At 35.6% G+C, this 72,089-nt stretch overlaps 5 protein-coding genes across 6 annotated transcripts in view; 1 reads left to right on the top strand and 4 right to left on the bottom strand.

Moving 5' to 3' along the window:
* The window catches only part of LOC110792825 (pentatricopeptide repeat-containing protein At5g56310), a 1,989-nt gene extending 709 nt beyond the window's left edge, over positions 1–1,280 (bottom strand). Inside the window, exon 1 of the mRNA XM_021997642.2 lies at positions 1–1,280. This exon is cut by the window's left edge and continues 709 nt beyond it. Coding sequence (XP_021853334.1) covers positions 1–1,010 — 1,010 coding nt within the window. The 5' untranslated portion in view covers positions 1,011–1,280.
* A 501-nt stretch (positions 1,281–1,781) lies between these two features.
* Positions 1,782–14,118, bottom strand: LOC110792826 (DEAD-box ATP-dependent RNA helicase 32). Its single transcript, XM_021997644.2, has 8 exons — positions 13,599–14,118; positions 8,479–8,754; positions 5,635–5,958; positions 5,246–5,437; positions 5,018–5,173; positions 4,511–4,923; positions 4,252–4,415; positions 1,782–2,497 (listed from the first exon to the last, which is right to left on the bottom strand). Exons 1-8 carry the CDS (start codon positions 13,971–13,973, stop codon positions 2,166–2,168), a joined length of 2,232 nt encoding a protein of 743 aa, XP_021853336.1. The 5' UTR covers positions 13,974–14,118; the 3' UTR covers positions 1,782–2,165.
* Positions 14,119–21,288: 7,170 nt separating this feature from the next.
* LOC110792827 (uncharacterized) lies at positions 21,289–47,821 on the top strand. 2 transcript variants are annotated; one of them, XM_021997645.2, is made up of 12 exons: positions 21,289–21,976; positions 33,856–34,193; positions 34,603–34,724; positions 34,813–34,925; positions 42,836–42,905; positions 42,998–43,028; positions 43,745–44,016; positions 44,402–44,656; positions 44,792–44,893; positions 45,062–45,112; positions 45,252–45,342; positions 47,248–47,821. In XM_021997645.2, the coding sequence occupies exons 2-12, from the start codon at positions 34,025–34,027 to the stop codon at positions 47,421–47,423; spliced, it is 1,452 nt and encodes a 483-aa protein (XP_021853337.1). In that variant the 5' UTR covers positions 21,289–21,976; positions 33,856–34,024; the 3' UTR covers positions 47,424–47,821. The 2 variants fall into 2 exon arrangements, with proteins under 2 accessions (XP_021853337.1, XP_021853339.1); XM_021997647.2 differs by lacking the exon at positions 33,856–34,193.
* Positions 47,822–48,110: 289 nt separating this feature from the next.
* Positions 48,111–51,027, bottom strand: LOC110792832 (cytochrome P450 704B1). Its single transcript, XM_021997652.2, has 6 exons — positions 50,625–51,027; positions 49,810–50,025; positions 49,394–49,690; positions 48,907–49,293; positions 48,612–48,812; positions 48,111–48,505 (listed from the first exon to the last, which is right to left on the bottom strand). The coding sequence occupies exons 1-6, from the start codon at positions 50,958–50,960 to the stop codon at positions 48,326–48,328; spliced, it is 1,617 nt and encodes a 538-aa protein (XP_021853344.1). The 5' UTR covers positions 50,961–51,027; the 3' UTR covers positions 48,111–48,325.
* A 5,159-nt stretch (positions 51,028–56,186) lies between these two features.
* LOC110792828 (pentatricopeptide repeat-containing protein At1g71460, chloroplastic) lies at positions 56,187–58,683 on the bottom strand. The gene is made up of 2 exons (XM_021997649.2): positions 56,524–58,683; positions 56,187–56,383 (listed from the first exon to the last, which is right to left on the bottom strand). Exons 1-2 carry the CDS (start codon positions 58,596–58,598, stop codon positions 56,302–56,304), a joined length of 2,157 nt encoding a protein of 718 aa, XP_021853341.2. The 5' UTR covers positions 58,599–58,683; the 3' UTR covers positions 56,187–56,301.
* Positions 58,684–72,089: the final 13,406 nt, after the last annotated feature.

Raw genomic sequence — 72,089 nt, 5'->3', positions numbered from 1 at the left:
TTTGGCTTACATCCCACTTTTTCCATATGCGAAAACATTTGCAATGCTTCCTTTCCAAGTCCATGAAAGGCTAACCCCACTATCACTGTTGTCCAAGACACCACACTCTTGTTCTGCATATTGTCAAAAACTAGCAAAGCCTTTTCTATGTTTCCTGATTTCATATACATATCAACAAGAGCATTATACAGAGGGACCGTTTTACGCAATCCACATTTCTTCTCAAGGAAGTCATGGATCCACTCACCTAATTCAAGCGCCCCTAAATCTGCACAAGCTGAAAGAACAGCCAGCAGAGCAACCTCATCAAACTCCACACCCTCCACTCGCATCCTTTGAAAGATCTCAATCGCCTCTTTAGCTTGGTTCACATGAACATACCCAGCAATCAGCGTAGTCCACGATATCACATTCCTCTCCGTCATACTCTCAAACAAAGCCCGCCCACTAGACATATCACCAACACCAGCATACCCAGCAGACATTGCATTCCACAACGCAACATCTTTTGAGCTAGACATTTTATCAAACACGTTGCGTGCATCCTCCAATCTCCCGCGTGATGAGTACATTTGGACAATACCAATTGCAACATGGATATTCAACTCAAATCCACATTTTATACTCTGACCATGAATCATTTCCCCCACTTTGCCATCACAAAGCCGGCTCGCCGCCCTAAGAACGAAAGGGAAGGAGTACGAATCAGGGAAAAGGCCGAAAACCCGAATGTTGTTGAACACAAAGATGGATTCCTGAGCAGAAGAATGGTGGGAAGACAAAGATTTGATCATGGTATTGTATAGATAGATACAAGGTTGTGAAGTTTGCTTGAAAACAGAGTACCCATAATGTGAAAGATTGAATCTTGAGCAGGATTCAACGAGTTTGGAAATGAGGATGTTGTCATGGTGAAGTCCTGTAGAAAGAAGAATTCCATGAATTTGGTAAATATGTTTTGGTGAAGAGCATAGTTTGAGCTTGGAGATTAGGCTCCCAATTTCAAGCATTTATACGATTGAAGATGTTTTTTTTTTGTAATATTCTTGCTTGCATCATTATTCCCCTAATCCTATACAGGTTCTGAGGTTCAGTAAAGATAAAAATTGTGGCTATAACACTCGTCCATTTTCACTAAACTAGTTTTATCCCACGGGCTTTTTATTAGTTAAAAAATTAGTCATATTTTCACGTAATAGAGAAGAATGGAAATTAAAATGTTGAAATAAACGTGGAGGATGAGTATGGAGATGAATACAAATACAAATTGTTCAACTGAAATTGTAATGCAAAACTAATGGGAAATGTAAAGAAAAAAATAGAAAGGGATATGTGAACTAAAAATGATGTTATTTTAAGGTATCATCCCTGTTTATTAACTGTGACAATACTTAAAGAGGTATCACCATATTTTAACCGGTACAGTACACACGTCTTCAAACGGGTCATATGATATGATGTATGAATGTATCTATGGGAACTTGGAAGATTGCAACTGCAAACATGGGACACCCAAACACCCAAGAAACAAAAAAGCACAAGACATACAGTAATAGTGCTTGCTTCAAAGCACACACATTGAATCCCTTCACAAAACAGACACTTTCCAAGTCCTGTTAATCTTTTCAAAAAAGAGACTTCCCCTTACAAGCAAATAGCAATGATCATAAAGCAAACAATAATACTGCACCAGTTTTAAGCATGTTCAGCGAAAGTTACAACATTACCATAAAAATAACAAAGTAATTACCATCAAAGCTAATTGTTCTTGCATATTCAAGTTCCTACCAAATTCTCATTCATTAATTTAAAGAAAATTTCATTCAAATATCCTCAGCCATGTCAAGATATTAAGATACAGTACAATATAATAGAGCAAAATTGCATGTATACTATAATCTACCAAAATTCTCATAGGAGGGCTAAAACAAACCAATACTAACCATCCCTTAGAGCCTTGAAAGAAACACTGCTACTCACTCTTCAAAACTGTTGGAATTTACTTCGACTTCAGAAATCATACCAAGCATTCACATCTGGATGCACCGGCAAGCCATTTCCAGAGTCAGGAATAAGTGAGATGAATTAAGCTCGCTCTGTAGGCATCCTTTGGAAACAGAACTTTGCTTGTGTATTTATAACACCTCTCAATTCTCAAACAAATGTTAAGAGTTCATTGAACCCAGCAACTTTAGAGCCAGATCCTCTTGCTCTGCCAAAGACATTTTATTAGTGTTGATATCCACCTTTTTCTTATCTTCTGTGTCCATCTCATTGTCGCTATCGTTGTCACTGTCGAAATATAATTTAGACTTTTTGTTGGGTAGGCTTGCAGTGGCTTCTTCATCTGACTCAGAGACATCCTCTTCCGTCCTTTCCCTCTTCAACTTCATTTTCTGCTTCAGTCTTTTCTCTTTGCGGAGCTCACGAGCATGGATCTTGTCCACTTTATCCTCTTGCTTTAACATTTCCCTCATCTTCTGATACCGTTCTTGCACTGTAATGCAAGTTGAATAAACTATCAATACATGTTGCAAGGATATCACAACGGAATAAACCATAAGATTAATGATAAATTATGCACTATTACATCAAATTACCCGATTAAAGGACAACCAGCAGAGATACTGTTCTAAGCTTCTAATAGACCCAAGGAGAAGAAACGATATTTTCGTTAAATAATACAGAATAGTTGTACAAAAACTAATTATGTAAATGGAGTGAACAAAGGCATAAGAGCTGTAATAACCTACCTAGGCATATACAAAGTAGAATAATAAAACTCGCTATACATTTTGATCATAAACCATCTATGAACCTGGCATTAACTTAATCTATAAGCAAAAGGCAGGAAAAACAATGATATAAAAGAAAACAATTTAATAAAGCGGATGACAAGGAAAAACAACGCAACAGTAATAGTTAAGAGTCATTGGTGGTCATACCCTCAATGATGACTATTAGTCCCTGCTGATTTAGTTCTCACCGAGTCACCGCCTCTACTCGGTATTATTATGGTTTAGGTGTTTTCCGTTTCAAAATAATAAAAACGAAACCTGTTCTTGAAAACCGTTGGAAACAAATAAATTGCTGATTTTCTGTAAAACCGCAACGATATAGTAGAAACCACTTCTAGTGGTTTTGGGAAAACTATCTCTCCTGACTCCTCTCCTTTCTCAATCAGTCTCTCAGCTGTCTTGAGAACACAGTCCAAAATTTCTTAACCTATTTCTCTCTCCTTTCATTTGTTTTCATCTGGGTTGCTGCATCTTTTCTCTTTCTCCTTCTAGTTCTCGCAACCTATTTATCAACCCCTTCCTTTTTCCTTTTCCCTTTATTCTTAAATTTTCATTACATTGTTCCTGGGTTCAAATTGAGTAGAGAATTAATACAAAGTAAGAACTGAAGATTAGTGCTTTAATTTTTACATCCTAAAATCTCTCTTTTTCTTTCCCTCGCGTTATTTCTCTCTCCTCCAATGGCATTGAAGGCGGACTGGCGGACAACCACCATTAAGGATAAAAAAAATTATGAGAGTACGGAGGGAAAAAAGTTCCCATGGAAGCAGAAGCAATCACACGCCAAGAAAACAAAAAGGGGTCAAGCAAGTGTAAATCAATGAAGTCGAGCGAGGAGGATTATTTGTAGAATGGTTTTGTACGTAGTACTAAAGAAGCATGTTTTGAGTTAAGTTGATGCAAATTTTCATAACGTTTTTTGGTTCTACGTGCTCTTGAGAGCCTGGGAGGGCAGGGGTATTGCAGTTAAGTTTTGTACTGGTTTTGGAAAATTAGAAAACCAAAACATAAATCACATTTCAGTTTGTGTAAAACTAAAAACTAAAAAATGGAAATGATAACGAACGAGCCCTAATCATCAAACTAAAATTGGGTATGACGAAAGGAACAGAAAAGTTGGATTAGGTAGTAAACTACTTCCTCCGTTTCGCAATAGATGCATCATTTCTTTTTTCGCGTATCCCAATATGCTTATTTGAACATTGATATCTTTAATTGCGTGTAAATTAAAATTATAAAAAATTGATATTTGGAATCCTCACATTGATACGAATTTGATAAGATCTCATTTGACTATGTTTGTTTTTACATAATGTGAAAAAATAATTGTCAAAGCTAGTTAATGAATAGTGTCCAAAAGAGAAATGATGCATCTATTGCGGAACGGAGGAAGTACAAGGCAAAAACAATTTATTAATGTTTCATATTGATATTGCAGTAGTGTGTCACATACCTTTATCGACATCAATTGCAGATGAATCATTTGTCCCATTTGTATCTGCTATACTTGCAAGGGGTGGAAGAGTGTTACCCTCTTCATCAAAGAGAACCCTTGTGCCTACGGGTCTGTGAATATTAATTTTCAGCTTTTTTTTCTTCAAAACCCTGGTTGCCGGCCTATAAGAACAAAGAACCAGAAAATCTGAGTAAGACCTTGCGCCGGAAGGGTACATCTTGAAAAAGAAGTTTAATAACAAGTAGATGAATCATACACAACAGAATCGATTTCAGTTATTGCTGGCTTCAATTCAGACGAAATCTCTTTTCCTAAAAGGTCATTATCAGATTCATCTTCATCAGATTCACTACTCTCTGTTTTTGTAGTTTCCAACAAATTTTCAGCAGCAGAATTGTCTATTTCCACAGTTCGGCTTAATTTTGAAGAACTTTCGCCAGCGATTTTCTGATTTAGGAAACGAATTTTTGGCGTCAGTGGTAAACCTATTGATGCCGAGAAATCATCAATCCCAAGTTTCATCACATCAAAAACTTCTTTATCTTTTTCTTTACACACAGCCTTTAGATATGTTATGAAGGCTCTTCGAGCCAATTGTTGCATATCAGGATACTTCACTAGTATAGACGCTAGCAGAGGAGAAACAGACTGCAATTTCTCTTTGTTTATCTGCAAGTTTAAAAAGAAAGCATATGAGCAAGTGTTACCTAAGTATGTCTACAAATAGACTAGAACAAGCACTCTAAACTCTAAAGAAGATTACCGTTTTTGCAATTATTGGAATTTTCTGTTCTTTTAATTTTTCAAGCATTTTTATTTCTGACGGCTCCACAAATAAAATAGCTTTCCCACCGGCAGTGTATCGCGCAGTGCGGCCAACTCTGTGTATGTAACTTGCAACATCTGATGGACAATCCATCTAAGGAATAGACTGAATAAGTTGAGCGCCTAATTTCAATATATAACTGAATTAGTCAAAATCAAGACTCACCTGAACAACCCAGTCAACTGATTTATCAAAATCAAGACCTCTTGAACTCACATCGGTTGAGAATAAAACAACACGTTTCTCACTGAACTTAGAATATGTTCCCAACCTTCTCTCCTGATTCATCTTTCCATGTATACACTTCAGCGGAATACCTGGGCGCAGTTTCTTGAAGGCCTCAAAAACAAACTTTACCTTCATACAAAAGTTAAAGGACCATTAGGGAGTTCAACAAAAGTAATGTGGCATACAAGGGAAATATAATACGAAGTATCAAAATTTGAGTAAAAAACCTCTCAGCCACACTGTTTAAAAAATAAGAGTAGAACCATACATGTCTAAGAAAAAACAAAGAACACGAATATCTTGAATCGGAAGTTCAGAATAACTACCTGTTTGCGACTGGTTAGGAACACTAAAATCTTGGAATTCAAATGTGACTTTATAAAACTCCACAAAAGGTCCAACTTCTGATGTAGAGGGACTACAGTAGCAGTCTGCTGCAAGCCACTGGGAGTAGCAGTAATAGCTTCCGCATGGACACTAAGATATTCAGGGTCTCTTAAGCTGAGCCTTGCTAGGTCCTGAACTGATTTAGTTTGTGTCGCAGAAAAGAGCAAGGTTTGTCTTTTTTTTGGAAGCTGTGATACAATTGCATTCACATCTTTTTTGAACCCTATGTCAAGAATTCGGTCTGCCTCATCAAGAACTAACATCTGTTCCTGGGAGAAAATTAAGACCCTCAAATATCCACCATGTAAGGCCAAATTTTGATAGTAATGCAATGCGCTATATAAACAATGAAACTAATTAAAAGTTAGGTTTTCATTAGAAGGTTAAAGAGCCATCCACTCAGGTGCAAGAGGAGCATGCATCAAGGTAAAGATGGATCAAGAACAATATCAACCATTTAGCAAAAGAGAAGTTGGTAAACAGTTAAACACAACTTCATTAACTATGAATAGCTCTTCTCCTTCCACATTTCACGAATTAAAAACCCAAAATGTTGAAATAGAATTCCTACTAATATCACTTATATGATTGAAGATGTCCCATTGTAGAAGAGCAAGGGTCAAGATCATAGATAAAAAATGCGGTATCGGTCACGGTCGCGGGATCGGTCGCGGAGTCTCGGTAACGGAAATGATGCGTTAGTCGCGGACCGTGTCGCGGTTGTCGCGTAGGAATTTGAAATTTGAAAAAGAAGCCCCATGTCAGCCCCACTCACTGCCTACCCTAGTCCCCTCCCTTAAACCGTACACATGACATACTTAAATGATTACTTTTGTCTACCTTCTCTCTTCTCTCTTGTTTTAGCTCTGAAAAGGGAGTTCTCTAATCTATTTCAGTGGAGTTTCTCCATTTCTTTCCTTTTTCCTTTTCTTTTTACCGAAAACATGGGGAATTCGGCTGAAAACCGAGTAGATATGAGGCTAATAACGTTTAATGCGGACAAAATTCGTTCGGATCGGTTGAACCGGCCGAGATATCGCCGTTTTTAAAAACACCTTGACAACTCGGGATATCTCGTATCGCCATCCTCCAAAACCTAGTTAACTCGGGCGATACGAGTTAACTCGGGCCAGTTTTTACACCATGGTCAAGATCCGTTTAGACTCTAAGGGATAAAAACATAAAGAAACAGTAATTGTCTATACTACAGTTGCAAGAACTATGGAATATGTAAGTTGTCTACCAGCCATTTTTTTTGTCAGAATAGCACACAATTAGATTCTGGTCATAACCATCTGATTTTGCTACATGTTAAGAAAGGGTTTTGGAGAGGAGCATCATTGTGGAGTTACATTGAATAACTCAATAAACTAAAAGACATAAAAAATTGTAGAGTTCCCATCAAAAGGTACAGATAGCAAAAATGATAACTTAGGAACAAGGCCCCTATTAGATAACCCTTTAAGCAACATTATCTAGAAAAAGGAGAAATAATACTTGTTGGATTTATTAGCGTACATAGAAAACCATATGGAATCTTTACTTACGAATACCAAAAATTACTTTTATAGCTAGTTGCATCTCCTAGGATATTCATATAAATGTAAGTGATTATCTCAAGGAAATTAGTTCGAGACAAAGGTGTAATAAGAGGGAAGAGAATGCTTGTAGGGATTATTCTGTTTTGTTTTCGAAAGTGAATGGTTGTAAGTTGATTGACTACAACAACAACAACAACAACAAAGCCTTAGTCCCAAAATGATTTGGGGTCGGCTAACATGAATCGTCGTAGGAGATCGTCATTGTCACCAATCAAACCAGAAAGGAGCAGAAAGTAAAAAAGAAAAAACAAGGAAGAATAAGTGGAATTAATGAAAGTAAGATAAGAGAAAAATGTATATATATACTATAGAAAAATATTGTAAAACATAATAAAAAATAAGTAAAGTTTAAAATAAATGAATAAGAAAAATAAGTACATTTCAAAATAGCATGTAAAATTAAAAAAAATTAAAAAATTAAAAGAATTTTAAAAATAAAAATAAAAAATAAAAAAAAGTAACAAAAACATGGAAGCTGTATAAGTCAAATGAAGTCATCAATGTATATTCTCTCCCTCCACTCTGTCCTATCCAACGCCATATTTTCCTCAATCCCAAGAAAGTTCATATCGTGCTCAATCACCTTCCTCTAAGTTTTCTTAGGTCTTCCCCTACCCCTTGCAATTCTATCACTTTGCCACCCTTCTATTCTCCTAACTGAGTCATCACTTGATCTTCTGCTTACATGTCCAAACCATCTTAAACGATTTTCCATCATCTTAAACTCAATCGGTGCAACCCCTACTTTCTTCCTAATAATCTCATTCCTCAAACTATCCTTTATTGTATGCCTACACATCCAACGTAACATGCGCATCTCCGCCACATTCATCTTGCGCACGTACAATGTTTCACTGCCCAGCATTCCGTGCCGTATAACAAAGGCGGTCGAATTGCCATACGGTAAAATTTTCCCTTCAATCTTTGGGGCATGCAAAGCGGTAAAATTTTCCCTTCAATCTTTGACTACACCGATTAATAAAAACCTATCCTATTTCCGACTTTGGTTATTTCTTAGTTTGCTCAATTAATTCATAAATTCATCAAAGCTGTTAGTTTGTTAGTTAATTACCTGGGAATTAGCTGATTCTTGGAACTTAATAAAGAGGATCAAACAACTAGAAGAGAAAAAATTACTACTAAAATGAAAGGAAGCAGTAAAAATGTGAAGATCTTGTTGACCTGAAGCTGAGAACATTCAAAATTTGGTGTTTCATCCATGTGTTGTAGCAGCCTTCCAGGAGTACAGATCAAAATATTCAAATCATTCACATGTTCCTTCTCTTCATCAACATCTTTACGACCACCAATTAGAAGACCGGCACTAAAACCATGGTGCCTTCCAACTAACTTCAGAACACCAAAAATCTGACTAGCTAATTCCCTCGTAGGAGAGATGATGATGCAGCCCACACCAAATTCTGAACCCCATTTTTCCTTGTATAGCTTCTCTAAAACCTGTCAAGAACAGCAATAAACTTAAAGCCACAGTCTAGTCCACCACACAAAAATAGGCAACGAATCAAAACAGTAATCTTTTTACTAAGACTCTTTTAATGGCTGTCAAAAAAATAAAAATAAAAACAGGACTATTTTAATGCATCAGAGTTTTAAGTTATAGCAAGAATCCAACACAAATAAGAAGGTTAATCTTGGTTTCTACTCCGTATTTTTCACGAATCAAATCTAAGCATCGCTCTAGAATCAGGTAATCGGACAGTTGAAGTAATAGATGTGGTAGCTATGACCTAAAATAGACATCAATGATTACTGAGCTGATGGCCAGAGTCGTATATCAGACTTTACATAAACAAAGTATTTCACGTCTAGCACGTTGATATCATTATTAACATACCCACAATTTATCTTGCTCCAATCAATTAACAAGACAAGATGCTACCAACTGGATCAGGGAGATATTCATATGCATAATATCCTTGTCCCTTTTAAGACCCTATTTCAGTATTTCTAATTGACTTTGAATTGGAAAGACAATCTCATCGACCTAATACTTTCGGCCATAGTTTTATAATTGCTCAAGTTAAATCATTACTTTTTATAGTTAATCTGAAACAACTACAGGGCTCAAACCGAGCAATTCAACCATAAGAAAACACAATCATAGTGTATGAACGAACCACAGCTTACAAAAATTCTACATCAACACAAACCTCAGCTTAAAAACTTCACAATCAACAACAAACCTCAACTTAAAAAATCAATCCATGTGGCACAATTCTTGTGATTATTCTTTTAAGTTTAATAAAAATGCTGTGATGAAATAATGTCCTAATAATAACCTAATATTTTAAAAGTAGGAATAGTATGAGAAAGAATGAAATGTAGGCAGTATTTATAAAGACATTTCAAACTAGAATATCCCCTAAAAAAATGCCATTAAAATCTTAAGCGTCAACAAGGGGGCAGTTGCAGATAAAAGTAACACAACCCTTGAAATTGAACCAAGACAGACCAACTGAGTGACAACCCGTGAATGTTTTTATGATGTCCGTGTTTAAAATTTGTGGTCGTAGAATAAAAATTTTGCCCAACATTGCGCAGCCTTCGGGTATTGTTTTGTTGGTACTTACTGCTTACAAGGTACTCCTTTTTTGGCTTTAGGATTTTGACAAAAATGGACCCGAGACAAAATTATTGCTCAGATGTATCTTAATTGAAGCTTCCCTTTGTTCTCGCTCTGGTTTTGTTTCTCTCTTATGTTTTCTCTGAATCTATCTCATATTTATGGGTTGGGTCTGCAACTCAGGAAAGCTCGAAAAAAGTGTGTGCCAGAGCATTTAGGTGAGCAGCCATGACTGGTAAGTGTATTTTGCCATTTTGCTTTGCTTTTTTGATCTGTTGATGTATATGATTTCAAGGCTGATATATGTTGTACTTGCTACTTTAATTTTCCATTAATTTAATTCTGAATTAGAGTGAATTTTCTGATTAATGGCTTGATTCTACATATGTTTGATGAAAAGTGAGTATTCTGAATTATGCTCCGAACATACTTCATACTTTGTTCAATTGTTTATGGCATAACTGCTCAATTCATTGGTTTGTCACCTCAGTTAAATACCTTGTGGCACAAATTAGTATTGGGTGCATTAGTATATTGAGATTATGAACTCTCAAGATGAGAATATAATCTCAATTGAGTTTTCATTCCACAACACCTGTTATCTCTAGATCGATCACAACAACTCCTTATTATTCCTGTGCAATGGGTTGGGGGCCCATTAAGGGACCTGACCCGACCCTGAAATTAGAGGGTCAGACCTGACCCTTTATATTAATGGGGCGGGCTCTTAAAGGGTCAATAAAACTGAAGATAAAAGGGTTGGGGCGGGCCTTTAAAGGGTCAGCAATATTTCATGGAATTATCCTTATACGGGTCACTTACCTGACTCTCATATTTCTCTAACCAGATAATAGGCCAAGATTGTGCTCTGTTTGATTAAGAGTCTCCTTTGGTATTAGCGAATAATCACAACACTGTCAATAATAATCAAATTGATCGAAGATGGTTCAATTTGCGATCAACATGGTTGATCATTTTCTGGGTAATTTAATTGCAGTCGTCAAACGGTTTGGCCCCTCTTTCATGAAGAAGGTCCTTTTTCTCTCTCCTTAATCGATTTTCTTGATTTTGTATTTTCTAGGGCTAAGTTATAAAATTGAAGAGAACTAGTACAGAGTAAATATTTTCGGAAATAAGTTGTTCAATTGTGATGTTTAAGCATTTTTTGTGCAAATGATTATATTAGGAAACTACTCAATTAGCAGCTGCTGTACTTAACTTTCTAATTTTGGGAACTTTAGATATATTCGTGGGATTATGGCAAAATTTTACAAACCTGTTCGTTAATTTTGTAATTTGTGTGGATTTTAAACTTTTTCTGAAACATTGATGTGTTTTTTGTGGAAATTGGATGAATTACGTTGACTGAAAACATGGACTTTTTAGGTGGTTTTTCATTGTCAAAAATATATTAGTTTGGTTATTAAAAATGCCTTAAGTTATAGAATAAATAAATGGGTCGGGTCATGATAAATGGGATATGACCCGGTACAGCCCATTTGAGAGTTATCTAGCCCAACTTGACCCGACCCATTTAATTTCTGACCGACCCTGGCCCGCCCCATTGCACAGGTCTACTCCTTATCAACCAGACAAACATTGTTTGTGGTTAAAGTTTAGGTGTATAACTGTTCTGATGCTGACTATAGTTCAAATTATACTGGTATTGGTGCACTGGTGCAGGGACATATATAAGTCGGTCATTCTAATTGCACATTTGAGATGTATGTGTTTGTTCCATTACTTTCCAATATTATCTTGGTTTCTTAGTTTGTTGTTTTATGCTGCTATTCTTGTCTCTGACTCAGTGTGAAAATTACTACATAATATCTGTACCCCAAAACACTAGCCAGGCATATTGAAAAGTGGTGTGTAATGATCTCTGTAGTAACTTAGATGGATTGAATCACATAGTTCATTAATTTATTTAGGGCCTTTAATTTTTCCGCTTTCATTTACTTATGGAACTCGTGATAGAATAAAGAATAGCTCATTTTATTTTAACACCAAAGCTCTATATCCACTGATATGATTGTAGAAACAGAGCTAGATATTAAAGGAAGATGAAGATATAGGCTCTCCTATCATTCAATGAACTACTTGTCTAGTGTGCTACTTCCGTGTATCAGTGGAATGCCATTGAACTAAACAATGACCTTATTGTGGAAATAATACAAGGTGAGCAAAAATCACAGTGATATTCTTTCAATTTCTTTTATCTTGAATCTTCCTTACATATGTTGCACATGATTGCAATTTTGTAAATTATGTATTTCGTGTTTTCCTTTTGCCTTGAAAGGACCGTTTTTTTGCTGTTTACTCCTGGTGTTTTATGGCTATGCAGGTTTATTGAAGTTCCCATTCCTATGCCTCTTATATTCGCAGGGATAAGGCTAACTGGCAACACCAACATAATTGGAAAAAGGGAAGACTATAGAAGATATTAAGAACTTCAAACTTTGAGTTATGAGCTACACGGAGGATGAGAATCACAATCAAAAGGATGACTCCGGCAGCTAAAGACATGGAATTACAAAGACTTCAGATATGGAACTTGTATTTCGATATGATTTAGTTTGTCTACAATATTTAGTATTCACCACCTGAGCTAATGTAAGTGTACTAGATATTTTGGGGGATGTAACACTTGAATGGTCTACAATGGTTTATAATGTATTTTCTCAATATTAATTATCTATGTTACTCGGACTCTTTGTTTTACCTCAAGTACATATGTCGGATCCTCGACACTTGGACATGGATATAGACATCCGACACTTCATTTTGTTCTAAAATCAAAAAGATATTTTCCACAATTTAGCTGTGTCGGACACTTGGACAGACACTAGCACCCGAGTCTGAGTAACATAGTTAATAGTCATTCTTCACCTACATCTTCTACAAACGCATGATAAGTTTTTCACATTTTTCAACCCAAAATCCACAAACTGACCCGAGAGTTGACAATAAAACTCAAATTAAATACAGAAACGATGGTTTCAAGATTACCCAGTTACTACAGTTTCCAGGTCAACAAAACAATCATACCAATGAAAAATTAGAAAGAAAATGAAATAATATCCCCCCTGGCATACAAAAAATCCCACTTAAATTAACATAAATCTAGCAAATTACCATTCCCATAAAAAAGTAGTTTAGGAACCGGTGTAACTACAAAACATATACTCCCTCCAACTTAAAAACAACACAAGAAACTCACTTATTGCCCTTGACTTGCATCCCATAACACCCAAAATATAACTAGCACGGATTATAGTCCCATACTCCCATCTACATAAAACACAATTGTAACTCTGTTTTAACTTAACAAGTTTCTCCAACTAACTGCCGCATCAACAAAACAACAACCTAAGGTACAGTAACTCCCCAAGCACTGCATACGGCTATACATGCTGCTGCCCATAAGCACAGACTGATATCCAAACACTACAGTTCATACACCAGTAACATAACTCACATGCAGCACACATCACACTAACGATAGAAGTTCCTGTTAATACAATATAACTCCTCGGACAAGCAATCCACACTCGACCACATACCGCCAACTCCCACAAAACACGTCCCTAAAAATAATATACAAAATAGCCCAATATTATGTATACGCCTCTAACACCGCACTAGTTCATATTAGCAGTTGGCCATATGAGTGAAATTAATCAAAACCAACCCAAAAAAATAAGAGAAAAAAACTTACAGGGATAATAAAAGCCAAAGTTTTTCCAGACCCAGTTTGAGCAGCACCAAGAATATCACGGCCACAAAGCGAATGCGGCAAGGAAGCTCTCTGAACATCAGTCATATGAGTAAAGTTGGAATCCCTTAACCCATCCTTGGTTTTCTTCGACAACGGCATTTGCTTGAACAATTCAACCCCACAATACCTTGAGAAAGTATCATCACCCAGTTTTCCCACCGGAGAGTCGCGGGGCAGTGGAGGTAGCGATAGCGGGTTCGAACCCGATGCGGGTTTTCCAAATTCAAGCCATTTTTGGAGTAATTCAATCTCTTCACCTTCTTGTATCCGCCTTTGCTTGCCCAATTGACGCCCTTGTGACTTGGATTTTGCCATGGTTGTTTTTTTTTTTTTTTTTGGAGAAGAAGAAGGTTGCAAAATTGGGGGTTTAAGGAGAATGAAGTGTTTTGAGGTAATTAGGGTTTAAGAAATTTGGGGAGGAGAGGTGAACGAAGGAGAGCTGTCCGCCTGTCCGGTCTGGTCGATCAGCGTGATTGACAAGAATTGTAAATTAAGGGGCAAAACTGTAAATAACAGGACAAGTAGGAAATAAAACACGGAGTAAGGTCGTGTTCTACCTTAATTTCAGTTTCAGGACTTATTTCGCAGTTCAGTTCAGTTCAGTTCAGCTCAGGAGCATTCAGTTCAGTTCAGCTCAGTTCAGTTTAATTAAACTAGTTGTTGGACTGTAACTAGTTATTGTACAAAATTGTCTCGTAAAAATGTTATGTAAAACATGAGCACTTATTAATTTATATTGATAAATACTCCTATATAAATTATGTTTAGCAAAAGTATTGCCCGTATAGAAATCTATAATTGTATCACAAATCAACGCAACAGAGCCACTTGAAAGAGATATGGTTTTATAAAAGATGTTTGAGTAGCTCATCAAATTTATGTGCTCGAGTGTTTTTATATTCCTATATAATGTCCTTAACTCATAAGTTGTAAATTCAGCACCTAAATATATGTACTCTTTGCAAAAAGCATAGGGACATTTTTGCTAGGACAATATAGCATGTTGATACTTGTTCTTTTCATAAGCCATAATATTTACAAAAATAATGGTTAGAGAACAATGCTCATTCAAAAAAATTGATGGTACAATTTTGTAAAAACAAAAGGGAGCAGTATAACTGTTGCAAAGACATGTTAGTGATTCATGTCAATCTTCCCCTTTAACTATTGCAGTGTTTCCCATATCAATCCTTCCCCATTAACTGTTGCAGTGATAGTCTTGAATAGCATAGCCAATAAGTTCGACCGAATTTTGATGAATATGATCACTCAACCTGCCAGATATAAAGATCATATGCAAAAATAAGGGAAAACACAACTCAAGATACTAAATGTAACGAAGTAAGGCAAAAAAAATATAGTCAAAATAACAAACCAACCGGTTGATCTTGTAAGACCTGTGCCAGGTTTCACTGGAGCGGTATTGTTTTCTCACTATCAGGTCTGAAGCTAAAGAGGACAATTTGAGTTCTTCTAGTTTGGATGTTGATCTGCTGCTTTCAGCATTACTTGTAGTTGACGGGACAACTGCAACAACCGGTTGATCTCTGCTTGCATCAGTAATTTGCTTTCAGCTGACACACATTCAGTACAATATTTTTATTTTTTTCTCATTTCTTTAGACAGAGTAAATGAAAATTATACCATAAAGACTTCAAGAATCATTTAAAGGTTTAAACTTCATAAATCTAATCGAACCCCCAATCTAAAAGTTCTAAAATTTAGAATTTAATGTCCAAATTTAGACGAACCCAACAGTAGCGAAAGAAATTGATATATAGACCGAACAACCAAAAGCTCACCTAAATACTATACCGAGAAGTAGTAACATTGATGGTATCACTGAAGGAAATGTGTCCTTCACCCAAGGTGCATTAAGTCTAATACCAAGGTTCAGCTTAATTGCGAACAATTAATTCAGTAAGATCAAGTGATCGGAACAGCTAGCTGGAGCAATGCTTCCGATCAGTGAGTTCTAATCTATATTAGGCTCACAGCTTACTCTTGACTGAACCTATAAGGTCACACCAATGACATGTAACAGATCACTGAATTAAATGAATCGGGAATTCATTTAATAGCTTTTCGGGAATTAGTTCGGAAAAAGTAATATACGATACGACCTTGCATCGGAATCGTATATCGTATCGCGAATATTCGTAAGCTGGGGGAAACGAATAATCGCATCGTACGATGGTGATTCATCGTGTACGATACGACAAATAATAGTCGTAAGGCGTACGTCGCGAATACGAGCCGCATCGGAGCTGCCGGCCTGTCGAGCCAAGCGCGCATGCGCTCAAGGCCCAACGAGCCAGCGAGCTCGTAATGCAGCAAGCAAGCCAGCCCGTGTGGCCACGAGTGCGCGCACAAGCACAGCAGCAAGAAACGAGGCCCATGGCCCATCGCTGCTTGGCTACGCTGTGGGCTTCGGCCTGCGGTGCGCTGTGCGCGTGGGCTTGCGGTGCGGTGTGTGTGTTTGTGGCCGGTCAAGGCCTTGTGTCTTGGCCTGTTACACTAAATATAATATTTCACACACCCCAATCATTTTTCCATAACCCTAAACCTAATTCTGAAATTACGTACGTTAAGTTTTGCTCTCTACTCAAAACTGTTTTTCCCGAAAAAGCAAACACTCTTGAACGTTGTCTAAGCTACGATTATTAAGACGGATCTGAACGTGTCGGTGAACCAAATAGAGGAACGAAAATTGGAGTTCTTTGTTCGTGTTCGTGTTCGTTGATACTAAACTCGGGAAAACACGCTTCAAAAGTAAGTATGCTTAATCTGTGCTTTATACATGTTTCCTGGCTTTGGGGATGTTTCGCACATGTTATGTATGTTTAACTGTATTTCCCTACAGTGGTATCATGAGCCTTATCGATTAGGCCATATAAACACATATCTGGTGATTTCGATCTCACATATCTGTGGCATTATCGATTAGGCCATATAAACACAAAGCGCATGGAATTACTTCAATGGAAGGGAATTCTAGAATCATTCGACTTAGAGAAGATTGATCAATGCGAATCTTGTTTACTTGGCAAAACGACAAAACGACCTTTCTCAAAGGTGGGAGAAAGAGCAAGCGAACTACTAGGGCTAATACATGCGGACGTATGTGGGCCTTTGAGTACGAAAGCTAGAGGTGATTTCAGTTATTTCATAACATTTACGGACGATTTCAGTAGATATGGCTATATTTACTTAATGAAACACAAGTCTGAATCGTTTGAGAAATTTCGAGAATTTCAAAATGAAGTAAAGAATTAACATGGCAAGAAAATCAAAGCTCTAAGATCAGATCGAGGAGGTGAATATCTTAGCCACGAGTTTGATGACCATCTAAAAGAATGCGGTATTCTTTCTGAATTGACTGCTCCGGGGACACCTCAATGGAATGGAGTGTCGGAACGGAGAAACAAGACCTTACTCGATATGGTCAGGTCAATGATGGGTCAAGCCGAACTTCCTTTACAATTTTGGGGACATGCGTTGCAAACAGCAGCACTCACACTGAATCGTGCTCCGTCAAAAGCTGTTGAAAAGACTCCATACGAATTATGGAGTGGGAAACTTCCAAATTTGTCTTTTCTAAAGATTTGGGGTTGCGAAGCATATGTCAAGCAATTAATTTAGGACAAGCTCGAACCAAAATCTGACAAATGTTTCTTCGTTGGGTATCCAAAAGAAACAAAGGGGTATTACTTCTACAACAAGTCAGAGAACAAAGTATTTGTTGCTCGTAATTGACAAGTGGGAGAATAATAGACCTCGAAGAGATTCGAGACGAACAACAAACCAAGAACTCTTTAGAAGCAGTTCAAGGCGAAGAACCTCCAAGGCCTTTAGAAGAGCCAGTGGGAGTACTTCCTCAAAACGTTGTTGCCCCTCGTAAGTCAAATAGAACTAAGGTTCAGCCGGACAAATGGACAGGCGTCCTCTTGACTGAAAACTTAGACGTTCTCATACTAGATAGTGATGAACCTATGACTTACAAGCAAGCTATGACGAGCCCAAGCTCCACTAAATGGTTAGAGGCCATGAAATCCGAGATAGACTCCATGTCAGAAAATCAAGTCTGGGATTTGGTAGATTTGCCGGATGGGTTTACACCTATCGGATGCAAATGGGTCTTCAAATTGGAGAAAGACAAAGGTGGAATTGTATACATATACAAGGCTAGATTGGTAGCAAAAGGTTACAGGCAAGTCCACGGCGTTGACTACGATAAAACCTTTTCTCCAGTCACTATGCTTAAGTCTATTCGGATAATCCTTGCGATTGCCGCGTTTCATGACTATGAAATATGGCAAATGGATGTCAAAACTGCCTTCTTGAATGGTGTTCTTGAAGAGACTGTGTTTATGACACAGCCGGAGGGTTTTGTCTTTCAAAAGAACCAAGGAAAGGTATGCAGGCTTAAGAAATCCATTTATGGATTAAAGCAGGCATCAAGGAGTTGGAATAAACGATTTGATGAAGCGGTCAATAAGTTTGGCTTCATCAAGAATCAGGACGAATCTTGTGTATACAAGAAGGTCGGTGGGAGTAAAATTGCATTCCTAGTCTTGTATGTAGATGACATACTACTTATTGGAAACGACATTCCTATGTTGGAGTCTGTAAAGACTTGGCTTCGAAAGTATTTCTCAATGAAGGACATAGGAGAGGCACAGTACATATTGGGCATCAAGATCTATAGGGATAGATCTAAGACGATGATTGGACTAAGCCAGAGCACTTACATTGACAAAGTGCTAGCTAGGTTCAATATGATGGAAGCCAAGAGAGGCCATCTACCAATGACACATGGCACATATCTAAACAAGACTCAGTGTCCCAAGACATCTGATGAGCGTAGAAAGATGAGTGGAATTCCATACGCTTCGGTTATTGGATCCATCATGTATGCTATGATTTGTACAAGGCCGGATGTTTCGTTTGCACTCAGTGCAACGAGCAAGTACTAGTCAGAACCAGGTGAGGGGCAATGGACTGCTGCCAAGAATATCCTAAAGTACCTGAAAAGGACTAAGGATAAGTTTCTGGTCTATGGTGGTAAAGATGATTTGATTGTTAAGGGCTATACGGACACAAGCTTTCAAAATGACAGAGATGATTTCAGATCACAGTCTGGGTTTGTGTTATGCCTTAAAGGCGGAGCAGTAAGCTGGAAAAGTGCTAAGCAAAGCACCATTGCGGATTCTACAACTGAAGCCGAATACATTGCTGCCTCAGAAGCAGCAAAGGAAGCTGTATGGATTCGGAAGTTCATCAAAGAACTTGGGGTTGTCCCCTCCATTAAAGGACCAATGGATTTGTATTGCGACAATAGCGGAGCCATTGCCCAGGCAAAGGAGCGTAGGAGCCACCAGAAGTCCAAGCACGTACTGCGGCGATTTCATATACTTCGAGAGATCGTTGAAAGAAAAGAAATCGAGATTTGCAAGGTTGGAACTGACGACAACGTTGCGGATCCATTGACTAAACTGTTGCCACAAGCGAAGCACAACGCACATGTAGCAACCATGGGAATCAAGCATATTGGAGAATGACTTTGATTTTCTAAGTTTTGTTTTAGAACATCTGTTAGATCTGTGTTTAAAACAATTGGTTTAACCATTTCATATTATGAAATTTATTATTTCATATTCATTTAATTTGGTTTAGTATTAAATGATAAGTCCATGTGATTCAAAGCATTCAAATGGGATGTCAAGATGGATTCTTCGACAAAGAAACACCCATAAGTGAACTGAATATTGAAGTCACAAAGGATCCCTAATCCAGGTCATTGAAAGGTGGACGACCAATGACTAATAAAGATTAGATTGCAAGTAGATTTGTAGTTCGGTTTCTTGAACTAGATTGACTGGATGTCAGAATCTTTTGCATAGATACTTATTGGATCTTGTATCGGCAGGGCCGGTCCTGACATTTAATGGGCCCTAGGCGAAAAAAGAAATATGGGCCCCCCGCATATAAATAAAAAATTTATATTTAAACATCTACACAATTTAAAAATAATTTAAGTATGCGGCACGGTGTAGGGCATTGGGTTACGGTTTCTTTCCTTTTTCCTTCTCTTCTTTTGGGGAATTAGAGAAAGGGGCTGTTTCCTTGCTGAAGCGGGTCCAGACGTACTCCAGGGCTCAAGACATTGGGGCGCGGGCAGCTGCCCACATTTTCAGCAGGATCGGGTTCGCCATAGCTAGAGGAGTGGGGGCCCAGATTGTATCTCGGCTACCCTCCAACTTCTTGTAGTTCACTTGATCTTTGTAGCTTGTTAAGCTTGTAACGTTTTGGTGTTTTCTCATAATAATAATAACAATAATAATAATAATAATAATAATATGTTTGTTTATATTTTTAACGTACACTAATTTTTTTTTATCTTATCTCCATGATGTCGTTATAAGAAAGAGGAGGAATATTAATTTCTTGTAAGTACTCCGTATTTAGGTTTCACAAAGAGCAGAATGCGTGAAAAAAATTGATCGTAGATCGTGCAAGAAGTACATGATGGAATAATTTCATGTGACAATTAAGTTTCTTAATACAGTACTACATATGCTAATTTTTTTTTAAATGTTGAATAATCTTCATTAGAAGTTACTCCCTTAGGAAGGAAAAGACTTAAATATCTTTAAAAAAGACTTACATTAATATAAAAGAAGGACAAAGAAAAAGGAAAAAAAGTTATTAAAACAAACAAAACAAAAAAAAAAGATTAAAAAAGATGAAAAAGAGATTCAAGAGAAGACAAAAAAAACAGAAATGTCATACTTAAGTACGGAGTACAAAAACGAAGGAAGCAGCAAAAAGGGAGGCGGGAATCGAACCCGTGATTTCCAAAATCTAATAAGTTGCAGTTACCACTGAGCCATGAAATCTTTTATTTATTTTATTGTTTCATTTTATACAACTGGACGCAAATTATATTAGGGCCCTTCTCGGCCCTGGGCCCTAGGCCGTCGCACCCCTCGCCTATGCCCAGGGCCGGGCCTGTGTATCGGATTGACCATGAGAACACTTTAAGAGACTAAAGTCATGTCATAAGTAGTTCTCATTAATGGTGATTAGAACCATTCCTCGGAACATGAGTGATTATGTCTGCTCGTTTGAGAATTAGTTCGCTCTAATGCTAGCAAAACGCCGCACCGTAAAAGGAGACTATAAAAGCAGTTACTGGGAGTACTATGAATCAAAGTGAGTGTTCATAGATTGCAAGAATGGATTATCCTCCTATCTTTGATAGGATATGGTGTTGTTGTGTAACAAGGCCTCTCGGAGAGTTAGATACTGTGAAAATGCATGGTCGTGCTCAGAATGGTTAAGGCTTAATGTAATAGCCCTGTTTTAAAGTTCTCTTAATTAAGGGTTAATTATATTTTATCAGCATTATATCATTCCAACAAAATGAATTAAGAGCTTAAATCAGATTTGACTTTATTTTTTAGCAAAAATGTGAAATGACAATTTTGCCCTTGTGTTTCCAAATGATTAGTCACTTGCTCATCTATCTAATATCTTACCTTGATACGTGTCAATTAGATGAGGAGACAAAAGGTTGTGCTTTGCTGTCAACCCCTCAATCTTCCTCATCATTCTTTGATTAGATCATACAATTAGTCTCACCAACAAAAAAAAAATGAGAAAACCCAAACATATAATACTCTTTGCTCTACTGCTGCCGTTTCTGTTTTCCTCAATACCTCCATCATTCTCTCGTATTTGGTCAATTCTTCCTTCAGGAAAATTGTAGCCCTTGAAATTTTAATCAATTTACTTCAAGAATCACTCAATTTGGAGCTGTATTGTAGGAGATATGCCCCTTCTTGTCGCTGCTACTGCAGTTGTTGCTTTCCGCACCAGCTTCTGTTTTCAATGTTTTTAAGATCTTGTGTTCATTTTTCGCTCCTTGTTTCTAAATAAAAGTTGTTGATCTCTTTGCGTAGATGAATTTAGGCGCAAAAATCACTCAATTTGGATCCTTATTCTAGGAGATATGATCATCTGAAATTGGTAGTTGCTGCTGGCTATGAGCTGTTGTTGATGCCCCTATTCATTGTTGTTGCATATCTCAACTCTGATGTGATTAGGGAAGTATAACCCTTGTTAAGGTAAATATATGGAGCTTATTAAAGAGTTAAGTTCATGCGTATATTATGAAGATTTAATTATGGATATATAACTGGGAGTTCAAGCAAAGGAGTGACGGGTATCAGTGACGGGTATCATGAAATTGGTGGTGATGATCGGATTATGAACCTGAGATCGTACTCCTGGAGTATTATTGTCATATGCTTAAGGTACACATTGTCCATCCACCTTTGTAAAATTTATGACTTGTGTTTCCTAGATTTTAAGAATTTTGTGAATTATGTGATTTACATTTAAGAATAAGACTTTTGAATTAATTTAAAGTGTTACGTTATTATGATTTCGTAAAAATATGTGGGATCTTTATATTATTAGAATTTCAATGAACTCAATGTTTTGTTATGAATCGAAATATTTTGATTGATTTGAACATGAGACTTGTGACCATGCGGTTGTGAGATTTGTGAGTTTGATGGTGAGACTTGTGAAAGTTGGTCGTGTGTTTGGTATACGATTGATGTTAGATTTTGTTACAAATACTTATGCCTACATAAGAATGATATGGGTTGTGAAGATATTAGTCTTTTGCAATATAGAAAGCCATGGGCAAGCCTATGCTAGTGTAATTATAATGTTGGTATGATTGATAAATATTGTTTGAGCATCTTTCTAAGTATTCGAGCTATGGTGTGATAAACTTTGAAATAACCTACGGAGTACATGATTAGAGAAATATGAGTGTGACTAATATATATTAACCTCTGTTGGGATTAATAAGGTTTAGCAAGAACTATCGATTGATTCATAAGCGACAAATATATTTCCTTTGCAATTGTACTCGATCTTTTGCTTTTCTTGAACTATTATTTGAGCCATATAATTTTATAATAAGATTTACAAACTATTTTTATGAGATTATTATTTTCTTTATTTATGTTATGATTAAAGTTACGGTTTTTTCATGAAATATCCTCGAGGTTTCGCGTAATGCACCAAATACACCCGCGTGTTTCAAAATACATAATATACCCCTATTTAAACTTATTTGCACTAAATACCCCTGAACTTAACGGAAGTCTAACGCCGTTAGTGATTAACCCCAAATCTGTTAATTAAACCTAATTAATTAAAAAATTAACTCCTAATTAACTAATTAGCCCCCAATTAACTAATTAACTTCATCTCCTTGCTTCTCTTCCTCCTCCTTCCCACCATCACTCAATTCAACATCACCATTCTCCAGCATCCCAACCCGACACCACTACCCCAACCGGCGGCACCACTACCGACCTCCCACCACCACCACTACCGAACTTCCACGCCCATCTCCACCTACCTGGGGAACCGCAGCAGAGGCAGCGACGGTGGTGGTTCGACTCGCTCATTTCTACCCACAACCGCCACCACCCTTAATCAAAAGTCCCCCGTAAACCCCGCCGGCAAACCAACCTACGCTACTTCATGTGGGCCCAAGCATGGTGGATCGGCTCGCTCATTTCTACCCTCAACGCCCAATCTGAAGACCCAGAAACCCTAACCCCTAATTGATCAAACCCTAACCTTCATCTTGTCTTCTCTTTCCCCATACTATTAATGGGATTATGGAAAAACAAAATTGGTGTTTGGGATGATTTGTGATGATTTGCGATGATTAAGCACAAATAATGGGATTATGGAAAAACAAAATTTGTGTTCCCGACGGTACTTTGAAGGCGGTTGAATTTGGGATGTTCTAATTTTATTTTGGTTTGTTCTTGTAAATTGGTGTTGTGTGGTTTCATATTAGAATTGGGTTTGATTTGTTATCTGATTTCTTGTAATGTATCCCTTCCCCTCTCATTCGTTCAAGCCAATTCCATGGTAGTTAACCATGGATGTCCTTTAATCGAAGCCCAGATCCTCCACCATTGTCGTAGTAAAGCTCACAACTCCCTCCACTACTAGCAGCAACGGCGTTCGACTTCGACGAAGCCCACACGTAATTTAGTGTTAATGGTGATGGGGTAAAGGTGGAGAGATGAAAAATGAGAGACTTCGTGGAGAGTTAACAGAATTGGGTTGGGTTGTGGAGGCATGGGTTCATGAATAGGGAGCAAGAATAGGGGACGGTGAGGTGCGTCGGCGGCTCTGACATGTCAAGCGAGGGAGCCGGAGTATGCCGACGTGGCGCAAGGGCCAGCGAAGGTGTTTGCAGGTACGGTGGTTATGGTATTAGGACGACAATGGTGGATTGGTGTTTGTTGTAGTTAGGTAGTTATTAGGATTAGTTTAGGATAGTTTAGAGTTAATTAGGTTTAATTAGGTTAATTAAGGGGTTAATTAGATTAATTAGAGGTTAATTACTAACGGCGTTAGACTTCCGTTAAGTTCAGGGGCATTTGGTGCAAATAAGTTTAAATAGGGGTATATTATGTATTTTGAAACACGCAGGTGTATTTGGTGCATTACATGAAACCTCGAGGGTATTTCATGAAAAAACCGTTAAAGTTATCGCTAAACTGGTTTCACCACTATACCAGTTATTGTATGATTTTAGTTCGAATATGACGAAAATGATTCGTTACAACAAAACACTTTTGAAATAATTTTTATGATTTGGATAATCATAGGAAGTAAACTAATTGATCTTCTAGAATCTAGTTTTTGAACTACTCAATATATTATGTATCTTAGTTAGTTACTTGATTTTCCGAATTACAAAGTATGACCTATATTTAGCAATTTATCCTTTATCGAGTCGGGAAGCTCAACATTTTATTAAATTATTTCGTTTGAGATCTTTATATGGTTTTTTGTAAAGAGTATGTTTGAAATTGAAAGACCAAGATTATTCTTGAATAAGATAAAATAATATAAATAATTTATATTTCATTACGATTAAATTGTGGATTTATATATTGTTTTATACTTTAACCCTAATGAGAATTAGTTATAAGATCTATGTGATAGAGTTTTGTACGTAACCATGTGCAATGGAACATGAAGTTAAGTTTGACTGGTACGGATTGAGCTACTAAGCTTGTTTGGGTATAGTATTTTATTGAGAAGTCAGATTCATTTAGGATTACTTATAAGTGATCAGACTTTATGAAAATTACGCATTAAAAGGATATGAGATTATTTTGCTACTGTGTTAATAAGCTAATGGTTGGAGGTGTGATATTTGTGTTACAAACCAAATTGAATGTGCAATTGTGTAATGGAGACTTAGGATTTCGATGGAATAATAGTGAGTTGAAAATCTGAGATGGGAAGTATGATTTGTGATAAGTTTAAGAAATATGATTTGCCTTAAAGTATAATTTATATTCGAGTGTTGTTAAGAATATTGGACTTTATATATATACTATGTTCAAAATCGTTTTTCAAGAATCACGTACACGAAATTTGTGAAAAGTTATGAGTAGTTCATTATGATCTTTAGGCGAACATTTTGGACAAATTTATAACTTGTATAAGTATGGTTTGTACCAATATTTTCAATTGTGTTTAAGATTTCAAATGATGTTTTGTTGTGATACAAGACTTTGAGTAAGTGTGAGAATATATATTTCCTCAATTTATTGGATAAGTTTTCAAATGTGTTTTAGTGGGGAAGAAGTCGTTAACAACGGTCATGAACAACACTTGTGTATTTGTGTGTGATCTGTGTAAATGCACAAATGTGCATCTGTGTAAATGTACATCTGTACATCTGTGTGGGGACATGTCCTAAAAGTCTTGCAAGCATGTGTGAAAAGGTGGGTGACGACCCCTAAAAGTTTGGAGACAGTGGTTCTTCAACCCATCTCTATTCGTGTTCTCTTCCCCGATTTATATATATGTTTAAAATATAAAATGTGTTTGATTATGCTAGAAGTAGCAAATATTGTGAAGTTTGTTAATGTGTGTGATTTGAAATGTAAATGATTCGCCAGAAAAAGCAAATATCTCTTAAATCTTTGATCTTGTGCAAGCTTTGAATTATCAAGGATTTCTAAGAAATACATTTTTGATATTACTATTTGATATTATTTCCAAAATAAATTATCGAGAGAAAATCGTATTGAGTTTATTGTTCCCAAATTAAGGAATGTATATGTGTGATTTGGAGGTGAGCCTCAACATGAAGATTTTCTCCATGTTATATCGGGAAGCGGAGAATTAGTCTTAGTTAAGCTGTGTTAGTTGTTTAAGCTCAGGTAGACTCTAAGATACGAGTTGAGAATTTGTGATGGATTCATTTTCAAAGCATATGAGATTAGTTACGTTGAAAAATGGATTTGAGGACTTCTGAAAATATAAATCTTACGATCTTTGGGAATCACCTAGTGATTGAGTCCAAGCCCTTGCTTGATTTATTTATCAATTATGAACTTCAAGTTATGCTCAATGTTTCAAGTGCTTTAAATTATTGCAATTTGGTTACTGAGCTTAATTTGAATATGATTTGATTCGTATTGAATCGATTTTATCTTTGAAATAAATAACTCACGAAATTATGTTTTAAGCCACTAAAATGAGTTTCAGGTTGGGTAATGTGTACTCAGTTTCCCTGACTTTGTTCTTTGAACCTGTCCTGGTGGGGGCAGATTCCTATTCGTGATTTTGCAGGTTTAGTTAATGCTGGAAGTTGAATCAGGGATCGCGAATGCAAAAAGAGATATATGCTAGCTGAATTTCATATATAAGGTTGTAATAGTTTTTGTGTGAATATTCTTAAGATTAATATGAAGAGTTATTGAATATTATAGATTTATTCCTTGTGGGTTAAGATCTAAGTTTGATTAATGCTATTAAGTAATTCTAATTAGCAGTTCGTTAAGAGCGGGTTGTTATACTTAACCTTCTGTAATAAGGATGGCTTGGATCTTACCTTATGTTCAGCAAGTAACACTAAGCGACAAAGGAATGTGGATGCACGCTTGTCTGAATGACGAGTGGGAGACTGAAGGAAATGTGTCTTTCACTCAAGGTGCATTAAGTCTAATACCAAGGTTCAAATTAATTGCGAACAATTAATTCAGTAAGATCAAGTGATTTGAACAGCTAGCTGGAGCAATGCTTCCGATCAGTGAGTTCTAATCCATATTAGGCTCACAGCTTACTCTTGACTGAACCTATAAGGTCACACCAATGACATGTAACAGATCACCAGATTAAATGAATCGGAAATTCATTTAATAGTTTTTTGGGAATTAGTTCGGAAAAACGTAATATACGATACGACCTAGCATCGGAATCGTATATCGTATCGCAAATATTCGTAAGCTGGGCGAAACGAATAATAGTATCAATTGTATGACGGTGATTCGTCGTGTACGATACGATAAATAATAGCCGTAATGCGTACGTCGCGAATACGAGCTGCCGGCCCGTTAAGCCAAGCGCGCATGTGCGCAAGGCCCAACGAGCCAGCGAGCTCGCAACGCAGCAAGCAAGCCAACCCGTGTGGCCACGAGTGCGCGCACAAGCACGACAGCAAGCAGCGAGCAAGCAACGAGGCCCATGGCCCATCGCTGCTCGGCTGCTCTGTGGGCTTCGGCCGGCGGTGCGTTGTGCGCGTGGGCTTGCTGTGCGGTGTGTGTGTGTGTGGCCGGTCAAGGCCTTGTGTCTTGGCCGGTTACACTAAATATAATATTAGGTTATATTTCACACACCCCAATCAGTTTTTCCATAACCCTAAACCTAATTCTGAAATTACGTACGTTCAGTTTTGCTCTCTACTCAAAAAATTATTCTTCCCGAAAAAGCAAACACTCTTGAACGTTTTCTAAGCTACGATTATCAAGACGGATCTGAACGTGTCGGTGAACCAAATAGAGGAACGACAATTGGAGTTCTTTGTTCGTGTTCGTTGATACTAAACTCGGGAAAACACGCTTCAAAAGTAAGTATGCTTAATCTGTGCTTTATACATGTTTCCTGGCTTTGGGGATGTTCCGCACATGTTATGTATGTTTAATTATATTCCCCTACAATCGCTCATTACATTAATAAACAATAAATCAGCTAGCAGTGGTTTAAACCAAACCAATATACCATCTAGTAATTCTAGTCAGTGATAGCTCAATAAACAATAATTCATATAAAAGAGACCCATGAGTCAATATGCCACAGGCTTGGTGGAAGCCGGTAACTTCTTCTTACCCAAAGTAGCACCAAGGTAAGAAGGACAAGAGGGAAACACGGCAAGGGAATATAAAAACATTGTTACAAAACTAATCAAACACTAAAAAGTGCCAAAACTTGATGGAAACATGCAGATAGGGGTATGGAAACTACCAGATGTTGTGGAAACAACTTTGTTTTACAACAACTGATTGTTTACGTAAACGCTCTGAGGTTATTCATCTGCAGTTCACAGTCAAGATGAAGCATCATACTTAAAATTAAAACTCCAATTGAGCCTTATAAAGTTAAATTGTAGCTACCCGAGAGATCTATTGCAAAGCAAAAGTACAGTATCCTAGTTGATTTATAAGCATACATAACAAAATACTTACATGCCCCAAACTCTAAGTGCATATTCAACCTGGTGTTTTTCTAACTGATCTATCACATGAAAAACTTCAGCTAACTATGTCTGAAAATTGAGAATGAATTATGAACCAATCAAAACATAACACCTAGGGACATAGAAGGAAGAGAGGAGAGGGATGGTTTTTAGAAAAATCAAGCAACACATATGTCACTTTAAGATCACCAGACACTTTCTCCAATTTAGATTTTCCTGCCACTCATAAACCGCAGTTACTTTTTCCAATGCACTAAATATAAACCAATGAATTAGCAATCATATAATCATATGCGAGAGACAACAAGAAGGAAGTCAGTTAACTAGATTAAATAAAGGGTAAGTTTGAGAGTATTTACCAGCTCTCTAGTGTATATGTTTGATAAGATGAGAGAGAAAAAGAGAGAATCGTCACCCATTTCATCAACTGTAGATTTCAACCTCAAGAACTCAACGTCTACAAAAAAAAATGTGAAAAATGACACACAACCAGACACCAAAGAGTAAGGGAGGGAGCTAGAAAAGGGAGTAACGATAGTAAAAATTAGAATCTCAACAATGCTCCCAAATTGCGGAAATTGAAATAAAGAATGGAGGAACTATAGTAAAAATTGGAATATGAAACACCAAAAAAATCAAAATTTATATACCTAGACGGCTAGACCTAGACCTAGAAAATTCAGAAATCGAGAGAAGATAAGAATCGGAACACCAAAAACCCCTAAAAATCAAATTTTAAGTAACTAAGACCTAGAAAAAACAGAAATTGAGAGAAGATAAATCTGAAACCCCAAAAACTTGCAATTACCTACTTAATTCTCGAACTCACAAACCACAACCTATTTTTCTCTAAACAAACAAAACATTTAGAATAACTGAGAAAAATTACAAAGACACAAATACTTCCAGAAAAGTCATATCAACTTACAAAATTACAATCTACCAAATCCAAATTACAGTTTTTTTCTTCAATTTCAAATGCCGGGAAACTAAAAATAAATTTCATGAAATCAAATTCATAAAGGTAACACAACATACCAATTTTCTACGCCAACACAGTTGCCGACAACATTGTACATGACTTCGGGATTTTGCTTTAGCCTACAATTTGGAGAAACACCAATCAAATTATAAAAAAAAAAACCCAGTTCTTCAAAATTGACAACAAAAAGGAAAATTAAAGTTCCCCCATATCATAAATTAAACATTAAATTTTTTAAAAGAATTAGATAAATATCCTACTGAAACTTCAAACAATTAATAAATTGAACCATGTACCTTGGAGGTTTCAGCGGTGCGGATTAGGGATTGGGAAGGTTGGATTTTGGGAATTTTAGGGCAATTCCTTCACTAATCTTATTTATCTCACAAGCTTTTGTACTTCTGAAGTAACAACCTATTTTAGTTTTCCGTTGCCTTCCATAGCACATTTGCCATTAGCTGCTGCTCCACATGATAGTATTTTGAGATTATTGGCGTGTTTTCATTAGATAATGAATCCATTATCTTTATCCTTTCTCCTTGTTAAACTACAGGGAGGACAAAATGATCTTTGGATTGCTGCAAATCTGCAAAGACTGGTTATCTGCATTCCACAGAATGCCAGGTAGGAGTTCTAGTGATCTTAATACGTAGTATATTCTGATGCATACGGTCTTAGGATTGTTGTTGTGTCTTGAATTCAGCTGAATGCCCTGAAAATATTGTCATGCATGATGCATGAATCCTGATCCTATTTATTTGCGCATTTTGAACAAGAACTTGAAGAAGTGAACAAGTTGCTATTTAGCTGCTTGCCTCATTTCATGCTGTAATTCCTTTTACGTGAACAAACGACTTCTGAAATTATTATACGAGTACATATTTCCTTATAAATAGCCAGAAAGTACATGTTAACTACCAGATCATATGCTATTAGGGTAGCAGACATGGCTAGTAAATCACTCCTGCTATGTCTTGCTCTCATTTTAATGCCCGTATTCTGGTCGCAGGCCTCTTGTGGTTGAAAGTGACACAACCTTTGAACCCAACTCCTCCAATAAGTCTGGATGGAGATGGAAAGGTGCAAAATGGTGAGTTTGCCTCACAAACTGATACTGATGTGAGTTAGTCTATACCAGTCTGGGCGAAGGTGGGAGTCGGAATTTTAATGATGAGGCATCTGATGGGAGTCGGAATTCCCCACCAACTGATGGGAGTCGGAATTTTAATGATGAGGCATCTGTACCAGTTGTTTCTCGGATTAGGAGGTGGGAACACCCCTCCAACTGTTGGGAGTCGGAGTATTAACGATGATACCTCTGTACCAGTTGCTTCTCCAGTGAGTCTGGATTGGGCTCAGAGTTGAATTTAAATTGTTTTGAAATACGACCCAATAAATTTCCCGACTTAAATAATAAAATAATAAATACATTTAATTTTATTTCGGAATTAAATAGAAATAATAAATATTTTATTTAACTAAAAATACATTTAAATCCATATTAATTGCGACTTAAATTCTAAAATTCGTGAAAATACTTTATAAATATATTAAATATATTTATAAATTCAGAAAAATACAAGGTATTATATCAACCCCAACGTCATGGTGCACAGGTTGAAGTTAGCTCAGAATTAAGGCATGTGCGACAAAAGAAGGGGACCTTCTTAGTAGAGAAAAACATAGTTATATCCCGTACGAGATTAACAAGTTGTTGGCAACAAAATTTATAGAAGAATGCGACTACCAAAATGGTTAGCTAATGATGTGGTGATTTTAAAAAGGAGCAATGATCAGTGGAGAATGTGCGTCGACTTCACAGACCTAAACAAGGCTTGTCCTAGGGATCACTTCTATACACTTCCAAGGATATACCAACTAGTGGACATGTTATTCTAAGCTTCATGGACGCTTTCTCGGGTTATCATTAAACCAGTCTTCGAGCCAGATCGAAATAAGACAACTACCATTATAAAAGCAAGAGTCTACAATTACAAGGCAATGTCGTTCTGACTAAAAGTCGTAGGGGCAACGTACCAAAAATTGGTAAATAAGATATTTGCAAAAAAAGAGAGGAACAAATGTTGAAGTATATACATGTAGATGATTCCATTATAAAGAGTAATGCAGAGGCAGACCACATAGAGGATCTTCGAGAAAGGTTTGTTACACAGAGAAAATTCGAGTTAAACCCAAAATGTACGTTTTTGGAGTCATTCGGTTAAGTTTTTGGGATTCTTAGTTAGTGAGAGAGGGATCGATGCCAACCGAAAAAAGGTCGAGGCAAGTCATCAACCTGCCAAACCAGAAGAATATTAGAAATATCCAAAGGTTAATCAGAAAAATGGTCCCATGGGAAGATTCATTAGTAAGTCTACAGACAAATATCTTCCATTCTTCTAGTTGCTCGGAGAGAACAAAGAATTTAAGTGGGGAGAAGAACAAAGAAAAGCATTTGCAGAATTAGAGCATGCCGACAATTGCTAGACCAGAGCTAAATGATCTGCTATAATTGTACGTCTCAACTTCAACAAAATAGTGGCGATCGGTCTGATTCTAGAAAAGAACAAGATTTAACAACCAGTATACTTCGTTAACCACGTGCTAGTGAAGCAGAGCAAAGATAGCTCTGATAGATAAAATGGAATTCGCGATCATGGTACACATCATAAACACTTTTATACAAATTGCTAATCCAACCAACTAGTCAAAACCGCTAATTCAATTAGCTACCGCTAACCACTAATCACCAAACAAGGCCTAATTGTATTGTTGGTAGAAGCCAATAATATATGTGGTATTATCAATAATTTTCCTAATTTGTTTGTGGTTTTAAGCAAAAATGATGTATAATTTTTTTTAGGGGAAAAATGATGCATAAATTGAGAAACAGAAAATTACTACTCCCTCTGTCCCTTTTTATTCTTTGTGTTTGGTATCATGCACGAGATTTAATAAATAATTAATATGTGCAACGGTTGTTTTTTTGTTTCACTTTAACAATGCAAATTAATGCTTTCACTTTTATCCATAATCAGGCATCAAGAAAGTGGAAGAGATTTAATGCCATAATGAGAAAGTGTGAGACATTTAACGTCCCAATAAGTTAACTTGACACGATTTGACAGAATATTAAGGACATTTATGTTACAATATAAAAGAAAATATCATAAACGTAAAGATTAAAATGAGAAATTCAAACCGAAATACGTAAAGAATCTCTATTCTATAAGGGAACTTCTGAGGTCATTATGGTAAATGATCTTTTGGTGTCCCCCTATAGAATAGTCTATAGTACCATCATTCACAATTTAATTAATGAAAATATATTAAATAAAAAAACTAATAATTAGTGTCAAGATTTAGGGAAAGTTTAATGCAAATTTGCAACCTTTAAGGAAAGCGATCTGATTGGGAAAAAAAAGAGCCAAAGCAAAATTATTTAGTGACAATAATTATTCGGTAAAAATATGCAAATAATACACATATTCACTTTCAAGATTAGTAGTAAATACGAAGTACTAAAATGCATCAAAATATACACTAAAAATGTAGTATTCACTTTTCCGATTAGTAGCAAACAATACGAGTTCTAATTTTTTTTAGATGAACTTTGTGAACAATTTTTTGACTATTGTTTATTTTGATTATTTGTAATAACACAATTTTAAATTTTATTTATATATTCTCGCAGGTATCACGTGCATATAAGACTAGAATTAAGCCCGTGCGATGCATGAGTCACTACATTAAAATTGTATAGGGAATGCATGATTTGTTACTATTTTATTGGTATAGGTATTAATGACAGGATTTCCCGTTGTAAAAGAACAATTACAATGTGATTCCGTCACAAGCCCGTCGTGAAAGGGGGTAGGGACGTTATAATACCTCATCACATATATAGATCATGTCAGTAATTAGATACACTGTCGTAGAATATTTCACTTAAAACACGGGATTTGAGCCCGTCATAAATAACCCTTCGTTAATGAGATATTTTTTGTTTGTGTGTGTAATGTAGCTGTATTATTATATAGAACATGGTAGTTGACTCCTAATAAAATTTATCTATTATTATCTTTTACTAAGTATTTATGTATTATTTAGACTCCTAGCAAATATTAACATGGAGTATTGTCTTTTACCAGTATTTGACCGATTCCCATTATATTCAATTTAGCTCATTATTTATCATTTAAAAATAAAATTAATATTTGATTATGTGACTGGACAATCCTACGTGAACGCTGTAAATGCTCTTGGAAAAAACTCCCCTTTATATATATATATACACTAGTAAAAAGGGACGGAGGAGGAAGTATAAATCAATATCTGATATGTATTTCAAAATACATATCACCCCATTAAACGACAAAATAGGCTAAAGACAAATGCTAAAGGACAAAATCAACTTTTTTTTAAAAATAGCATCCGTTTTTTAAAAATGGCATTTACTTTTCCAAAATGACCTACGGAGTATATTTTTGAAAAATGACATCTGTTTTTTAAAAAATGGCACCTGTTTATTATTGATGTTCGATGATACCTGCGCAAATAGAAATTGAACGCATAGTCTAAAACCGACTAACCAGGCGTCTCTTTTCAAGTTTCAACATTTTCCAGACCCTTAAGCGCCACCCAGAAGAAATAGAGGACGCCCGATCTTTGCTGCAAGACTAACCTCCTCCCTGTCCTTCTCCTCCCCACTCATCATAAGAGAGAGAAAAAAAGGGAAAGATCACCAATTTTGCCGAAGAAATCAAACTCCAAAAGGAAATGGGGAGAATGAGAGAATCCACAGAAGAAGCAACGACAACAGCATCACTTAGCGAAGCTCTGCTGTTCACCACCATGTGCATCATTGGCCTTCCTGTTGAGGTTCACATCAAAGATGGCTCTATTTTTTCTGGAATCTTCCACACTGCTTCTTTTGAAAAGGGTTATGGTCCGTTTCTGCTGCCTTTTTCATCTTCTACAAATAAAATTCAAATTTATTGGAGTTTTAGCATTAGAAATAATTTCATCTCGGTGTTGCTGGTATTCAATTGGATCATTGTCGTATAACATTGCATCCGGGTTTTGATTTTGGTGTGAAATTTTTTGTAAAAAATTCATCCGGGTGTTGCTAGTATTCAATTGGATCATGATTGTTTGGATCTGCGTTTTATGGGTTATTGATATTTTAGGAGAATTTATTGTGTTTTTTTGAGTGATTTTTGTAACTTATTTTGTTAGTATTGGTTTTGGTTTATTCTCTATTGCTGGATTTGGGATGGGGATTGAATGTGAGATATTATTTGATTGCTGTGGGATTGAATGTTGATTTCGAATTCCAACTTTGGTTCTATGTTTAGGCATTGCTTTGAAGAAAGCCAGGATGATAAAGAAGGGCACACATACTGCAAATGTGTCAAATGGTGGTTTAATAGATACTCTAGTGGTTCTTCCTGGAGATCTTGTTCAAGTAGTTGCCAAGGTGTTCCAAGTCTCTTAACTGTGTTGTTCTAGATTTTCAGTTGCTGTTAAATCATCAGACTAATTGGTTTTATTCTTTCTCTGTACAGAGTGTCATGCTTCCGGCTGACTATAATGATGGAACTGTTTCTGGAGCAATTGATTCTTCTCGAAGTTATGAGAATGGAGCTGCACTGACAGATGACTGGAGGAATCAGAAGAGGTAAAATAACTATGTTTCAGCCAACTATGGCATAGAGCATTGCAAATATTTCCTTTCTCCATTTTCAGTCTAGGTTTCTTAATTTCTTAGCTCTTTAACCTTTATGCAATCAATTTACTTAGCTTCTTATCCATTAAAGAGGAGATAAATATACTGTAGCAACGTTAACTTGAAATTTCTAGGAATGAGGGAGCTTAGGATATGAAGGTTTAGTAGCAAAGTACAACTGTAAAGGTTCTATTATGCTAGTATGGGAGGATAAGTGCCAAAATTGTGGAGGTGTAGCTGTAGTTGTGGTCCTTGTTGAAGCATTGAATCACCATATTCAGGTTATAGTATTCATTTCGTCTTCTATTTGATGTTCAGTACCAGGTGAGTATCAATGATAGTACTGAGAGAGCATAAATGACCAGTTTCACAATCCTAGTTTGTTAACTACAAAAATGTAGGGTTTACTAGGATCTGATTGCTTACATACTTCTATTCCAGTGTTTGAGATTACTATACAATAAGGCAAAAGGAGTTGGCATATGGAATGTTTGGAAGAACATTTCTCTTTCGAGAAGAATGATTTATGGCGCTTCTTTGATTAAGAGTTGTTCACAATTAGGGAGGTTCTTCTGAGCTATTTCCACATAATGCTTCCACAGTATAAACATAAAGTCTTTTAGTAAGACTTTAAGAGAGACTTCTATGAATAAATTGCAATTTTGAGTAAGAAAAAGCACTGTAGATTTCATCAGTTGGTATTCATATCACAACCCTTCAATATGAATAAGATAAACTGATAAGTTTGTTTTATGCCAAATCAAGCTTTGAGCTTTCTCTTAGATGTAATCTTCGTTATGAATGAAGACCTAAAATAAGAGCTGTGATTCCGACTTGACATGTTAACAGAGCTGTGGCATAATTTCAATCCTTCTTCTCATTCACTGTGTTCGTGGTGTAAGTTTGGATGATCTGTCAGTGAGTTCTTCTGTTCTTTTTATTTATTTTTTCTTCTTTAAATATTTCACCAACTTGCAATGAATTTCTCTCTAAGATGGCTACCAAAGTACAAATCCAAGTATAGGACTATAGGGGAAAACAAAAACTACATATAGCCTATAAGATTCCTTCATGGTGCACCTTTTATAGGAAGGTCACCTTTCATACCATGATACCAATTGTCATATACCGCTCAAGGTTGTAAGGACCCCACTTCAAAAAAGAAAAAAAAGGAAGAAAAGATGTTAATGATTTACAGCTGCATCAAACAACTCAAACTGTACTGACCTAGTGTCATCTGATGGATATTATGCATACTAATCATCACCATTTTCCACTGTGTCCCTTCAAATCCAGTAACTTAATAATATGTGTTTCGAATTTTTGATGCTTTTAATTTAAATATTTCCCCTTATGTTTCCGTCATTCTTTCGTGTTGCATGATTTGGGAGTTTGATTAACGGGAGAAAAAATAGATATTACCTCTTTTTATGAACTCATGGTTTGCATATAAGGTACTTGAAATGCCTTTTGCATGATTAATATAATGTTTTGTTCCTTTATTCCTTGATGAATGCATGTAAAAGATTTGCACATGGGAATAAATGTTTGATTACTTCCTCAGTTCCTTGATCATTTGTGTGAATTTGTTGGTATCTTAATGGAAGGATAATTTACTCTTGAAGGAATTGAAGGAAAAGGCATCAAATAGGTCCCCCCCCCCCCCCCCCCCCCCCCGAGTGTAGTTCTTATGCTTAAGAATACTTGCCATCTTAGTCTTGGATAATTGGAGTTGGTTTTTTTGAATAAATATAAAGAAATTAGATTCCATTATTTTCCCCTTTATTTGTCGCTCTTTTTTTCCGCCATCTGTCTAGGAGGCTAGTCGAGTGATTGCTTTTGACGATTATAATACTAGTTAGCACCCGTGCATTGCACGGTTTAATTCAAATATTACATTAATATGAGTGGCAATGCGTAATCAAAGTGAACATTAGTTAATAATTTTGTTTTTCAATGCCAACAACTAAAAAAAGCAATTGTATTTAGATGCAACATATAAAAGAGAGTCACCCACTCTCTCCGTCTCTTTTTGTTCTTTACTCCGCCTGTGAGTAAGTGTCGCGTATGCGGCATTCACTGCCGGTCCCAAGCCCGGATAAAGGAGGAGGGTGCGGTAGGTTGGTGGAGGCCAGCAATAAAACTAAGCCACATATCATGACATGAATCGACAATGGAATATCGTGGGGGCGTCCCCTTCTCAGCGACGCGCTACACCTCTTAAGCCCGGGTGTAGTGAAAAATATGTGAGGGTTGCTAGGTCGTGGCCCAGAAGCGGCGCGCCACCCCTACACATGGGGGTGGTGTCAAATATGCAAGGGTGCGCTACACTTCCTAGGCCCTGGTGTAGTGAAAAATATGCAAGGGTTGCTAGGCCGTCGCCCGGAAGCGGCGCGCCACCTCAGGGTGGTGTTAACTATCCAAGGTTTCATGGTAAGGGCAGGGGTAAGGGTAAGGGTAAGGGTAGTAGGATGCATTTTGGGACTTGGAACATTGGCTCTTTGACAGGGAGATCAGTCGAAGTAGTAGAGGTTATGAGAAGGAGGAGAATTAACATATTTTGTTTGCAGGAGACTAAGTGAGTTGGAAACAAGGCAAGAGAAATAGCTCCATGGGGTTATAAGCTTTGGTATTCGGGAAAAATTAGGGGTAGGAATGGGGTAGGCATCCTTATTGACCGAGAATATATTGATGATGTAGTGGACGTGTCCCGAAAGAGTGATCGAATTATGAGTATTAATCTTGTGATAGGGGATGAAGTTGTAACTATTGTGAGTGTCTATGCACCACAAGCAGGACTAGATGCTTCAACTAGACAAGAATTTTGGGAGGATTTAGAAGAAGTGGTGCAACGTGTCCCCAGAAGTGAGGAACTGATCATTGGTGGGGATCTCAACGGACATGTAGGCTCGAGTCGCGATGGATTTGAAAGCATTCATGGTGGTTTTGGGTATGGGGAGCGGAATGAAGCGGGAAATGCTATTTTGGATTTTGCATTGGCATATGACTTGGGTATAATGAACACTTGGTTTGAGAAAAGAGACTCTCACCTAGTAACCTATAGAAGTGGAGATAATACGAGTCAGGTTGACTTCTTTTTAGTAAGGAATGGTTTGAGACAGTGCTACACCAATTGTAAGGTGATTCCGGGTGAGAGTACAGCAACCCTACATAGACTTGTGGTGCTTGATTTTCGAGGTAGAAGTTATATAAGGAGGAGAAGACCACTAGTGGAGCCTAGGATCAAGTGGTGGAAACTTCAAGGGGAGCAATAATTAAAATTCGTGGAAAAGGTGGCAAGTGAAGGTATTTGGGCCGGGGATATGGATTTGGATACAGGCTCATTATGGACAAGAATGGAGCACACCATAAAGGGAGTGCCAAAAGAGGCCCTAGGTGAATCTAAAGGAATCATGCCACCAAGTAAGGACACATCTTGGTGGAACAAAGTTGTGCAACAAGCTATAAAGAGCAAACGAGAATGCTATAAAGAGTTAGGAAAATGTAGAAGTGATGAGAACTACGAGAAGTACAAGGAGGCTAAAAGGGAAGCAAAGAAGGTCGTAAGAGAGGAGCAAAGGTGAATCAGGATCTTTACGCAAGATTGGATACAAAAGAAGGGGAAAAAGACATCTATAGACTTGTTCGTATGAGAGATAGAAAGACGCGAGACATCGGGAGGATTAAATGTGTGAAAGATGCTGATCAAAAAGTTTTGGTGGGAGATAAGGAAATCAAGGATAGATGGAAGTTCTACTTTGATAACTTGTTCTACGGGGATCAAGGGCGCGATATTGGGGATACAAATATCCCTCGGGATATGGTTAACCTAGACTTTATGCGAAGAATTCAAAAGAGTGAAGTCGAAATGGCACTGAAAAAGATGGGACACAAGAGGGCAGTGGGGCCCGATGGTATACCTATCGAAGTCTGGAGATGCTTGGGAGAGAGAGGTTGTATGGTTAACAACTCTTTTCAACAAGATTTGAGGATGTAATAGGATGCCATTAAAGTGGAGGAAAAGTACTATCATCCCCTTGTACAAGAATAAGGGTGATGTCCAGGATTGTGCCAACTATCGAGGAATCAAACTAATGAGTCATACTATGAAACTTTGGGAACGGATTATTGAGCAAAGATTGAGGAGAACTGTGAAAATTTCGGAGAACCAGTTTGGATTTATGCCTGGGAGATCGACTATGGAGGCCATTCATCTTATAAGGCAACTAATGGAGAATTATCGGGATAAGAAGAAGGATTTACATATGGTTTTCATTGATTTGGAGAAGGCATATGATAAGGTACCAAGGGAAATTCTTTGGTGGGCATGAAGTAAGAAATGAATTCCGAGGAAGTATATTGATATTATCAAGGATATGTATGAGGGAGTTAGCACGAGTGTGAGAACTAGTGTTGGTAAGACCGAAGAATTCCCCATTACGATTGGAGTGCATCAAGGATCCACATTTAGCCCGTTTCTTTTTGCTATAGTCATGGACGAATTGACGAGGTCAATCCAAGATGGTATACCCTGGTGCATGATGTTTGCAGATGATATTGTGTTGATTGATGAAACAAAAGAAGGAGTGGAAAGTAAGTTGGAGTTATGGAGACAAATTTTAAAATCTTGGGGTTTTAGGTTGAGTAGAAACAAGACGGAATATATGGAGTGTAAGTTTAGTGGAGTCTAAGATTGAGAGACGGGGCGATTACCTTAGATGGGAAAATTGTCCGACGGTCTGAAATGTTCTGTTATTTAGGATCTATTATCCAAAAGGATGGAGAATTGGATGGCGATGTGGCGCATAGAATCAAAGTAGGTTGGTTGAAGTGGAAAGGTGCAACGGGGTTCCTATGTGATCCAGGCATGCCCCAAAGATTGAAGGGAAATTTTTACCGCATTGCAATTCGACCGGCTTTGTTATACGGCACGGAATGCTGGGCAGTGAAACATTGTCACATGCACAAGATGAATGTGGCGGAGATGCGCATGTTACGTTGGATGTGTGGGCATACAAGAAAGGATCGTTTGAGGAATGAGATTATTAGGAAGAAAGTAGGGGTTGCACCGATTGAGTTTAAGATGATGGAAAATCGTTTAAGATGGTTTGGGCATGTAAGTAGAAGATCAAGTGATGCCCCGGTTAGGAGGATAGAAGGGTGGCCAAGTGATAGAATTGCAAGGGGTAGGGGAAGACCTAAGAAAACTTGGAGGAAGGTGATTGAGCACGATTTGAGCGTTATTGGGATTGAGGAAAATATGGCGTTGGATAGGACAGAGTGGAGGGAGAGAATATACATTGATGGCTTCATTTGACTTATACAGCTTCCATGTTTCTGTTTCTTTCTATTTTTGCTATTTTGAAATGTACTTATTTTACTTATTCATTTAATTTAAACTTTACTTGTTTTTTATTATCTCTTACTACCTCCGTTTCAGAAAGTTCTTTACGCTTTGGAAAATGTGTCCAAAGTATAAAAACTTTGACCGTAAATTCTCACCATTATATACATCAAAACGTTACATGTAAGATCTTGTTAGATTGATCTCGGGATGTATTTTCAGAATATCAAATTTTTATATTTTTTCACATACGAAATTCGATATATTAGTAGTTAAATATTGCATTGGAATCCGTGCAAATAGTAACTGTAAAAATCTTTTTGAAACTGAGGTAGTACAGTATTTTTTCTATAAATATATATATATACATTTTTCTCTTATCTTACTTTCATTAATTCCATTTTCTCTTCCTTGGTTTTTCTTTTTTACTTCCTGCTCCTTTCTGGTTTGATTGGTGACACTGACGATCTCCTATGACGATTCATGTTAGCCGACCCCAAATCATTTTGGGACTAAGGCTTTGTTGTTGTTGTTGTTTTCCTTTTTGGGTGTCCCAAAATATTTTTTACATTTCTTTTTATATTATCACATAAATGTTTTAATATTCGATCAAAATTATGTTCAAAATGATTATTTTAACCAATTAGATTCATCGGATCATTTAATATCTCACACTTTTCCATTGGGAAATTAAAATTTTCTCATTTCATATATCAGAATTTTGATAAAAGTGAAAACATAATAAATAAACGTAATTTGCCTTGTTTAAATAAAAAATTATAGGAATCTCAATGCACATTAATTAGTCGTTAAAACGCGTGCAAAATACCAAACGTAAAGAACAAAAAGAGACGGAGGGAGTAGTAATTACTCTGCATCAAATATTTTACAATCATTATTATTTTCAAGAAATATAAATGAGTGTTTGTAATTAATTTTTAAAAGAGCATTAAATAAAAATATAAAAAAAGAATAAAAACATGCAAGGTTTTGGAGGAAAAACAAACTGCGCTTTAGTATATATGGCCAGGGATTACTTTTATTAGAAGGGGTTTGTTATTGTGGAATTCAGATGAATCAGATTGTTTTGAAAGCTTTTGAATGTGGAAGGATTCTCCGTAGGTTTTGGAGATGGTTTGTTTAGAACCTACGAAGCCCGGGTACGCCTCCTTGGTACCGTATCCCATACCGGGTACGGGTACAGGACGGGTACGGCCCAAAAACGTACCCAAGACGAATCTGAATAGTGGGTACGCGGACTGGATTTGGGTACGGTTTGGGTTCATTTTTGGGGACGGGTGGGTATGTATTTTGGGTTGAAATCGCGAATCCAGAGGTTTTATGGTGGTTGTGAAGCCCAAATTCGTAAATTAGGGTTTATTTTTCAAACTCACCAAATTGGGGCAAATTCTCTCTCTCTCTCTCTCCTGCGTCATTGGTGGCTGCTCCGGCCGTTTTGCCTTGCCCATTTGTCTCGCCGGTCGCTGGCCGGTTCTTAGTTCTTGCTTCTTGAGTTCTTTCTCGAGTCTTCTACTCTTCTCTGGTTTCTTCGACTTCGAGCTAGTTCGAGAAGCTTCGACTGTTCTTCGACTTCGAGGAAGCTTCGGCCTTTGACTCTTCGCCTCTTCGGATCCGCCGTCGATCGTCGTCTCCTTTAGAAGCGGGGAAGAAGAAGGAGAAGTGGGTGACAACTTTAGAAGTGGGATCCACCATAAATTTGGATTAATTGTTTTTTCCCCTTAAACATTACGTGTGGTTGTTTTTGGTGTTGTAGTGCTACTAGGAGTCTAGTTGTCAAGTGTCAACATTTGTCCACTTTATATTATTTATTTGTTTATTTTTGAATTTATTTATAAAGAATTAATATTTTACTTTATTTGAGAAACTATAAATCTATATAGGAGCTACGAGTACTATTTTACCTTTTAACACCGTAGAACTCTTGTATTTTTAGTATTTTATCTTTATTTTAAAGTTCAGTTAGTGTTTTTTATTTTTTTGAGTTTTGATTAAAGCTTAAATATGTACTTTTTTCAATTTAAATGAAATCGTATTATGTTATCGAAAACCGTATTTTAAAAATACTCAAAAAGTATTTGTAATATATACTATTTAATTTGTTTTTTGCCGAATCCAAGCCGTACCCGTTTTTAGAAATTTTGGTTTTGCCGTTTTCCGTCCCCGTATCTGTTCCCGTATCCGTATCAGTGCTACCTAGTTTAGAACTCATGATTCGCAGGGTTGATCCTCCTCCCCTTCTTTTGAGGTCAATGTTTGAGGTTTCAATGTTTTTTTTTTGGATCCTTTCAAGTTGCAGGGTTCTCTTATTATTTTTACTTTAGAGTACATGAAAAAATGGGGGAATAGGGGTGGGGGGAGTTTGAGTGTAGAGGAAGTTAGACTAAGTTTGATGTTTAGCACAAAGGTTAACTGGCTCTTTATTTTGGTATTTAAGTAAGCCATTTTTAACTAGAGTGTGGTCTCATATTCATGATTTTCTTTTCTTCTGTATTGACAGTCAGGTTGGGGTAGCCATGACTCAAGAGGAAGAAGATGGTGCCCTCCATCATTCTGAGGTCTTGAAGGAGGTATATATTCATTTGAACAAATATAATACTCCTATTTTGGACATTTGCTTGCTTTTAGCTATTTGTAACCAAGTTATCACTTTCTTATGCAGGTTCTCAAAGTCAATGGTTCAAGTAAAAGCTGTAAGTGCCATTATACATTCCAATCTTTCTTCAGTATAAGCTTCTCTTCTTTCTTCCCAGAGAACTTAGTATGTTTTTAGTGACTATATGTATGGAAAAACCCATTAGATTGCAGACTCTTTTCCTAATCAACAAAGCAGAAAATCTATCATGAGATACTGGATACTGATGCTTGATTATTTCACTGGGAAGGGAGGCCTGCAACCTTTACTTGAGTCCCTATGAATGGAGATAAGGTGATGGGGGTAGCTTCTACCAAACATATAATTCTATCTTGTACTGTTTGATGGCAGACGCTTGCTCTAAAGTTTTGTTTATTAATGTTACTATTATTATAAGTTTTTAATAACTTTAATGGATTTTTAGCCCTTTGAAACTTTTCCGTAGCTATCTTTCCTTGTTTCACTTATCTAACACTATTATGTTTGGCCTCTGTTGAAGAACTTACCCGCTCTTTAGTCAGCTGCTGGACCTTGTTCCCTTTTTCTGTTGTTATGTCCATCTCCCTTGATGTTGTTTTATGTCCCAATTTGTGGCCTTTATTCATTGTTGACTGAGTCATTTTCCCATCTGGTATGACCTGCTTAGTTTCTGGTGATTTATGATATTGTTTCAATGTTAGTCTGTTCTGGCACCACTCCCCCCTCCCCCCTCCCCCCCTCTTTTCTTGTTTCCATGTGTGAAGACTAATACAATCTGATATGCCATACTACCAGTGAATAATACCTACAATAAACTGAATGTTCACAAGGAGAATCACGAGAAGAAGGTAATCAACCATATGGCCAATGGATTGCTGTCCGTCAGTGATGCAACAATGGATGTCAATCATGCAAATCAGCTCCTTGATAAAGAATTCACATGTACAGAATCTGTTGCTTCAGAGGTTTCCGATTCTTCAAAAACAGATTCGGAGGCGTCTCGTACTCCTTTGGCAGTTTCAACAGAAAGGGCTCCTCAAAATCCAATTCCAAGTAGGACTGCTAAGGTAAACAGGGTGATTTATTTTACTTGTTCCAGGCGGAAGTCAGTATCCTGTTTTCATTTGCCTTTCTCGCTGTTCCCAGCAGCAATTAAATAGAATTGATTGTGTACCTGTTACTTACAGTTTTCCTTTTATTGCTACCCTGTTTGAAATAGGGATTTACAAAATGTTACCGCTTCCCTTTTTCACAAATGTTCTCTGTGGGTCTTTCCGACAGGATCCTTATTGTTATTGACTTGTGCACGTGTGATATAAATACTTAAATACTGATGATGTATGCAATTTATTGGTCTTATTTTCTTTGAGAGCTTCACATATTATCATCTGTCTTCTTTCTTAGTAATTATTTACTTCACAATATTTTTTCCCTTTTCATGCTAAATCTCAGGAATCCAAGCTCAATCCAAGTGCAAAAGTTTTCTCCCCATCTCTTCCTAACTTTAGATCAACACCACCTCCGGTGCCAACAGCTCCAAGTGTTGCTTATGTACCCAACAATGTTCCTGCAGTACAAGTAGCTGGGGCACAGCCAGAAGTTGGAATCAGACCTAGTGTATCACGTTCATCGTGGCCTGTTAAGTTTGTTCCTTATGCTACTTCAACAGCAATGAATGCTGACAATGGTCTTCAATATAATCAATCTGTATGTACAATCTGTTGTTCTTGATTCACTCTCTAAGGAAAAAATTGCCTGAATATTACATTTTAGTCATTTGAGAAGTATGTTTAATGTAGATATTGCTTGATGTTCTGTTAACTCTGTTTATCCTTATTATAGATTGCTGGTCATATGGTCACGAGAGCACAACCTATCAGACATGGTGGACAGTACCAACCAATCCAAGCTTTGCCTTCTTATGTACATTCTAATCCCCAAAATGTATGTTATATGCCCATCTATTTTAATTACATCTCAATTAAGATGCAAAATTTGAATTTTCCATGCACTATTCGGCTTCAGCTTTAAGCAGCAACGTCAAATATGCTTTTGCTTTTCTTATAGATTTTTTCTCACTTAATTACATAATGAATTTGTCAACTCCTGTAGGGAATATTTGGAAGGCCTGGACAGTTTGTCTATATTCATCCAGTTACTCATGTGAGTTTAAAAAATGTGATCATGTGAATCACATTTTTTTATTTGCTTCTCCTTTCTTGTAAACTGGGGCTGTTGATGGCTTTCTGTCCTTTTATATTTGTTTTTTCTGCATGCTAAACTGGCTACTTTTGGTATGAAGGATGTGATTCAGGCTCCTGCAGCTCTCTCACAAGCTTCACATCCCTTATTGGCCTCACATCCATTCCATGTTGGTGTTGCCAAGAATGAAGGTATGAGAATTATTGAGTTGCATAGGTGGAATTCTGCACTGATAATGAATATTTACATGTTTGTAGAATATTAGATCTAACTCTTTTAAGCTCTCCCTCTCTTCAGCATATGCCAGGAATGTTACATGGGGAAGATTTCGTTTTTCTGTTCTCGTCTAATATGGGTGATAAATTTTATGTAGGCACTCAAGTATGAATAAATAGGACTAATTATATGATTGATTGAAAACATTATGAAACAAACGGACCTTTTTAAATAACAGACCGAGGCAGCTTTATCATGACCTTTTTAGTTTCCAGTGACTAAATTAGTTGTCTATTCTGAGGTGAGGTGAGAGGTGACCTTTTCGGATAGCTTTATTTATTATTCGTAGGTTAAGACTCATGCATTTGTAGAAGCCAAGCTCTTAAGTCCTATTTAGATGTTTCTGACATCAAACTCAAACTGTGTCTTTTTGCACTATATGTTACTTCCTCCGTCCCTAAAAGATTTCCCCTTATGGCCGTATACCATAAATGGATGTCCCTATTTGTTTGCCTCATACCTTACTTGGTTTGTGGTCCCCACATGTCTCTCACACACTATTATTTGATCCGGGTAAAAGACAAATCTACCTACGCACTTGCTTTTGAGTTTGCCACTTTGCCCAACTCTTAAAGAGAAAAATATGCTTCTACTGTAGTGCCTTAATGAGAAGTTGAATATGCTTATAATGTGAAGAATCAATGAAATCCTGAATACAGTTGCAGTATCTAAGAGTAATTTCTTGTTCTAATTTGTTTGATTCTTGGGACTCTCGGGGACTTGGACACGTAGCCGTGTTTGATCCTCGGGTATGACTCGGGACTTGGACATATACTTGTGTTTGATCCTCTAGAATTGGGTATGACTCGGGGACTTGGGCACGTACTCGTGTCCGACAGGTTTACGAAAAGACTCAATATAACACATCAATTTTTTTTTATTAATCATGATAACAGAATATGTCTCAAAACTCGCACAAAGACCATTTCATTCCAGTTCACTAAAAAGGCATATAGTCAAACATATGCACAATTCAATAGTCCACGAAGTTGAAGGTGGGTGTGAATGTGTGATTAACCGTAGGTTAACCATGGTTAGGATTTAAGTGTGTAATTTTGTCGAATTTAGGTTAGTAATGCTTTATTAGATAGTAATTAAGAAAGGAGGGCTATCAAGAATAGTCAGAACCCTTTTTGGCTACCATTGAGAAAGTACAAAAGTAGGAGGTCACCAATGAGAATTTCCCTCCCTAATTATTAACAAAGAGGCATACTAGCTGATTCCCTGAGAAAAACATGCAGTACTATGGACATAGTAGAAGTGGTATTCAATGTGCTATGTTTTGCTTCTCTGAAGTTAAGCATTGATTTTCTTTTTTATTCCCAAAATATATTTGTTAACGCCCCTTGGATGGAGTCTGCAGCTACTTGGTGAGTCAGTCCCTTCTATCATACATATCTTGGTGGTGTAAATGCGCAAATTAGATCATGTACACATGTACACAACTCTTATTGTGCACCAAAAGAGCACAAGTGCATATTTTAAAGAACATGTTATTAACTTATTATGATAAAAGAACATGAGATATGTAAGAATGTATCCATGTTCTTTTATCATAACATCATGTTCTTTTACATATGTAGTTGTGCTTTTTTGGTGCACAATGAATGTCACATGTGTCCAAATTAATGTCCCCAACAAATAACTTGTGAGAAAAGAAATGAAAAGCCTCCTTTCTGTTCAAGGTTGTGTTTTGCAGTAGGGTTTGGGCTGTAGAGATGTGGTTGCAATTACAAATTTCTTCTATTTGAAATGTTGATAATTTGTTGCTACTGTAAAATGACTTTTTCACTATATTATGCTTTGGTTTTCATTTGCAGGTGTTTTAGCTGGTCCAGCACTGTCAGTTTCCATGACTCCTCCTTTAATGGCCAATGGACCACAATCATTTACAATGCCGAGTCACATTCATCAGCTATCAGCACCTTATTTTTCTTCCATGCGTCCTGTTCAAATTTTAGGTTCTAATATTCCATATAGTGTTAAGTTTCAATAAACAAAATTCCTTGATAGAAAATTATCTTTCACTTTTCTTTGAAGTTTGTCCCATTTTTTGATTGACAGAAGTTTTGGCGTATAGAGTAATATTTTTCTTGAGACTAGGTTATGAGTTTGTCATGAGTGCAGTTCGAAGGAAACATTTCTCCACCCATGTTTTAGAAGAGGGAGGGGTGATGCAGTCGACATAGAGAAATTTTTGTCTTTGGCATAATTTTCCAATATTATAGGATTTTTCGGTCTTTCAAGGTTTATTATTGGTGGGTATTTTCCGTTGATATAATCACCTAATTGGTTTATCTCTGAGCAAGTATGCAAATATTTTTGCTAATTGGCAGACCAAAGGAATGTATGAGCTTATAATTAACCTCTTAATTCATTCATATTTTCTTTCAATCCTTGAATTTTAGTTATTTGATTATTATTCTTCATTAGTTTTTGGTTTAAGTCATACGAGGCAAAGGGTTGCAGTATTGCAGAGTTGTATGTAAGCTGATTATCTCTGGTTTTTCCTGCCCCTGGTGAGATTTATTATATTGGGTTGGTTGACAAATGAGATGAATTTGAACAAGGTTTTTCGTGGCTCAGGTGCTTAATTATATCTTCTCCTCTGTAAGCCTGCAGGATACTGTCTTTAGAAAATTATCTGAAAACTCTTCCGGCGTTGACTTTAAACATAGAGAAGAGAAACGAAGAATAAGATGGTATATTTCTGAAGTTGTAGGACTGACCCTTTGAAAACAGGGAATATTAGTAAGTTTAAATGTATATTTGTGGGTTTTGTGCCTGTATTGACCTGCATGCCGTAGAATTAGCGTTTACAAACTCGCGTTTTGTACAGTAATTAGTACATTTTTAATGGCGGAACTAGGCAAGACTGAAGTATGCACTGCTACGTAATTAAGAACACCTAGAGACCGTAAGCTTTAATCCATGAGCCATAGAGAGAATTGTCATCATCCTGTACTTAATAGGATGTCCTTGTACCAACTTGAATTTGTAAAATCTGCACAGAATAGCCAATGCCATCTTCATCTGTAAATATGCCGAGTCCTTCCCAAGACATATTCTCGGACCAGCCTGCCAAATTTCAAACCATTATTACTACTCTTTTCTGCAGTTTGTTTGACATGGTTAATGTATTTCCAAATTTACATGAATGTGCCATTGAAAGCTCAGAACATACCTGAAAGGCAGTAAATTTGAAAGGAGAGGCATTTTGGAAGAAACCATCTTTGAGCCACCTCTCAGGCTTGAAGGCAGCAGCATCTGGGCCCCAATTGTACTCCATTCTTCCCATTGAATATGGTACATATGTCACCATACCTCCTGCTTTTACCTTTGTACCATCTGGTAGTATATCATCTTCCAATATGCCCTTTGGATCCTACAAAATTAATTCACCATTCCCAACAGTTTAAGTCAGTGGCGGATCCAGGATGTTGTAACGCGCAGAATTGAACAGTCTTCCTTTTCCTTACCTGAGGAACTGCAGGGTAAAGTCTGAGAGTCTCTGTGATAACAGCATGTAAGTAGTATAACTTAGACAAAGAATCATAAGTTAAAAGGTCTGCAAATTGTGACACCCTTTTGTTAAAAGATACAGGGTCTTCTATATCACAATCAATTAACTCCACCTTTTCTTCATTTGCTCGCTCTTCTTCTATTGATTTTAGCTCTAAGTAAAGCTTTTCAGCAACATCTTCATGAGTCATTATCATGTATATTCCCCATGACAGTGTTGTTGCTGTGGTGTCTCGCCCTGCGATCACGAAATTCAGCACTATATCTCTTAGGCTCTTCTCCGTTGTGTCGTTATCAGGATCTTCTCCCAACTCTATGAACCTTGATAATATGTCATGTTTCATCTGATTTTTTATAAAAAAACACACAGATAAGATAACTAATTAAAATACTTTAGTTTTTTTTGTTAATAATTAATAATTAATAATTAATAATTATAGGTACCTTTGTGTTGTTAGAATCTGTTTTAGCCTCTTCAATTTCAGCTTTTCGCCTCCGGATTACAGAATATGTAAAGTCATCAATGATTTTCATACTTTGAGTAAGTAAAGCCTCAGATCCCACATTTAGAAACTTCTTAACTTTCCAAAGAGGATCAATAAACCTTAGTGTAACAATGATGTTAGCTGTGTCGAAAGCACGAGCAAATGCGTTTTCAGGTAGATGAGGTGCCAATGTTCCAATTTCAACTCCAAAACCCACTTTGCATATGGAGTCTAATGTCATCCTCATCAACAATTCCTATATAAATCATGCATGCATCAGAAGAAATTTAATTACTTTTGATAACATATTTTTGTTACAGGTGTTCTCAAAACGCCCTTAAATAATACTCCGTACAGTACGTGTCTGGATATTACCTGCATATCGACGGATCTATTCTGGAAAGATGCTTGGCTTAAAAGGGTAAACAGCTTTAAGCTATACTCTCTAAAAACAACAGTGCTAAAGTCTCTTAAATTCTTAGATGCAAACTCAAAGCTTGCTGTTTTCCTTTGTTTTCTCCAACTTTCACCATCTGCATTGAATATCCCATTCCCTAGCAAAACTTCCATGTACGATTGGTATACTTCACCCTGAACATCACACACATTGAATTTTAATTAAATATTTAATGTTCCTACTTTCATCTTCTTATACTTGCGTGTTTAGTACTGTATATCTTTTTCATTTCTATACTGATTCAACCAACTTCCACTAAAACGATCACGTAAACCAACAAGTGTAACAAATAGATGTTTAATGACAACATTAATTAGTTCATATAACACCATAAAAAACCTAAACTTTGAATTAGTTGTTTCGCTGGAAAATAATAACGACTAAATACTATGGTTTCACTATATATATATGTACTTAAATTACTTTATCTTTTCCTTTTCTATACCAATCAACCCACTTTGCCTAGCATGAGTCACATGACCTTGAAAACCAATAAGTGTAACCCATTGCATAATTAGGAACATGTTCGAGATTAACAATATAATATAATAGACGTATACGAATTCATGTTTTCACTTTGTTCTTCTTATAGTTGCGTGTTTTTTTACTTATATCTTTTCCACTTGTATACCAATCACTTGTATACCAATCAATGAATCAATCAACCGATTTCGACTAACATGATTTTGAAAACCATCAAGTGTAACAAATTAAGAGATGAATAATATGTTACCTTGGGATAATTAGCAAAGTTGGTCTTAAGAACATGCTCAACATTTGCAGGATCAGCAATATACGTATAGGTGGTGAAGGGCATTGGAACAACCACAGTCTTGGACTTGGAGAGATACTCAACAAGCCAATCATGCATATTATCAAAGTTCATCAATTGTTCAACAGCAGCACCAATCAATGGCCATGTCTTGGGTCCCACCTTGTTTCTTTGTCCCCATCTTTGTATAAAAATCCATGACGAAACCATACAACAACCTATCAATATCATCGATCCAATATTATAATAACCATTGTTGTAATTAGATGGTGAATTAGAATTATCTAAATTGGACATTATTTTGACAATTGTGAAGAATTTGATGACAATTTGTTTTAAATAGTGGGATTCATGAAGAATGATATGATGTAAATTATTTTGTGCTTCTTAAGAGCGGGATTGTTGACAGGAAGTTGGTGGAATGTGGTTAAAGTTTCTTTGTGTGTAAAGATTATTAAGAATTCAACAACAATCTTTGCATGCATGACATTTCATGTATGGTGTGTGAAGCACTTAATTTGTTTTAGATGATTTAATGTAGGTGTGTAGTTTAAGATTAAAATTTTATTTCATAATGAAAGTAATTGTAATTGTAATTGTAATTGATATACTATGGTCAAAGTTGTAAGGTGGCCAGTAAACAAATATGACTAGATCAAACGGGTAAAGATCCGTGAGACAAGAGGGCGCACACTTTAATTGTCAATTGTATTTGGGTAGATTTACCCTGCCACCTTATTTACTTTACTTGAATTTATTGTTTCTAGCAAAATGATAAAGGTCGCCAACTTGCGACAAATTATTTTTGGGTGATACTTCCTTCATGTTTAAATAGGAGATACATTTGACCGTGCACGAGTATTAAGTAACAATAGTTGAATGAAATAAAATAATGAAGAAGTGGGGTTGGGGTAAACATTTTAATCAAGTAAAATAGTGGGAACCATTAAATTTTGGAGGGGTATGAGGTGGAGGGTTTATGAAATTAATTGTTTAATAATGTGGTAGTGGATTTGAAGTATTATTTAATTAGATGGTGGGGATTGAAAAGTTACTAAAAATGACAAGTGTATGTCCTATTTAAAAGGTCGCAATCTTACGTGTCGGGGTTTTATGGGTATATATAGGCGCCACGTAAGCTATGCATCATCATAACATTGTTATTATCAATGCAATATTCTTACTATGAAAATATGTAATAAGGTAATCAATATGAAGAAGGAAACAAATTAGAATATCACTACAAAAAAAATCTCGTATAGCAACGGATATATAGCGACGGATTTATATCCGTTTCTAATTTAGAGACGGAATATTCAACATCCGTCTCTAAATTTATTTAGGGACGGATATTGGAAATCCGTCGATACATTTATCGAGGGATTTATAAATCCGTCTCTAATTTAGGGACGGATTTCAAAATCCGTCTCTAAGTTAGGGACGGATTTCATATCCGTCTCTAAGTTAGGGACGGATTTTGATATCCGTCTCTAAGTTAGGGACGAATTCCAAAATCCGTCCCTAATGTGTTTTAGGAATTCTAAAACGTAAAGTCCACTAGAAATTTTACATAGATTCTTCGTAGAAAGTTAGATCTAAATTAGAGATGGAATTTTATAATCCGTCCCTAATGTGTTTTAGCAATTTCTATAAATTGGAGACAGAATTTTAAATTCGTCCCTAATTTAGAGACGGAATGTTAAATCCGTCCCTAGTTTAGAGACGGATTTTCTAGATCCGTTTCTAATATTTCTTTTAATTTATTATCAATTTCACACATAGAAGTATACAAGTTGTATTTGGTGTGGTTGGTTAGAGTTTCTCCTCGTGACTTTGAGGTCACAAGTTCGATTCCCCTTACCCCTTCCCCTTGCAAAGCTGGACCGGGTTGACCTAAGCGAGATTTCGAACCGGTAATGAGACCGAGTTGAACCGAACATCTAACAATAGGTAGCAATTATTTTACTAGCTAATTTTAGAGACGGATTTTTGGTAATGAGACCGAGTTGAACTGAACATCTAACAATAGGTAGCAATTATTTTACTTGCTAATTTTAGAGACGGATTTTTGAATCCGTCCCTAAATTTAGGGACGGATTTTTGATTTCGTCTCTAAACTTAGGAACGGATTTTTGAATCCGTCTCTAAATTTAGGGACGGATTCAAAAATCCGTTTCTAAATATTAGATACAGATTTTATGAAATCGGTCCCTAAATTGAATTAGCGACAAAGTTTTTAATAACGGATGTATTCCGTCCCTAAGCTCACATAGCGACGGATTTGACCAATTTAGAGACGGATTTGGTCCGTCGCTATATGAGCTTTTTTTTGTAGTGTATTAAGATTTTCCTACCTTTTTTTGTAACATGTACAATAGGTTATATAAGTTAAATACTCCCTCCGTTCCATAATGATGTTCCAATTTAGGTTTATGACACTATTCACAGTGGAAGAGAATCTTTTAAATTATTTCCAACATATAAGGAAAAACATATTCAAGTGAGATCTTATTTGATTCGTCTCAAAGAATTCTTTAAGAATATCAAAATTTTAAAATTTTTAATATTGTGTAACTATAGATAAAAACTATACAAAACGTGCGTTGGCAAACGAGAAAAAGGAAATTGGAACATCATTGTGGAACAGAGGGTAGTATTTTAGTTTCCAATTTAAATCACGATGCATAAGAATGTCATGTCATCATTGTGACACGGCTTAAAGGTCGCATGTTACGTTGCGACCTTTATTATTTTCGTTTTTTTATTTACGTACAAATATAATATTACATTGTAATTTCTATTTTAAAAATTTCAATTTACAAGATAAAAGAAAATACTACTGTATTTAGTATAACTATAATAATAATAGTAGTTTCCCTTTTTTTTTATAAACTAGCTTAAATAAATATTTTCATAATAAAAATATGGCGTTAATAATAAAAACAATTTGATGAGTCGCAGTCTACATATGTGGCATCCTTGTGGTACCATTAAAAGAGTGACACGTAGAATTGTGACACTTTGTTTTGGTCAGATATTGCAACCTTTGTCACCACCCTAATGAGTAGCAGTCGTACTTGATGTTGTTCGAGTTTTAGCTCGTTTACTTATCGAATCTAGAATTTTTGTATAAGCTCGTTCATTACTTAATAAATTATCTTTGACCCAGGCTTGTTCACGAGTTGTTCGTAAATGTATCAACTCATTTGTAACGTTACGTACACCCTACATGGTCTTAAGACAAGCTAGGCAAAAATATTGCAACGTTGAAGATGGTGGATCTTGATAAAGTCTTACTTTGAGTCTTGATCGAAAAACCAAGACTTAACTTAAGACTCAATATGTGAGTTAAAAAAAATAATAAAATAACATTTTATATCTAAACTAAGAGGTCTTAGATGAGTTTGAGGAGTGAAGAACTAAATTCATTTGATTCTGAAGTAGTCTTAACAATCTAATATATATATATATAAAGCGGAGTTTTTTGGAGAGCATTGAGAGCGTCCACGTAAGATATCCACGTCATCGAATATAATTAAGTTATTAACTAATTAAATAAATAATATTAGAGTCTTGGCATGATTGACTACTTAATATGATAAGGATAGATAATAAATAATATTAGAGTCTTTCCATGATTGACTACTTCATATGATAAAGATAGATTCTATAAACTTCTCCTACCTTTTTGTGCGTATATATACATATAAAATTTTGTTGGGATCCACAAAAACTCACGGACCCTCAGCTAATCCACGAAACAAAATAGTTGAACCCAAAGAGAATGATTCTTTTACATAAAACGAATGGTTCTTGGGCATTTTCAATTCAATACTCCTCAATATCCCAATTTGTTTGGTGGGCATTTTCAATTCATTACTCTTTAATATCCCAATGGGACCTGCTTCCATGTAATCTTAAACAGCAATAAAGATTACAAATGATCCAAAAAAAAAAATGGTTTTTTTACATAAAACGAGACGGGATCAAATTTAAAGACTACAAAATCGGAGAAGTGGTAGATGGTGTGGGAAATTGGCAACCACTCCAACCATTCGATACAAGTAAGAGTTCGGTGCAAGATTTGAAAGGGGAAACAATCGGCTACAAATTAAGCTTTAGGTTTTTCAGAAAGAGTGCGGAATCTTCAAAGAGTACACATTGAAAGATGGACGTGTACGAATTGTTGTTGTTGCTATGTTCATAGTTAAGTACTACGAAGTACTCCGTATATTTTTGTGTTTCCTACAAGTCACACTAATATGATTGTGCATCATTGTGAATGGGCGATGGCTAGAGTCGAAAAAGGAATTGAATATAGAGGCATCGAGTGAGCAATAATCATGCATTAATACGAAGCATGGGGTTGTTGCTTTGTAAGATATTATTAGGTGTTGCCCTTATGAAAGAGAAATTTTAACATTTAAGTGAAAAGTCTATGAATTGTGCCATATTTTAGGTGAAAGAGGTAAACACTCGAAATTAACCCATGAATAACTAACTCGAGTTTTACCATTATTTAACTAATCATTTTATAACTCGATTTTTCTATGAGTGCCTTATGCATAAACATTTTAAAGATTAATAACACATTTATACTTCAACTTGAAAATGGACCTATTTTAACTTTCATTATATGTATAAGTTATAATAAAAACTATTTGTATACGATGATATGATAAGACAAATATGTACGAAAATTTGTTAAACCCGTGCATCGCACGGGCATCAATACTAGTAATTTATATAATAAAATTAATACTCCCTGTAGTTAAAAAATAAATAAATAAAATAAGAATAAAAAAATGGCATGGAATATAGAAAAGTTTAAAGACAAGACTCCCCATGACTGTACTTGCTCTAGTTTGATTGTTTTTGGTTAATTTTAATTTTAAATGTTCATGTTTTGTTTACACTTACTTTCTTTTGCTTACTTAGCTTGATGATAGATTAATGTTTAGTTTCGATGTTATTATTCATTAAATTATTTTGTTTTCATATTTTATGATTACGGACTAGCTTTAGGTTAGGGTTTGGGTGAAAATTTTAGAGTTTATACATGATTAAATTATTGCTTAATTGAGCGTACTCGGGCATTGTTCCATCAAAAGGTCTTGCGCGCACAGGGTGTACAATAAATTTATTTCCATCAAAATGAATCACTTGTTTGTGGCTTTGTTTTGGATAGTTTGACTTCGTTTGGCAAGGGATTGTGACCAAATTAAGCATTTCTTGTTTAACCTAGGTGATTCCTTTTTATACTTCCATATATTTGTGTATATATTTGAAGTTACAATTACTTATTGCATGAACAGAGACTACATTATTGTCTAGTTTCAGAGTTATATACACAGTGAGGATATCAACCCTCTACACGGATATTTGCTGTTCCATATATGTAATTTTAAAATTTGATGTTAAATCACTTCAGCTAAAAGGCCTCAAGCTCACCTAAATGGCAACTGTTAACCTAGGTGATTCCTTCTATTCTTCACGTTTATTTGAAGTTACAATCACTTATGGCTTGAACATACAGTATCCCTCTGACAGATAAATGAATCTTTATCTAGTTTCAGAGATATGTAAAGAGGGAAAGGGAATAACTAACCGATTCTCAGGCTCTCAACAAAATTTCTTTTCAGAAAGGGGTAGGGGAGACCAGAGTACCGGCAAACAGAATGAAATAAGACAAGCAAGATTGCAATTTGCAAGTAATAAATCTGCAAAATTGAAGGGAAAATAACTATTTTAGGAATAATATTTCAATGAATCATGCTATACAGAGACACACAATAGCTTTAAAACCTATTTCCCGCGCACAAAATCTCCAAATAAGGGACATTAATGTTAAGAGGCTAACCTAGAACCCCATTGAATATATCTTTCAGCTTCCTGAGTGTGACCTGTACGAGTAAGTAGTCCAGCAATGACATTGTAATGCGCCTTAGATGCCTTGATTCTATACTTTTGAGTCATGAGTTGGAAAATTTTACGTGCATCATCTGCAAATCCAGCTTGATCACAAATTTCTAAAACCGCATCTAAGGTGTTTATATTAGGAGGTTTACCATCATTCAGCATTTCGGAAAAAAGATCAAGCGCTTCTCTAAAACAGTTGTTATATCCATAAGCCACCATCATGGCAGTTGGTGCCACTGAACCATCACATGGGTAGAGATCAAACACCAACTTTGCTTTCTCAATCATTCCACATATTCCATACAACTTCACTAGTCGCGCTAGAACAAAAGGAACACACTCAATGCCCTTCTTCAGCATTTGTCCATGGATTTCTTTCCCAAGTTTTAACAGTCTGAGTTCATGGCAAGGTTCTAATACCCTTGACATAGTAACTGAATCTGCTCTGTGCTTGGATAACTGCATTGACCTGAACACGTCCAGTGCTTCTTCTGGATGTCTGTTTTCAATACACGAATTTATAAAAGCCGTCCAAGCAATCACATTTCTTGTCTCCATGCTATTAAACAATCTACGACTCATCTCCAAGACACCACATTTTGAGTAGAGTACAATCAATGATGTTATCAATGACACATTGGGTAGAAATCCTTTTTTCACCAAATACCCATGAATCTCCCTACCTTGCTTCAATGCCTTCATCTTAGCACAAACTGGAAGAATTGTTGCCAATGAAACAACATCCGGCCTAAACCCTTCTTGCTGCATCCAAATTATTGACCTTACAGCCTGATCAAGCCTACCATTTGAGATATAACCAGACATCAAAGCAGTCCATGAAACAATACTCCTATCACTAGAAATATAGAACACCTTTCTCCCAGAATTCATATCCCCACACTTACAATACATATCTATCAAAGCCGACTTCAAAAACGGCTGTTCGATATAATTTTGTCTCTTCAACACAAAGGCATGAACCTCTTTACCCATCTTCCATGCCTTAACTTCCCCAAGGATGGGAAGCATAGTAGTTAGCACCACCGAATTTGGTGCTACACCTTCCTTTATCATCCACCTTGTATACCTAATCACCTCTCTAGGCAACTTATTGTGTGCAAACCCTGCAATCATAGCACCCCAAAGAACAACATCTCTCTCAGACATTTCATCAAACAGGTGATGAGCAAGCTTAACTCTACCACATTTGAAGTACATATCAATAAGACTTGTCTTCAGAATTTCACTCCCTATAAAACCATTCTTAATCAACAAACCATGCATCTTCAACCCTTGCCTAAAAGCCGCTGCCCCGCCGAAACTCTTGATCAAACAAGAGAAACTATACACATTCAACTCAACCCCAGTCTCCCTCATTCTTGCAAAAGCATACAACAAATCCTTGTATTTTCGCCCTCCCGCGACAACGTTCCCTCTAAGCAATGCATTCCATGAATAAACACTATTGGATTCTTCGTCATCATCACCAAACACCCTTTTGGCATCGTCCACCAACCCACAAGAAACATACATTTGAACAATTTTAGGTTTAATGAATTCATTGTTATCAAGCCCATTAATCCTGATATGGGCATGAATCTGTTTCGCTTCCGCTTTCGATTTGGAGAAAGTACAGGCAGCAATTAAAGCAGAGAATGTTGTGGCATTTACAGGGATACCCTGTTGCTCCAAATAATCTAGAATGGTTAGAGCTTCTTTGAGCTTGTTTTTTCTTGCGAACTTCTGAATATCTTTATAAATTGAATGTGGGTTTTTCTTTTGGAGTGGAAATGAGAAAGGGTATGTTGAATTCTGTGGTTTGGGAGCGGAATTCTGGCGATTTTTGGGGGGAAATTTGGGGGACTTTGGTGTTCGGGGAAGTGGTGTGTTCTGAGTTTTAATGGAGTTTGGAAACGGGGGATTCTTATTGGGGTTGAATTTGTGTTTGGATTTGGCGGGAAAGGAGGAGTATGGTGGAGGTGATGATGCAGAAACTGATGTTGTCATCACAGCCATTTTTCTCTTTCTTGATCTGAAAGTATGAACTTGAAGTCTCTTCTAAAGTTCACTCTGCTGGGCCGTTTTTGGGCTCTTGTTATCGGGTACAGACTTGTATGCCTTTATAAAAATGCCCACATTTTTTGCTGGATAGGTATGTACGCAGCTCTGCGTTCATATGAGCTAAAACTACATCGTTTAAGCATGAGTATATATCTCATTTTTCTTTAGCGCCTTATTCTGTCTCTTTCTCTTTTGTTTTCTTTTTCTTTGCTCTTTACTTTTTTATCACACTTGTTTTCAAATTCTCTCCCCTCTTCTCTTTTTGCCGTCATAAACAGCTTTCACCTCCAATTTTGTTGATGTCTCAGTCACGGCTTTCTCTGTTTCTACATTGTGTTCTGTTACTGATTTTACTAGCAAAACGTCCATTGAAGCTATACTTGCTGAAATTAATGTTGATAATGCTTCAGTGATCTCTCGTTGATGAAGGAATTAATGTGAGTTTTGCTTCCTCTTTTTCGATGCAACTGCCTCTTTTTTCTTTCTATCTGCTTCCCTTTTTGCAGATTCATCTCGTTGCTCCTGCCTTCAATTCTGCTTAAATTCTTGCAACCTCTCTCAATATCATCTCTTCCTTTTCTAAATCAGCTTTTTTTCTTTTAGTTGTCGCTTTCTTATTACTGTTGCTAGCATGGTGAGCTAACATTTTCCTTCCTGTGGTAAAATCATAATTTTTTTAGTTGAACATGATTCTGTATAAGTTCAACATAAGATTCCAGAAAGTGAACATCACACAAAGGGTCGAAGATATCATAATTTTATAAGTTGAATTTAGTTGAACATAAATTTTTATAAGTTGAACATGAGACTTGAGTTGAACATCACATAAAAATGTTGAACATATCATAGTTTTATAAGTTGAATTTAGTTGATCATGATTCTGTATAAGTTGAACATAAGACTTAAGAAACTGAACATCACACAGAAGTGTTGAACATATCACGGTTATATAAGTTGAATTTAATTGAACATAGTTTTTTATAAGTTCAACACGAGACTTGATAAACTGAACATCACACAAAAGTATTATTATTTGTAAACATCATCTTGTATAAGTTGATCATGATGAATTATAAACTGTTACATGACAAATTCATAATTAGTATTCAGAAATAACTACCACAACCACCACGAACAACAATCCCAACCACAATACAGACAAAAACAACAACAATATCAAGTTATCAAAAGAGGAACCAATGAATTTTTGTTACCTTTGAGGCGGCGACATTAGCTCGTAATGAACAACTACTAAATCACTACAATATTTAGATTTAAACATTAAAATTCACTCACGTTTTAGTAATAGACGCACTCGTTTCCACTGAATTCAACGGTTTCCGGTTTCTGCATAAGAAATTAAATTACATAGTAATTTCATCAACAATATTAATTTGAACATCTACTGTTACAATTCGAACATCACAAATTTTGAACAGCACCACTACAAAATATTTTAAAACTACATCTTCTTAAATTTTTTGAACATGACCAGTTTCTATTAGACCACTTTTAAATCCACATACAACCTCTTCTAATAAAGAATAATGAACATCTTGTTATAAAATCTGAACATGATCAACTTTCTACACATACAACCTATAAATCACTTTTAAATCCACATACAACTTCTAAATCACTCAAATAAAATAATTTTGAAATTAAAATACACACAAATTCAAGAACATACGCACTCGCTTCCACTACAAATTAAGTTCATCCACAATATCAAGTTTGAGCATCTATTTACACAATTTAAACATGAAAATATTTAGACAGCGCCACTTCAGATCTTTAGTAAAGAATAATGAACATCCGCTTATAAAATTCGAACATGATCAATTTTGTTCATTCTAAATTTCCGAATATCAAACTTAAAAATTACACATGCATGGTGATAGTTCTAAAATCGCAGCATAAACTTGTTGTTCACAAAATTGAACATCTACATATATTAAGTTAAACAATATATTTTTTGCGAAAAAATTACGTAGTGTAGAAAAAATGTGGTTTATTCTACAATTCTGAACATCGAACTTTATGAATTAAGCATGCACAGACGCACAGTGATAGATATAAAATCATAGCATAAAATTATTGTTCAAAAAAAAATGAACATCTACCTATATTAATTTGAACATTATTTTTTTTTTTTTTGCGAAAAAAATTACTTATTGCAAACATATTATTTTTTACCACCTAAAAAACTAAAACTTGTATTTTACCACCTAAAAAATTTTAAAACTTGTTTTATACCACCTAAAAATGAAAAAAATAGATGAAACTGTTATGTCGAGGGCCACAATAACAGTAATATATCTAATATATTCTCTTCTTCCACGATTTCATGTATTTAACTCCATTCACTTCCCCTACTTCATTCTTTTTATGAATTCACATGTTTTTTTCTCTCACTAATTCAGAGAATTAACAAAAATCAATGGAAATGAAGAGAGAAGGGTGAAGGAGTTAAAAATATCGCAGAGGGAGTATAAAATTGGAGGAAAATTGAATTAGTAAGCCTCACATAACGATTTCATCTTGTTTTTCATTTTCATGTGGTAAAAAATAAGTTTTAATATTTTTTTTGGGTATTAAATACAAGTTTTAGTTTTTTAGGTGGTAAAAAATAATTTTTCGGTGGTAAAAAAAAGTAATTTTTCGATCTGTTTAGGTGGTAAAAAATAATTTTTCCAAGAAAATATCGTTCATAACAATTATGAACATCGAACTTTATAAATTAACATGTATGGTGATAGATCTAAAATCACATCATGTTGTTCACAAAAATGAACGTCTATATATATTAATTTGAACATTATATTTTTTGCAAAAAATAAATACGCAGTGCAAAGAAAATGTTGTGATTACACTTACTTTTGCTTCGATCTCCGTTTATGTACATAATTATGTTTTAGTTATAAAATTATATATCGTTTTCACGCTACCATTTTCTAGGGTTTCAATTCTTCACGCACATCTATTTTTAGGGTTTTCAAAACTTGAAAATCACCTCTAGTTTGTAGAAGTGTGACCAATTTCACTGAATTGTGATTTATTTAACTGCCACTGAAGGTTATAAAGGAGAAAAAACAGTTGTTTGATCGCAATTTAGATGGTGGAACATGGTGCACATACCTCTACGTGCATCACTATCAAAACTGCGTCGTTTTAATAATTTTTGCATTTCGTTTTTAAAAAGAAAACTGAAAAGGAAATAGATTTTCTTATTTTATAATTAAGAAAAAAAATAAACAAAAAAATACCAGATTTTGCGCCACAACAATCAGATATTTGCATTTATTAAAAAAAATAAAAAGATGAAAGTAGCCAGCTTTTTAGGCCTAATTAATTCATATCCAACAATTGTTTTTTGGGTGCAAATGAGCCACAAGGGCGGGGATGAGAATCGATCCCAGAATCACCTAGAACCGGGATGGAAGCTCTAACCAACTGAGCTATCCATCACTCTTATATCCAACAAAATTGATTGTTGCTATTTTGACCACATCCGTGATTATCAATTACTGAATTATACACCCGAGAGTACCGTCCAAATGGTACTCCCGGGGCAAGACGTAGGAAATACAAAACAAAATGCGCGCGATATAGAACGCTGGGTAACATAAAGTAACATGTGAAACGACAGACGTAATATACGAAATGAAAAAAGTAACATAACATAACTGAGAAAATTACAAGTATAAATAGCTTTAAAATAAAGAAAAATTACGCTTCATTTCCATTTCGAAGCTTTCTCTCTCCTTTCCACTTTCTCTCTCCACTTTCTCACTCCACAATTGTCACAAACCACCACTTTTTGAGATTTTTAAGCTTTCTCTCTCCTCTCCATAAACATTTCTTAAAAGTCTCCTCTTCATTTACATTTTTCCTACCAATTTTTGAAGATTTCTGAAGTAAAATGGAAAAAAAAAGTAGCATGAAAAACATCCAGAAAACAAGGAATTTAAAAGTACAAGTTGAGTAACACTAATTTCTAAATAATTATGTAGTTTCTTCCTAATTTTTGTTCATATTTTTTGAAAATTTTGACTTATAAACCCTTATTTTTTAAGTTTTTTTTTTTAATTGTACAATTGTAGTTCTGAATAACTGGAGATGATGCCACAATTGCATCATGAATTAAAATCCAGTTCGTAATTTCCGTCAATTTATAAGCTAGTATGTTTTCACAATTTTGTACTACGCATGTTATTTTATCTTATACGTATGTTATTTATTGTATATTCGATCAAACCTAGGGTTTTGCAATGATTATTTAAAATCTTGCTATTTTGTAATACATAGAAACTAACAAAGATGAAGAGAATCTGAATGAGGAGAGTAATGATGATAAAGGGGATGAAAGCTCAAGCATGAAAAATAATGAAGATGAAAAAAGTTAATTGTTCTCCTAAGCCAAAACAGGGTAATAATTAATTAAAATCTTGTGTTATTTATGTTACTGTGTATGTTACGTCAGTATCATTTTGTGTTATTTGTTTCTTAATCAGGTGAATACTTAATATGTGATTTTTCATTCTCTTCAACCTTTAACCTTTTATTTTTTTTAATCTTTTAAACCATATTTCAGTCCATTAGATTCAAATCTGATGTAAATTTGCAACATAAGCTGTTTAAAATTTAGAGACAAACACTTTTAAACCTATGTTATTTTCCTATAGACTTATGTTATTTTCGCTTTCATGTTATTTTTTACAAAGCTAGTGTTATTTTTTTTCATAAAAAGCGAACATGACATTATTTTAACGCGCGATAGTACCTTCCTCCCGGTACTCTCGAGTGTACCTAACAATTTGCGCGTTACTATCTCCCAATCAATTAATTCTCTTTAATGGCTAGTTCAAGTTCCATGAAAAATTCGAAACTGATGGTTCTCAATAGAATCATGATTCGTGATGTCGCTGATATGAATTGATGATCAAACTTTTGAACATTTCAATTACTTAACTTTTCCGTATATATGTAATGCTATACGAAGTACTATATATTAACAAATGATAAAAAAAATTGGCTTATTTAAAAGAACACCTAATCACTTCCCAATGAACATCACTTAGGAATTAAAAGAACATGCATGCTTATGGAGAAAAAGATCATAAATACTCCGTAACAATAAATTAAATGATCAAACAACACTTTTTTTTAGCACACATGTTCTTTTAATTTCTTTTCCATGTTCATTGTGAAGTGATTAGGTATGTATCTTTTGTGAACCAGCTTTGTTATTACTCTGTAGTTGTAACTTGGATGATTAATAGAAAGTGCTACTCCGTACAGGCACACACACTACATATCTAATACTCCATCCGTTTCAAAATGTAGTGCCTGTTTTCCATATATAAAGGAGAGTTTTTTGAAGACCATTTAGAACGTTCGCGTAGGATTGTCCAGTCACAAATCAAAATAAATTTTATTTAAAGTTAATATAAAAGAAAAAAGAAATAGGATAAAATATATTAAATCATAAGATAAATATTGATTATAATGTGATGAAACTTTTGTTTAAAATCTTAATTTTATTTAAAGTTAAAAAGAAAAGAAAAATAGGATAAAATATATTTAACCATAAGATAAATGTTGATTATAATGTGATAAATTTTTTGTTTAAAAACCAGAATTTCGGTATGAAAGATATTCTCTGTATAACTCTATGTACTATATATAATCATGGCATTTTAACGTTAACATTTTTACGCCCAAGGATACAGAGACGATGGCTTTAAACCACAACATAAGTAATGCGTATATGAAGATCTTGTAAAATACTCCTACGTATATGAAGAGCTTGTAAACCTTTCTTAGTTTCTCTCATCGGGTTTTGGATTTGGTACTCCATAGGTACGCCCGTACTTGTCTTCGATTTTCGACATTAACCTTTGCATGATTATTACAGAGTAATTAATAGTTGATTAATTAAATTAGGCAAAATTGTAGTAGCACGGGCATCGCGAGAATATTATGGTCTACATAGGAATTCCGTACCCTATCTCGAACTATATAAAAAATATTCTATGAAAACAAGAAGAGGTAATTGTGTTATGTATGAAATAAGTAATTTCGTATTAAATAAAGGTTGAACTTTTCCTCTTATTCTCCTATGATCAAGAGAACTTAATTATGGATTTCATATAACATATTTTGAACGGTAGATTTGTAAATATTCTTATGTATATGTAGTATATAGTGTTTCTTATTAAATTAAATTCAATATAACATTGCATTGGTTATGTAAATATTCTTATGTATATGTAGTATTGTTAGGAATAGTACGAGATAACAATTTAGACAAAACACACACAATATTAATAACGTGGTATACCCACGTCCCAACTTGTATTATTAATCAAAACCGTTATTAATAATACAATCAATCAACCTCACAGGTGTTTCTCTCAAACTTTTCTCAAGCTCAGGATCTCAACCCTATCAATTATAATGGTATATAAATCCCTATTTATATACCCCAACTTCCTAACCCTAGCCCTAGTATTAGGAAACACAATATTACTAGAATATTACAATATAGGAGAAACCAATATACTAACAAATCTATCCCTAAAATACAACTCGTAAAATAGGAATACAATAACATAATATATCTCCTAAATAAATATCTACTAATATACCATAACTGAAACTCATTGCCATATTGGGTTTAATATTAACAATTCCTCCCCTTCAACCCAATATGGCCACAACCGATTTAACGGTCAGTATTGAAACACCGTCGTCCATCCGACAATGCCTCCCCTCGAACAAGAACATCTCCATCTAACTGAAGGAAATAATGCCCTTGGTCCAAGTATGCATTCTATGTTAAGTCTAATAAATGCGGTTCAGTATTAATTAACAAGTTAATAATTCAGTGAGATCAAGTGAGCTGAATGCCTAGCTAGAGGCCGCTTCAGTTCAAGTGGAATTAATGATATTAATCCACAGCTTACTCTTGACTGAACCCGTAGGGTCACACAAATAGTACGTAAACGGATCAAGTATTTAATGGCATTAAATACTCCATCTATGGATATTCGGAATCGACGGATCTTGGTTTCAGTGGGAGCTGAGATCGTCACAGGCAAGAAATGAATACTCCGGAAACGATGATATTGTCGGAAACGGAAATATGGATCGTATCGGAAATATAAATATTATCCAAGTCGTAGATGTTGCCGGAAACGGAAACATGGTACGTATCGGAAAATATTATCGGAAATGGAAATATTGCCGGAATCGGAAATATTGCCGGAAACGGAAATATTGTCAGAATCGGAAATATTATCGGAATCGGAAAATAATTCCGGAAACGGAAATATTAAATATTTGTTCGAAACGGAAATTGATTCCGGAATCGGAAATGTTAAATATTGTTCGTATCGGAAATGAATTCCGGAACCGGGAATTTAATCGGAAGCGTATCGTACGAATAAGCATCGGACGAGGCCTGCCGGACGAGGGCCCAGCACGAAGCCAGGCCATCGCCCAGCAAGCCACACGCATCCAACAATACGCCAATGCCTCGACCAGGCCCAGCGCAAGGCCAGTCCCAGCCAAGGCTGGCGCGCGCGCACAAATGGGCTGCGGGCAGTGGGCCTGTGCGCCGTGCGCACAGCGTGGGCCGCAAGGCTTGCGCATGGGCGTGCGATGCTCATGCGGTGCGTGTGTACGTGCTATACGAATCCTAAAGCTATCGGAATTCGTGCATAGATTAAATCCTAATCCTAAAAGATTAAATTAATTATTTAGAGTTCTAATAGGATTCTAATTAATTAATTAGTATTCTAACAGGATTCGAAATCCTTTCCAAGGTTCTATAAATATATGCCTAGGGTCATAAATTTATACACAAGTTTTCAAGTATTCAAAGCTAGGATTTTTAAGCACAAAAATCAGCCATAACTCTTGCCCATTTAACCGAAAATAAGTAGCACCTTAAGGGCGATTCTAGTTGGTCAATCTTAAGGCGGATCCGGACGTGCTGTGGAATATCTACGGAGGGACGACACTTGGAGTCCTAAAGACTTGTTCTTGTTCGATTCGGGCGCAGCTAGGGAAGACACGCAACAAAGAGTATGCATCTAAACTATGCTAAATGATTATGTGTAAATAATATGTTTTCCTGGCTTTATGATTTTTCCGCATGATTTATGAATTGTCATATGTATCATAACCTGGCTTTATGATTTTTCCGCATGATTTATGAATTGTCATATAGTACGAGATAACAATCTAGACAAAGCACACACAATATTAATAACGTGGTATACCCACGTCCCAACTTGTATTATTAATCAAAACCGTTATTAATCATACAATCAATCAACCTCACAGGTGTTTCTCTCAAACTTTGCTCAAGCTCAGGATCTCAACCCTATCAATTATAATGGTATATAAATCCCTATTTATATACCCCAACTTCCTAACCCTAGCCCTAGTATTAGGAAACACAATATTACTAGAATATTACAATATAGGAGAAACCAATATACTAACAAATCTATCCCTAAAATACAACTCATAAAATAGGAATACAATAACATAATATATCTCCTAAATAAATATCTACTAATATACTATAACTGAAACTCATTGCCATATTGGGTTTAATATTAACAAGTATATAGTGTTTCTTATTACAATTCATTTTATATGTGTTGTGCGTGATGCAACACATCGGCCACGACATAATTAAGAGTATATGTAAAATATACGGAGTAACAAACTAAAAGTTCGATCATATTTTAAGATAAAGATTTCCTTGAGATTAAAGAAAGGATGAAACTAGATTAAATAAAAACTCAAGTATATTGTTCAAACTATCAACAATAATGTAGGCAAAGTTTGTTACTCCGTATATATTTACACTATAGGGAAAAAAATTAAAGATATGTACATTGAGTTAAAAGATAAAGGGACAAATTAGAGTGGTTAAAAAGGTACAATAGTAATTCCTATCATAAATAAAAAAATATTAGGATCCGTGCATCGCACGAGCTTAATTCTAGTTACTATTATAAGTTGTTCTTCGTGCCAGACAAGTGTGTTACAATTTTTTTTTTTTGATAAATATAATTATGTTCTTTTAATTCCTTAGCATGTTCATTGTGAACGAATAAGGTGTTCTTTCTTACTAGTACCTATGAATATGAACAATTTTTTCATAAGTGATTACTAAAAAGATAAAAATTAAAAATAAATAAATCAAGATTTCACCGAGTAATTAGAGCATCAACACTCATGGGGAACCCATGACTTTCTCTCCCCTCATCTCATTGGTCCACATCACTTTCCACTAACTTTATCACATAACCTTCCCATTTCACAATTTCATACTTACATTCATTAACCTCCCCATTTACCTTATCTCTCCTACTTTTCCATACCCCACTACCTTTTCTAATAAATAAGATTTGTTATTAATTAAATCAAAATTTGTTAATTATAATTAAGTAATTACCATTTAATTATTCGGATTAAATAATTAATTGTAGTACTTTAAATAAGCGGAATTTTTAATTACACTAATTTAATCGTTAATTGCTATTTGATCGTTAATTTAATCATTAATCGCGCTGATGTTGATGATAATTTTTATCATTGGAACAAATAAATACTTAAATAATAAGATTTGTAATTTGGTAGTGGGTCATGCTTGGGGACCACTAATTTATTGGATGCTTCCCATATTATTTACCTCCCATTTCTTTTATGATTATGAGATACATCTCACATTCATGGGAACCCTCCCTTTTCCATTTTTTCTCAAATGGGAAGGGTGAAATCCCATAAATCACTACAAGAAATTGTACTATTAACGACGGGAAATCCCGTCGCGAAAGGCCAATAATCGTTGATTAACGACGGGATTTCCTGTCGCGAACCCGTCATAAAAGGGGGCCGTCGTTAATAGAAATCCCGTCGTAAATTCGTCGTAAACCCGTCGTAAAAGACATTTGCGACGGTTATTCCCGTCATTGTTAGGTTGTTAGCCCCGTCGCAAAAGGCTTTTGCGACGAGATTTTTGACCCGTCGTAATTAGGTTGTCGTTAAAGATACAAATTCTTGTAGTGAATGTTGATGCTCTTAAGGACCTAGGAAAGAACTACATCAGAATTCAAGATATCATCTGAAAATTAATTCAGTGGTAGAAAATTTCCAGCGAATATTATTGAGTTATCCTCCATTTTGATTACGGGTTATAAAGCCATTTTCTTGGCTAATTTTTTTTTTTCAAAATTTAAAAGCCTCCAAAAACTGTGGAATATTTTATTTTGTAAAGAGTCCAAATAATGCATGTCATTTTACCATACAATTATACGGAGTATCGTTTTAAACAGGTGTACGGTCCTCTGTGTGGACCTGTGTCCACCTTTTACAAAGTGAGAGATTCCACATCGCCGTTTCATATGCATCTAGAGATACATGGATACCTATCTTTGCCATTAATAATCAAATAGTAATGTGCCATCGACTAAAAAAGTAAAACATGCAAAGCCATTTGCCATATTGCGTACTGAATTCACCACCTTTGTGGTTGGATGTATGATGAACAAGTGGGACCTTTTACCAAACTGACTACTTTTACAATTTTATTTACCAAAATGACTACTTTTGAATTCTATTTTCCCAAACTAGCTACTATTTTATTCACCAAAATGACTATTTTGATTTTGAGTAAAAAAAACATTAAACTAGTTTGGTTTGGGGTTTTATTTTTTTTACTCCATAGTATATAGTGAACCAATTTTTTTGGGAATTTTTTTTAATATTTTGTTGTTATTTATTTATTTACTAAAATGTATGTAATCTGTATTTCACCATTTCCCTTTTTATCAAAAAAGCAAAAAACAAAAATGAACCATTTGCTTTGCTAATAGCCGCAAAGTATACTCAAATATAATCAATCCAAAACATAAATCACAAACCAAAGAACAATTAATTCGTACTTTATTTTTAAAGAAATAATAACTTATACTCCATATTATACATTAGAAAAAACTATAGTACAAACACAAGGAAACAAAATTAACATTCATTTGAAGTACGTAGAATATAACATTTGAAACAAACTACATTGAATCAAAAGTTCCTTATATTGTACGAAGTACTTAAGAGTTTCGATTTCTTATTAGATTGAAACCAAAATTACAGAACAATGAATATAATGAAATATAATTGAGTCTCAAATATGCATGAAAAATAAATCAGTTGAGGAAATTGAAAAACGCTAGGCTCCAGTGATGTCAACTTAAATATTAGAAAGATAAAAAGAACCCAAATTTTTATATATAAAAATCTGACCCCTAAAAAAACCACATCAGTTAACTATTTTAAAAAATAATTCAAACCAAATCGGTTCACTAAAAAAAAAACTCAAACCGGTTCATTGATTTTCACTTCAAAGTTAAAATAGGGAGTAGCTAGTTTGGGAAATAGAATTAAAAAATAGTCATCTTGGTAAATAAAATTATAGAACTAGCTAGTTTGGTAAAAGATCCGAACATGTGGCAGATACAATCTTTCTTAAAATGAAAAATTTGGAACACTTTTGTTCTCCAACAACGCTCGCTACAAAGTTGATGTGCTTCTTTCACAACAAATTAACACAAGAAGAAGAAAAATGAAAGGCGAGCCAAATATTCATGGAAATAACAAACGATAGTCGCTTCAAGGGATGAATGCTCTTGTCACCGGTGGCACCAAAGGCATCTGGTATAGCATATATTACCTTCGTTTTCTTTTTCTATTGTTATGTTTATCTTATTTTCGCTTATTTTAAGAAAAACAAGTTTAGTTAGATTCAGGAAAAATAAAGAATATTCAATTAAAATTTATTATGTCATTCAATTACTCCATCTGAATCTAAATGGTTTTCCATTTAGAATCTTGACACTATTCATACTGAAAGAGAATCTTATGTATTACGTTCAATATATAAGAAAAAAAATAGTCATATGGGGTCTTGTTTGATTCGTCTCACTGATACTTTGACAATATGAAAATTTTATAAATAGTAATAGGTGGTGATGATAAAGGTCGCTAGTTGCGACAACATTTAGTTGTCGCAATCTTATGTGTCGTAGTATAATTGGTACATCCGTACATATATGCACCATGTAGGTTATGCGTCAGCGAAATATTTTTACTATCAATTCAATATTTTTACTATGAAAATTTGTAAATAAGGTGGTCGATATAAAGAAGGAAACTAATTAGAATATTATGATTTTTCTACATTTTTTTGTAACATATATAATATGTTATATAAGTAAAATATTTTAATTTCCAATTTAAACCATGACACATGAGCATGTCATGTCATCATTGTGACAAGGCTTAAATGTCACATGTAGCGACCTTTATCATTTTCGTTAGTAATAACACGTAACTAGAGATATTAACGATGTAAAGTGTGCATTGACATGTGTACCAAAGGGAAATGGGAAAAACATTTAGATTCGGAGGGAGTAAAATATATAACTAAATAAGTGTTTATAATTTTATTTAAATTCAAGTTAAATTCAGATAAATAAATGCATGACCGTGCTCAGAATGGTTAAGGCTTAACCTTATGTAAAAGTTTAACAGTTGAGCTCTGAAATCCGAGAAACACTTCTGGACCTAATAAGGATGGCTTGGACCTTACCTTATGTTTATTAAGTAACACTAAGCTACAAAGGAATGTGAATGCACACTTGTCTGAATGACAAGTGGGAGACTGAAGGAAATATGTCCTTCACCCAAGGTGCATTAAGTCTAATACCAAGGTTCAGATTAATTGTGAACAATTAATTCAGTAAGATCAAGTGATCGGAACAGCTAGCTGGAGCAATGCTTCCGACCAGTGAGTTCTAATCTATATTAGGCTCACAGCTTACTCTTGACTGAACCTATAAGGTCACACCAATGACATGTAACAGATCACCGGATTAAATGAATCGGAAATTCATTTAATAGCTTTTCGGAAAAACATAATTATAAGATTAAACATTGGATCGTGAAATCATATATCGTATTGCGTATATTCGTAAGCTAGGCGAGACGAATAATCGTATCGTACGACATTGGATCGTCAAGTACGAAACGATAAATAAATTGTCGAAGGATAATTTAATCGTAATACGAAAGCAACCACGAGCCGAAGCTCACAAGCGCAAGGCCCATGGGCGCAGAGTGCATGGCAATGCAGCGCTGGCCCATAATCCTCGCTGTTGTGTGGCGCGAGCGGACAAGGCACAAAGCAAGCAGCAGCTCGCGGCCCGCGGCCCACTTTGCTGTGCGCGCATAAACCCCTCGTGGGCTTGCTGGCCGGCCAATGGCCTTAGGCCTTGGTCGGTTGGCTTGCTTACTATCTAGGTTATTTTAATAACCTAAACTTATGTTTTTCTAGCACACAATTCAGATTACACACAACCCTAGGAGAAA

Source organism: Spinacia oleracea, chromosome 4, assembly GCF_020520425.1.
Source record: "Spinacia oleracea cultivar Varoflay chromosome 4, BTI_SOV_V1, whole genome shotgun sequence".
Classification (NCBI taxonomy): Eukaryota; Viridiplantae; Streptophyta; class Magnoliopsida; order Caryophyllales; family Amaranthaceae; genus Spinacia; species Spinacia oleracea.
The sequence above is the reverse complement of the archived record's forward strand: the minus strand, read 5'-3'. Positions and strand labels throughout refer to the sequence as shown.

What these genes read in the sequence shown, in the direction of transcription:
- LOC110792826 (XM_021997644.2), bottom strand. Translation starts at nt 13,973, where the DNA reads ATGGCAAAATCCAAGTCACAAGGGCGTCAATTGGGCAAGCAAAGGCGG. An exon ending in TTCCAATAATTGCAAAAACG is followed by an intron (nt 4,924 to 5,017) that starts GTAATCTTCTTT and finishes TTAAACTTGCAG; the next exon opens with ATAAACAAAGAGAAATTGCA. An exon ending in TGCAATTGATGTCGATAAAG is followed by an intron (nt 2,498 to 4,251) that starts GTATGTGACACA and finishes CTTGCATTACAG; the next exon opens with TGCAAGAACGGTATCAGAAG.
- LOC110792827 (XM_021997645.2), top strand. Translation starts at nt 34,025, where the DNA reads ATGGGGAGAATGAGAGAATCCACAGAAGAAGCAACGACAACAGCATCA. An exon ending in ATTCTGAGGTCTTGAAGGAG is followed by an intron (nt 42,906 to 42,997) that starts GTATATATTCAT and finishes TTTCTTATGCAG; the next exon opens with GTTCTCAAAGTCAATGGTTC. An exon ending in TTCCAAGTAGGACTGCTAAG is followed by an intron (nt 44,017 to 44,401) that starts GTAAACAGGGTG and finishes GCTAAATCTCAG; the next exon opens with GAATCCAAGCTCAATCCAAG.
- LOC110792828 (XM_021997649.2), bottom strand. Translation starts at nt 58,598, where the DNA reads ATGGCTGTGATGACAACATCAGTTTCTGCATCATCACCTCCACCATAC. An exon ending in TATATTCAATGGGGTTCTAG is followed by an intron (nt 56,384 to 56,523) that starts GTTAGCCTCTTA and finishes TCAATTTTGCAG; the next exon opens with ATTTATTACTTGCAAATTGC.
- LOC110792832 (XM_021997652.2), bottom strand. Translation starts at nt 50,960, where the DNA reads ATGTCCAATTTAGATAATTCTAATTCACCATCTAATTACAACAATGGT. An exon ending in ATAGATCCGTCGATATGCAG is followed by an intron (nt 49,691 to 49,809) that starts GTAATATCCAGA and finishes TGATTTATATAG; the next exon opens with GAATTGTTGATGAGGATGAC. An exon ending in TCAAATTTACTGCCTTTCAG is followed by an intron (nt 48,506 to 48,611) that starts GTATGTTCTGAG and finishes GAAATTTGGCAG; the next exon opens with GCTGGTCCGAGAATATGTCT.